Source organism: Xenopus laevis, chromosome 2S (genome assembly GCF_017654675.1).
Source record: "Xenopus laevis strain J_2021 chromosome 2S, Xenopus_laevis_v10.1, whole genome shotgun sequence".
Taxonomy (NCBI): domain Eukaryota; kingdom Metazoa; phylum Chordata; class Amphibia; order Anura; family Pipidae; genus Xenopus; species Xenopus laevis.
Genome location: NC_054374.1, coordinates 156,322,254 through 156,381,030, shown reverse-complemented (window position 1 = coordinate 156,381,030; position 58,777 = coordinate 156,322,254). Strand labels below are relative to the sequence as shown.

Genomic DNA, 58,777 nt, shown 5'->3' with positions numbered 1-58,777 from the left:
ATAATTTAACCAGTTAAATACCAATTGATTTTAAACTTAATTTAATTAAATAGATTGCAGGTATGATACAGTTCATTCCATTATATATACTTGGGTTTAGAAATGTAGTAATATAAACTTTACTACAATCAATTCTACTTCACACTAATTAACGTCCTTTACAATAAGATGTGTTATCATAGAAATTACTAATAAACCCCCTCCAGTCGGATTTAGTTACATTGCATTTAAAGTGCTTGAGTGCTTAGATAATTAATTGTGACTGGCAATTTAACATTAATTCATTCAAACTTAAAAATAGTTCATTAAGTTTAAAGTGCTTGATAGTGCTTAACAATAAATCATAAATAAGGTAATTGATTAAAGAGAGACCGCAATTAATAGAATAAATACTAAAAAACACACAATGCTCAGGTTCAAAGGTGAAGTCAGAAATGGAAAAGGAGAGGAGGTGGAGTTGTCCCAAATCTACGACCTAAATTTTTCTATCCCTAGGACACCACAAAGACGTAGAAGGCAGAGGACCCGGGACTGTGGTCTCGATTATTAATCTAAATTCTAGACTTAAAAGAGCTATATAAGCCTAAAAAACCACAAATCCACGGGCTTTGTGAGCTTTAGTATCAGAGAAGGAGGTAGAGAACCGAGCACTGGTTGAGAATTTGATCCTCCCCACCCCTTCTATTCCGTCGCAACCCCAATTGACTTAAAGATAATTTTAAAATATGTTAAAAGAAATCTAAACGCCGAAGCGCGTTTCGCAGTAATAGCTTTGTCAAGTTATAAATACAAAGAGTCAAGCTTCTCAACCCTTCAAACTGTGATGAGCTGTATTCTAGCAAGCATGACCCTTACCTATGAAACAATGTCAGCAGCAGGCTTGCACTTTAACCCCTTGCTTCCCACAGTCCAGTACACAGTCCAGTACACAGTCCAGTTAGTTGCGCTTCACCAATCATAAGGCCCTATGTTTCCAAACGACAATTATTTAAGCGGACATACTCCAATAGACATGGCTGGTAGAGGATGGTGGGGGTCTGGGGTTGCAGATTACTAATCTTATTACTGGAATCAATTTAAGACACGTTGCCTCTGGGGCAGTTTGCTTATTAAATGAGCATTGTGGCCTTTACAGCTGTTGTTGCACTACAGCACCTATCACACTCCACAAGAATTCCAGGGAATGCTGGGAGTTGTAGTCCAACAGCAGCAGGCTGAGCCCAAGTTGCCCTTGAAGTCGGACCTGGTTTTCTTTAACGACATGCTTCATTTGGAAGGTATGTTCACTGGTGCTTTTCTTTCAAATCTTTTTATTAGATGGAAAAACAGCATATACTTTTCTCATAACAAAGTTTTTTATAGATTCGTACATGTAGAAAATGTGTATCCTCCTACGCAGAGGGGATTATAGGCATAACATACAAATGTCTTGAGAGTGAAGGAGGAGCAGCGGCTCCGGACACTCTACATAGTGACACATCGGGAAACATCATGTAGTATAAGTAAAGAATACATATTGAAGAAAACAAAATAAAAAGAAAACTGAACAATAAACCGAATCAACCGTGTCCGTGGTCATTATATTGTCAACAGTTAGCTCTTAATACAGGTTGTGAAACTACCTTAAGTTCCATCATATAGGTTTCAATTCAGTAGAAACCACTGGAAAAGCCAGGTACAGAGTGGTGCAGGGAAATTGGAAGATTGTAAAACCTGCACTAGACAATTTTTAGTGTAGTCTGGCGTAATGCATCCAGGGAGTCCAGACCTTAGTAAAGGTAGAATAGGTATCAGTAGATATACTCAATAATCTTTCATTTACCATTATCCAATTCATTTTTAAACGAAACATAACCATAGGAATAGAAGTTTTCTTCCATGAGGCGGCAATAGTCTGTTTCGCTGCTACAAAAACAAACTGTATCAATTTGCGATGATACTTGTCCGAAATTGGAATAGTGGTATTGAGTAAAGCTATCTTAGGGTCTTTTCGGAGTCTAACCCCCATTATTGAATCTATTAATGTGAATATCCTGGACCAAAATCTGAACGCCTGTCTGCACTGCCACCAAACATGTATCATAGTACCTTCCGTTCCACAATTTAGGAAACAGAGGGGACTGACAGCGGGATAATATTTATGCAACTTGGCAGGAACCAAGTACCATCTAGAGATCACCTTGTATAGAGTTTCCTGTGCCAACGTATTTATGGAGGATTTGGCTGTATTCACCCACGTTTGTTGCCAGGAAGCGTCATCTAATATATTACCCAAATCCCGTTCCCAATGAGTAGTATATGTCGGAGGGGAAGTAATCGCTGAATTTAAAATGTCCTTGTATAACATAGATATTATACCCCCACTACAAGGGAACTTAACACACATTTGTTCCCAAGCGGAAGAGGATAGGATATCAGCACACCCTTTAGTCACTTCAGTCAGAAAGTGTTGGATCTGAATATATTGAAAGCATTCCGCTCTTGGAGGATTACACTGTTCAACTATAGTGGACCATTTCTTGAGGCCTTGCAAGCCAAAAAACTGAGTTACATATAACATGTTGTGGGAGTACCACCAACGAAAATCAGTATCCTGTAGACCGGGTCGAAAAACAGGGTTGCCAATAACAGGCATAGCCGGACAATGAGGCGATTTCAAAGGGGTTTTTAATACAACCTGGTCCCATACAGCTAGTGCCATTTTTAATATTGGGGTGGAAGCAATGGGCCTCTTACTTTTAGAAATCCACGGTAACACTGCAGGATTAATCGGCTTGAGTTGCGCGACTTCTATTTGTGCCCATAATGGAAGGATAGGTCTATAGAAATGAATTAATGGCGCAATTTGCGCTGCTTGATAATAGAAAAAAATGTTAGGGACACTCAGGCCACCCCTGTTCCTGGGTAAAAAAGACGAATTTCGGGCCAAACGTGATTTTTTTCCCGCCCAAATAAAATTCGCAAATTTTTGTTGTATTTTATGTAGTTGCGACTTTGCAATTTCAATAGGCAGAACGCGGAAAAAATATAGTAATTTAGGTAAAAGAACCATCTTAATTGCATTTATTCTCCCAAACCATGATATATGTAAGTTAGACCAGGCCACAAGAGACTTGGTAATATCTATCCAGAGTGGAGGATAGTTAGCTTGATATAAGCCTTCGAGGGTTGGAGTAATTTTCACCCCTAAGTAACTTAACTGTTTGACTTTCCACTGCAGATCAAAATTAATCTTAAGCAATTTTTCTTGCGGTGAAGTAATATTCAAAGGAAGGGCTTCAGATTTAGTCGAATTAATCACCAGTCCAGATACCCGCCCAAAGTGATGGAGGGTATTAAACAAATGTGGGAGAGATGTCAGCGGTTTCGTTAGCGTCAACAATAAGTCATCAGCAAAGAGCATTTGTTTGTGAGTTTGGTGGGCTATTGTCGTACCAGTAATCCTTGAGTCTTGCCTAATCAATATTGCTAGGGGTTCAATCGCCAGAATAAATAAGAGTGGGGAGAGGGGGCATCCCTGTCTCGTCCCTCTGTAGAGGGTAATCTTATCAGAAGCAAAAGGACCCCATTTAAGAAAGGCTTGTGGAGTGTTATATAGGGCCTGAATCGATGAAAGAAACTTATCCCCAAAGTTCCATTTGCGCAAAATATAATATAAATATTCCCAGGAGACTGAATCAAAGGCCTTTTGAATATCCAGGGCTAATAATACAGCTGAGGTTCGGGAGGTGTTAAGGGTGTATAGCAATTGCAACAAGCGTCTAATGTTATCCCCGCCATCTCTATTAGGGACAAATCCCACTTGATCTGGATTAGGGTAGCTAAGAATGAGTTCAAGCGCGTAGCTAGTATTTTCCCTAAAATTTTGACATCATTGTTTAATATGGAAATGGGACGATAATTGCCACAATCTAACGAGTCCTTATTAGGTTTGGGGATCAAAGCAATCTGTGCCAATATAGAGTCTGAGTGTAGCTTACCTCCCTGCATCAATTTATTAAATAAATTTGTAAGATGCGGAGCCAATATTGGGGCAAATTTTTTATAGTACAAAATTGAAAAGCCATCTGGTCCTGGAGTCTTAGAATTAGGGAGTAATTTAATTGCCAATAAAGTTTCTTCCACAGTAATATTATTATCCATTAAGAGGCGCTGTTCAGAAGTCAAGGTAGGTAAGTGTACTGTAGAAAATAAACTATCTGCATGTGGCACAGTAAAAGTAGACGGGTCCTGATAGATTTTGGAGTAGAAAGCAACAAACTTCTGTAAGATTGTTTTCGGGTTGCCAGTGATCAAACCAGATTTGGTTCGAATTTTATATAATGGAGAATGTGGAGTCATTACTGAGTGTAGGGTGCGAGCTAGGGGAGTATCTGATTTATTCCCTTTGCGATAGCGTCTATTAAGCTGCCATTGACGTACATTTTCAATATCCTGCGTATAAAGCAGGTCCAATTCCCTTTTAACATCCAAAATAGTCGTTTGCAACCTAGGAGAGACTTTAATTTTATTTTGCTTCTCCAAGATCAATAACTTATTTTCCAATTCCTTGATTCTAGCTTGTTTTGTTTTTTTTGCGAGCTGCAGCCATACTTATAATGTCACCCCGCAATACAGATTTATGGGCTTCCCATAATGTAATTGGAGAAGACACCGTACCCTGATTCAATGCAAAATATTGCTGTATGCTACCTTCAATTTGGGATCGCAACTGAGGCGTAGCTAATAAAGCATTGTTCAATCGCCATCGAAATTCTGTAGGTTTGCTTATCAGTGATGTTAAATCCACTAGTACTACAGAATGATCCGACCAAGCAATTGGCACAATTTTAGCAGAAGTTATATTTGGCAACAACGTTTGCGCCACAAAGATATGGTCTATACGGGAGTAAATTTTGTGTGGATTAGAAAAATAAGTATAATCTTTAGTTGTAGGCCAACGCTCTCTCCAAGCGTCTATTACCAATAACAGGCGGAGTATAGTTTGTATCTTTGCAGCACAAACTGTGTCTGCCATTGAATGTGAAGGATCCTTAAATGTTTTATCCAATTTAGCCTGCAAGCAAATATTAGAGTCTCCACCCATTATCAATTGACCTTTACGAAATGATGTAATTATTCCTTGTAACTCCTCAAAAAAACAATCTTGCCCAGTATTTGGGGCATAATAGTTAAGCAAAGTCACCTTAGTGTCTTGCATTTCACCAACAAGCAATACATACCTACCATGCGGGTCTTTCTTCAATGTCTGAAGCTTAAAGTGGAGGCCCTTACTAAAACAGATGGCCACACCATTTTTTTTTGCAGAATTTGCTGCCAAATAGTAGTGAGGAAAGTACGAAGATAAGTAAGCCGGGGTTGAATCTAGGGAAAAGTGCGTCTCTTGTAGAAACAAAACATCCGCATGAAGGGAACGATAGTACCTAAAAGCCTTTGAACGTTTGTGCGGAGAATTGAAACCTTGTACATTGTGGGAAATAACTCTCAAGTTAGCCATAACAGCAGGGCAGTATAGCATATCAATGAGCATGACTGTAGTTGGGTGGCAGTTTCACTGAAAAGAGCATAGATAAAGCGGACACGGTGTTGGATCAAATAAACGAAAAAAGATGCTAAACAATTAACCAAGAATATAAGTAAAAAAGTAAACTGAAGTCGTAAAACAGATTGTAATACACACGTCACAGCAGCGTGACGTTACATATATTAATCCTGTTGTGGGTGGACCAACAGGTTGGTCTTCGGAGCCCTTCAAATCATTACCGTAACAATATTGTACTCACAATTGACAATGTCAACAGCATATAAAACAAACAATATAGCCAGCGAAAAACCTAGAAAGCAAATATAATGAGCATAGGCATTTTAGTTATTATCAGCAATGTTACCAACGTCCAGGATATATGGATCAATCTCCCTCACGGGATGACGTTGAGGCGGCAGAGCGGTGCTTAAGATGCAACTGTTGCAACAGTGCAGTAGCCTCATCCAAATCAGCTGTGGAGTACTGCTTGCCTTGGTGTAGAAAATGTAGGCGAAAGGGGAAGGCCCATCTATACTTTATATTGTTCTGTTGTAGAACCGCCGTAATAGGTTTGAAAGAACGCCGTTTGGCAATTGTACCCGGAGCTATATCAGCAAAGAGTTGCAATGGGTGACCTTCATATTCCAAGTGATCGGACTGTCGTGCCGCTTGCATAATCGTTTCCTTGGCAGTGTAGTAGTGAAGCTTCAAAATCACATCTCTGGGGTTGCCCTCCTGAGGTGGTCGTCCTAATGCTCTATGAACTCTATCCATTTCAAGTTTGGACGTTGGGAGGTGTGGAGCAAGCAAGGAAAAAAATTCAGTAATATCAGATTCCAAATTTTTACAAGATTCCGGAAGGCCTCTGATCCGAATGTTACCACGACGTGATCTATTTTCCATGTCCTCCATCTTGTCTTGAAGCTCCTGTAGCTGATAGCGAAGAGAATCAATATCCGTTTCATGACCCTCTAGCACTGTGGTAGTATCATCCAATCTGTGTTCCAGGGTATCTGTTCTTTTACTGATTTCTTTGATTTCTTTTGACAAAGAAGCAGTAATCTTTTTTGTAGATATATCAAGTTCAGTACGCAGCATTATTTTAAATTGTTCCATCAGTGCGGCATCCCTTGAATGGATTTTGGTAGAATGAGAATGCAATGCGGCTTGGTCATTAGAATCTTCTGGCTCAGACAAGGCGACTGCACAGCCAGTTTCCTTGGCTAGATATGCATCTAAATTTTTGGCCTTGTCTTTTGGCGTGGCCTTTTGTGGGGGGGGAGCTTTCCCAATTTTCCCCATAATGTTGGAATAGCAAGTCACCAACGCTCCTGTACAATGTCAAACATGCAATAGCAAACTATGGTAGTATCTCGGCTCCGAAGATTGCACCTCGGTCTTTAGCCCAAAGCCATGGAGGCAGTTAACCTCTTAGAACTGCTCAGGGAAACAATGGCAGAATAGTATATGAGAAAGTTCCCATGAGACGGAACAGCCAAAGCAATCACAGGATTAATGGAGGAGGGAGCGGAGTCAGCAATAACGTGAAGTCAGAAATAATTAGAGCCCAAATAGCATAGTAGTAAGGTAAAAGTCCCCTTCTACAATAGTGACACAGTTTATAGGTGGATGCTCTGGGCCGAGAGAGGGCTAGACACAATAGTCCAAAGCAGTCAGGGGAATACAAAGTGCGTAGGCCACAATGGCGCACGATCCCCAAACACGCAGCTCCACAGCGCCGGAATAGCAGTCCCCCTGTGGCAACACCCGTAGTGTTCAATATGCAAGCCTCTCACCTGCCGACCATCCGATGCAGTGTTGTTGGAGACCCGCACCGCAGATCATCCAGGAAAGGACACTATAGGCCGCGACAGCGTCGCCGAGTAAAGCAGGTCAGATAAAAGGCACTTGTCACTGTTATCCGGGCGCAGCAGACATAGATGGCACTCCGGAGGGTAAGTGTTACAATTTCCAGCCGACTCCGTCAAACTCGCACTCACTTTAGGAAGAGCTGTGTGCGGAGCCCAAGTAAATGCGACTGCTCCCGCTCACAGCTGACTCCGCCCCCCCCGTTCACTGGTGCTTTTCAAACCAATAGAAGAGACCTTTCCTATGTATGAGTTGGGAGAAAAATTCCTTCCTGACTCCAAGATGCAATGGGACCAGTCCCTGGATACAGGTTTGGGATCCATTATACTCACAACTCACTTCCTGCAAAGTCAGGTTCCACTAAGAGTTCCCTGTATAACTCAGCCTGCAGCCTTGTGCCTTTATATGGTCACAGAACAACCCCTCAGTGACTTCTAATATCCTTATCATTTACAGTAGGGGGTACATTATCCCTTATAATACACGAGTGATACTCAGAGTTCCCTGTATAACTCAGCCTGCAGCCTTGTGCCTTTATATGGTCACAGAACAACCCCTCAGTGACTTCTAATATCCTTATCATTTACAGTCAAAATATTTCCCTCAATCTGTACCTGTGTCAGCCAGCAACCAAAATATTACCCCCAAATCTGTACCTGTGCCAGATAACAGCCAAAATATTGCCCCCAAATCTATACAGGTGCTAGCAATACACAAAATATTGCCCCCCAAGTCTGTACCTCTTGTGCCAACAATGCATTGCCCCTAAGTCTAAGCAGCAGCACCAAAAATATTGCCCCAGATCTGACTGTACCTCTCTGCTCAGTGCTCACTATTCTCCCACAACACCAGACAGCCAGTTTCAGAACAAAGAATTGCACCGTCACTGCCTGGCTGAGCTGGCTCTCTTCAATGTGCACAGCCGCACACCAATGCGCCATGCCAGTACAGCTCTCTATGCAGAGTGATGTCACCATGCGCCACTTCATATAGCACATGCGCATCCGGACCGCTTTGTTGAAGAACTGTCTTTATGAACTGGAGGGAGAGAGCCAGAGACGCGCAATCAGACCCAGGGCAAAGGGGAAGTGGGGAGCAGAGTGGAACTCTGCTGGAGCATGGGAGAACCTTCCAACATAAAGAAATAAAAAAAAATTCTTTCCTTTTTAAAAGTGCGCCCCCCTATGACTGCGCCCTAGGTGGGCGCCTACTCTGGCGACCCCTGTGAAAGTGTCGTCTGACCGCCACAGGGGTCGTGACCCACAGGTTGAGAACTGCTGCTCTAGAGTTTTGTTCCTTCTGTGTTTTTCTTGTGCTTCTGAATCTACCAATAAACCTTCCCGTATCCACATAGTATATGTGTTTGCTTTCCCATAATGCTCCGCACAATAATAATCATAACGTTTCTTTTCTACTTTTGTTGCAGGGATGGCACCGTAAGCAGCAAAAAGAAGTGGCCATCACCATCGTTAGGGATCCAGAGGTAACATGTCTTGATACGATTACTAGAATCAGATACTAATAAGCCTTTAGTTACATCTACATTATGATATTTAGTAGAAGGCAAACTTACTAACAAAATATTGGCATGTTCTCATTTCTGTACCAGTCAGTGTAATATCCTGACCTCTAATAATTATGTAACTGTAAAATAAGTGAATGAATCTCATCTGAGAAATGTATGGGATTTAAGAAGTAAAAGAGCTGAGAGTCAATCATATTATGCAGTTCTCACATAGGGATATTAAAGAGCTGTCATTTTTCAGAACTACAAGTTAGGTTGGGGTATTTGAAATTGTCATTCTATCTATTGTGTTAACTTTGCTTCTTTTGTTTAAATCTAGAAGCAAAAAGAAATCCTCGAGAAGATAAACATCCTCGAGACAACATCTGGCGACGGAAAAATTGACGGCTTTTATGGGGCATTTTATCATCCTGCCTGTAAAAAAATGCCCCATAATGAAGGATTGTGGGTAAGGAGTTGTTTATTCAGGTTACACATTCATGCACCAATATGTCAATCAACAACAAATCAATCAACAGTTATAATACAAATGAGAATTTTGGATACAAATATGATTCAGTTTGGTAAGAAAGAGTCCGGTGCATGTGGACCACTTTGTTCTCAGTTGTACCAGATATTGTATTTACATCCAGAATGCTTGTGTAGCCTATTTCTGACTTACACCCTTTCCCCACACATCCCAATAACATTGTAGGCCACACAAATCTTATGTATCAACCATTCTTTGTTTGTGTTTTAGGTTTCAACTGAGCTTTACACCGGTGCTTCTCTGAAAGAGCTCATTAACAGCAACAAGCAGAAATCCTTGCCAGAGAGCAGTGAAAGTTCCATCTGCGAGGAGGTGTTGCAGGTATGTCTCATGGAAACCTTATCAGTACTATTCTACATAAATCTAATTAATTAACAGCATGAAAAATATTTAGATTTTCACTTTTGCTTTATTGGTTTTGCAGGACCTGAGTCACCTTGATGAAAACAAGATCATTGATCATCACATGAGGCCTGACAACATCATGGTGGCACCATCTAGAGACATAAAAATCAGTAAGTGACGCTTAGAATAAACAGAAATTATTCATGGTGTTTATTGGTGGGTCCCATTTTAAAAATGAACATTACAATTTCTACTTTTGTTCTTTAATTTCAGGAGATTTCAGCTCTGCCACCATGGGACTGGCCACTTCTAGAAAAGCTGTTCCATACATGGCTCCAGAAGTAAAGGCCAATATTGGCAGTGACACCGTTAAAAATACAACCAAGGTACTGTGATGTCTTCTCACTTTTTGTCCTTCAAATTATCATTTTAACAGTTCATCAAAAATACTTGATCTAAAAAAAAATATCTTTTTTTCTCTTCCCCAGGAGAAACAACATCCACCTGAAAAGATAATCCCGGTAAGCAAATCTCGAAAATTGATAGCTTTCCTATATTTTTTAAACGTTCTAAAAATATGAATATAAAAACCATGAAAACTTCTAATGGAGCTATAGAACTCAGTCGAAGCTGCACTTATTTTCTAAGATGGCTTTTAATCACTTAGGACATTTTTATGGTTTTTGACTTTTTTCTTTTTTTGTCTAAAAAACTCAAACTTTTAGATGTTTTTGAGGTATTCATATTTTTTAACTCATTTTTCGGTGCTTTTTTCATTCTCATTTTTTTATATTTGGATCTTTTAATAAATTCAATGACAATCGTGGTTTTAGAGAAAGTGCGTTTAGTTGCGGTTTAAAAAACCTTTAAAATCTGACCTTTAATAAGTAAGCCTCCGCATGATGCAAAAGCTCAACTTTAATAATTTAACTTAAAGGGCATGTAAAGGCAAAAAAATTAAATCCCATTTTTACTTTCTTTAATGAAAAAGAAACCTATCTCCAATATACTTTCATTAAAAAATGTGTACAGTTTTTATAAGAAACCTGACTGTATGCAGTGAAATTCTCCCTTCATTTACTGCTGTGGATAAGAATTGTCAGGCGGTCCCTAAATGCTGAGCAGGGAAACACTCATACTTATGAACATCAGGGGGAGCCCCCGCCTTATTTCCCAGCCATGCAGAACTCAAGCAGCTTTGTTTATGATGATCCCTAAGCAGCCCAGACCACACTGAGCATGTGCACAGTCTTGGTCTTGCAAAGATGTATAACAAAGTTACAAGATGGTGACTCCCTGTAGCCAACTTTGAAAGCATAAATTATTTGTTTGATTAGGCTTGTGGTGCAGTAAGTTCATGTTTATGTTTAGTATACAAAATACAGCATTTCTAGCCTGATTCTATTTTAGACTTTACATGCCCTTTAAATATTCCAGCCCAAGGTCTTCCCCCAATACACCAGTTCCCCCTACACCTCCTGTACTTCTTGATTATTGGAAAGTTTATTTGTCCAATTGCCTTATATTCATTTCATTTCAATTTTATTTTTAGAAGCCCAAGACATTTGTAGAAGCCCTGGAGCCTATCGGAGAGGATGACTATGGTGTCATTTATAAAGTAAGATCAATGTCTAAATGGCGTAATTTGTGTTATGTGATTCTGTTTATTCTGCTGCTTGTACCCTCTGGAGTTTTCTCCCTTCTGTGTTTTTCTTGTGCATCTAAACCTGCCAATAAACTTTCCCATATCCACATAGTATATGTGTTTGCTTTCCTATAATGTTCCGCACAGTAATAATCATAGAGTTTCTTTCTTTGTTGCAGGGATGGCACCATAAAGAACAGAAAGATGTGGCCATCACCATCATTAAGGATATGAAGGTAACATGTCTTCATAGATTACTAGAATCAGATACTAATAAGCCTTTAGTTACACATATATTATGATTGTTAAATAGAAGGAGAACTTGCTGACCAAATATTGGCATGTTCTCATTTCTGCACCAGTCAGTGTAATATCCCGACCCCTATTAATTATGTCATTATAAAAATAAGTGAATGAATCTCATCTGAGAAATGTATAGAATTTAAGACATAAAACAGCTGAGAGTCAATCATATTATGCAGTTCTCACATAGGGGTATTAAAAACCTGTCATTTTTCAGAACTACAAGTTAGGTTGGGGTATTTGAAATGGTCATTTTATCCATTGTATTAACTTTACTTCTTTTGTTTGAAACTAGAAGCAAAAAGAAATCCTCAAGAAGACACGCATCTTCGAAAGCATACCCGGCCACAAAAACATTGTCGGCTTTTATGGGGCATTTTATCATCATGCGTCTAAAAAAATGCCCCATTATGAAGGATTATGGGTAAGAAGTTGTTTATTCAGGTTACACATTCATGCACCAACATGTCAATCAACAGCTCTAATACAAGCGAGAATTTTGGATGCAAATATGATTCAGTTTTGAAAGAAAGAGTCCGGTGCATGTGGATCACTTTGTTCTCAGTTGTACCAGATATTTTCATCCAATATGCTTGTGTATCACTGACTTATATCCACACAGTTTTTCCCCAGACTTTCCAATAAAATTGTAGGCCACATAAATCTATGTCTTAAACATTCTTTGTTTGTGTTTTAGGTTTCAACTGAGCTTTACACTGGAATATCACTAAAAGAGCTCATTAACAGTCAGAAGCAGAAATCCTTGGCAGAGAACATCATAGCTTACATCTGCAAGGAGGTGTTACAGGTATGTCTCATGTAGACCTCCTCAGTACTATTCTACATAAATCTGATTGATTAAACAGCATGAAAAATATTTAGATTTTCACTTTATTTGTTTTGCAGGGCCTGAGACATCTAGATAAAAACAAGGTCATTCATCATGACCTGAGGCCTGGCAACATCATGGTGGCATCATCTGGAGACATTAAGATCAGTAAGTGACACTTAGACTAAATGGAGATTTTTTTTCTATCTTCATGGTGTTTTTTGGTGGGTTCCATTTATAAATGAACATTACAATATCTGCTTTTGTCTTATAATTTCAGTTGATTTCACTTCTGCCACCAAGGGACTGAGGAGCCACGCTACTTCTGGTGCTATTCCATACATGGCTCCAGAAGTAATGGCCAATATCGGCAGCAACACCATTGACTATACCACCAAGGTACTGTGATGTCTTCTCTTTTGCTTTTTATTACCTTTATATATAATGTTTATAGCTTACACAAGGGGGAAATTTGAAAAGAGGGTGCACACCCTTAAAAATATATAGTGTGAGGTTCTAATCCATAGGGAGGCTCCCCATGTGGGTCTCCAAATATCACATGTAACCAATCAGGAAAGGATTGCACACTCAATTTACTGAAATTAAATAATATATTTATTAAATGAGGAAAAATGGAAAAAAGAAAAATATACAAAAATTACAGAAATAAAAAGTAAGCCCAACACATTTGGACCATATTGGTCTTCCTCAGGGTCACAAATAACAAAAAAACAAAAAGAAAAAGGCCAGCGAATAACAGCGGATCTAAAGCTGTAAAGGGGTTTCTGTGATATGAGAGGGGCAAACTGAAGAGAAAGAGAGTGCAGGGCGCAGGAATATTAGAAACTAACTACATTCGGGCATTTATGGAGTTTTCTAACTCTGTGGGACACACTCAGTCTGGGGGTGCTTGGGGTCATTCTTTAGAGACGACAGTCACATCACTTCACTTCTTGAAATGTTTAGTACAAAGTGTCAGGCTTTATATTTTACAGTGAAGTCTCAATTTTACATCCTCTAATTCTGCATTTGCCCACTTTTTTGTGGTCCCAACAATATACAATGGGTAATAGATTTTACACATTTTTTTCTGGTCCCCCTATAACACATAAAATGAGGGTTCTACTATATTTTCTTACTGTACAAAATAGATAGCTAAATATGTCAATGATCTACAATTGGATTTTTTGTGTGTTCTGTGTATATTCTTTTCTAATAGTTGCTTTTCCCACCTATATGTTTATGTGTAGGCTGATGTATGGTCACTGGGAATATCAGCGCTGGAAATGGCGGAAGGATATTATCGTAAGTAAAACCTAATGTGTGTGTACTATAGTGAATAAATAACTGTTTGTAGAAAGGTTAGAGGTATTTATGTGTCATGCTGTAACACAGAATATTATTAAATATTAAAAGCAATGGCTGGTTTTTCAAAAAATTTAATTTGCCAGTTTCCGTTCCTGGTATTTTGTCAGTAAATCGGCAATCAAGAAACAAAAATTCAATTCAGTTCATTTGAGTTTTTTTTAATATTTGTTGCTTTTCATGAGTCATCTTTTTCTCATCTTGTATTTTCTTACATCCTAGCATTCAGCAGATTTCCTGAGAATAAACTGATGAAGAGGGTTATGCACGGTCCCGCACCAACATTACTATGGGACACATGGTAAGTAATTTCCACTGAAACAGTGTGAGAAGGAGAGGATGGGGGAACAAATAGGAAATGAGGGGAGAGAGTAGGGAAATGAAAAGGAAATAAGGGGAGAGGGTGGGGAAATAAAAAGGAAATGAGGGGAGAGGGTGGGAAAATGAAAAGGAAATGAGGGGAGAGGGTGGGAAAATGAAAAGGAAATAAGGGGAGAGGGTGGGGAAATAAAAAGGAAATGAGGGGAGAGGGTGGGAAAATGAAAAGGAAATAAGGGGAGAGGGTGGGAAAATGAAAAGGAAATAAGGGGAGAGGGTGGGGAAATAAAAAGGAAATGAGGGGAGAGAGTGAGGAAATAAATAGGAAATGAGGGAAGAGGGTTGGAAATGAAAAGGAAATGAGGGGAGAGGATAGGGAAATGAAAAAGAAATTAAGGAGAGAGTGGGTATTGAGAGGGGGTAAAGGGGTATGTAAATGAGAAAGAGAGTCATGAAAACTTAGGAATTGGGATAAAGTAAGGATGGGGAATGGATAAATGGGAAAGAAGTGAGGGTAAAGGTGAAGTATGCTATCTGTAGCTATTAAATGCTCAGATGCAGAATCTCATAATTAGCTTGAGATCTTGGGGTTATTATCTAGCAGCCAATACAAGCCAGGCCAAGATTTTGGCAAAACATTCTGGTCAAAGGTAAATGTACTCTAATAATTCAGGGTTAGTAAGTAAGCACAATAGACCTCCTTTTTTAAGGCAGATTAGTTGAAGCATTATAAGGGAAGGGGCTCATCCTGTATTGGCTTCTTGAACAGATTCTGTCTGTGTTGTGATTGGGTGCAAAATTGGCAAGATCAAGGTGACATCACCACAATGTTTAACAAAAGGATGTCAGTAAAATAGAGGCTTATGGTAGATACAGGGCACATGGCTGTGCTGGTTCTATGCACAGTCTTTTACATGTGTGAGCTCTGCAAATGTAGTTATTATATAACTTGAACAATTATCATTTTAATGTGTTGTTTCTGTTTTTTCCAGGAGTAACAACTTCCATTTCTTTATTTCTGAATGCCTCCAGAAGATCCCAGCTAGGAGGCCATCTGCAGAACAGTTATTATTACACCCCTTCATTGATAACATCTCCAATGAAAGGGGTGTGAAAAAGTTCATCAAAAGACAACTGCAGAAATGTAAGGGAACTGCTCATTCTCATTATAATTCACTTGATGTACAGACTATATCCATCTACTGCTCTTATTCATACAATATTCTCGGCCTTTCCTACATATACTATAATTCTCTAACTAAAGCCGCCCATAATAAAGGCCGAGATTGTATAAGGGCAGAGGTCAGTGAACTAGGCCAAATCTATGAGAGAAACAAACATGATGAGATGGGAGAAAATGTTATTATTAAATAGTTGTAGTTGACCTTTAAATTAGCAAAGGGGATCAGATATAAAACATGCAGCACATATAAAACAGAGACAAAATGGCAGTATTATTATACAAACAGCTTCTCCATGACTAACACTGATCAATCTTTCTTTAGGAATAAAGAACTGAAGAAATAGCAGCCATCGGGGGAGGGACGGGGGCACAAGAATAATATCATCTTTGGGCCCTGCAGAAAAACATGGTCCCGATGGCGGCTTTAGAAGATTAACTACATCAGCTTTAGAAGATTACCATCAATTTTATATTTTAAACTATACAATAAACATCTTCAAATTACATTAATCTCTAGTGTATTTTTTAATAGGGAGACATCCCTAATAACCTCCAAGCCCACTGTTGGCTCATATTCATCTTCCTTTTAATATTAGTTCTAATGACCTGGACACAATCCCAGAAACACTTACAGTGTTGGTTTTATCCATCCTGGTCCTGCTGGTAATTCCCGGGGTCTCTTAGTGGGTTCCATCAATATCTTTTCTAGTAGCAAGTGAAATAGTCACTAATACCCTTATTAATGCTGCACGTACTGGCTCAGTGAGCCAGGTTAAATGTCTGCAATATTGTATTCATTCTAGAGCTATAAAATAGCTTTCATTCCAACATAGATCTTAATGTATTGTCTAACTGCTAGTTTATCCAGAAAAGTGTTAAAGAAAAAAAAAACAACTGAAGCCGCTTCAATTTGCTTACGAGAGGGAAAAAAGTCCTTCCTGACTGGAAATTGGATCAGTCCGTGGATCAACTTTGTACTAAGAGTTCATTTTAGTAACTTATTTTCTCACTTTATAAAAAGTCACTCAACCCCTTCTTGAAGCTTTCCAATGTATCCGCCAGTACAACTGATTCAGGGAGAGAAATCCACAGCTCTCCTTGTAATATGTTTTGCAGTTTTAGATGAAACCTCCTAATTAACATAGATGCCCTCATGTTCACTGTGTCTTATAGGGACTTGCCTCTTTTTGTACCCTGGGAGGTTATAATCTTTGAAAAGGGTGAGTTCTTTAAAAGTGATGTAGGGACCCATTGGTTTAATGGTCCCTATGACTTCATTCACTACCAGTGTCTCATTTTCTTGTTGCTGGGTTAAAACCCATGTAACCATTTCTACTTATTTTGCATTTATACTACGGATATTGGATGTTTTGGGGATCAGGTAGGTTTAAAAATTTCTTCTGCTGTCAGATGAGGACACTTTCATCTTGGATGTTTGTGAGCTTTGCATCAATGATTAAAACAATATAAAGGCGGCCATACACTGTGTGTCACCCCTTGTATATGGTTTGGCCACCTTTGCAGATGCCAGAACCTAGGCAAAGGGGGCAGACCAATGATATGGGAGGGGCAGTGTGTTGATATAGGGAATGGATCCACAACATTGGAGGCAAGGCTGTGATGTCTTACGGCTGTCATTGGCTGCAAAAAAACAAACATGGGAGAAATAGACAGTCCCTTGAAAAACCAGGTTGTCTAGTTCAAAACCGGACAGGTGGCACCCCTTCTTCTACTACTGGGTCCAGTAGGCCAGAGAGGTTTCCAGGTTATGTATGGCCTCCTTTAGTCAAAAGAAAGGCAGAGAGGCATATTTTAATAAAAATGCAGCTTGTACATGATCCCAACTAAGATATAATTAATACTTATTTAATGCAAAACTAGGCTATTGGGTTTATTTCATGTTTAGTTTATTTTCTAGTAGACTTAGGGCATGAAGATCCAAATTATGGAAAGATCCTTTATTCAGAAAATGCCAGGTCCCGAGCATTCTGGTTAACAGGTCCCATACCTGTATTGCTGAGCAGCCAGCAGAGTGCACATACTGACACCTGGTGGCAGACTTGTAGTAATGCAGACTCATCATGCAAACGATACTTGCAGAATTCCAAAACAAAATTTTTCCACTTTATTTCAATTTTGATAATAAAAAAAAAATATATATATATAATATATCTGTACTGCTGTGGATCCCCTAGTTTTTAGGTAAGAGTGATACACCCACCATTATCCTACTGACTGAGATTATAAGTTCTTCACTAAGGGGCCCCTGTGATGCTAAGTGCCCAATGCAGATTCTTTCTATTCTATCCTGACAGTAGCAGGCCAGAGCAGTGCAGGGGGCTGATGGGAATGGCAGAGATTGCTGCTAAATGCATTGGATGAAAGAACTCTGGCTCAGCATTCCTACAAGTGAGGGCAGGAAGGGTTCAGGCAACTGTCAGTGACAAAGTCACGGGAAATGTCCCCAAAATCACAGGGGATGGATAATGTTTCCCAGCTCTGGTTTCCCTGCTGTTTGTACTCACGTTTGTAAATACAGGGCACTCAGCTGGACAATGTGCCGGACTTGGAGTTATCTTGCAAATAGATTATTTCTCTTGGTGAGTCCAAATCACAGCAAGAAGGGTAAAAGTATTTGTAACAGACATGTCCAACCAACAGCTATCGTTAAACTACAACACCCAGAATGCACCACTAGCCTTCAGCCGCTAAGGAGTGTAATTCAGCATCTGCTGAGGACAGACGAGGGCCACTACTTGGTGTTTAGATGCATTAAAGGAGAAGGAAAGCTACTGAAGCAGCTGATTGCCAATAGATTAGCCACAATAGTTAGGCCCATTAATCTTTGGACTGAGATGACTTTTTCTAATTTTGGTTCTGTACATGACCACAATGAATTTTAAATGAAACAACTCAGATGCAGTTGAACTGCAGACTTTCAGCTTTACTTCAGTGGGTTGAACAAAAAGATTGCATAACAATATGAGGAAATAAAGCCTTTTTATAACACAATCACTTCATTTCACTTGCCCAAAAGAAATTGGACCATTGACCCAAAGGCTATTTCGTGGGCAGGTGTGGGCAATACCTTCGTTATGTCATTATCAATGAAGCAGATAAAAGCCCTGGAGCTGATTTAAGGGGGGGGGTGCTTGTATGTGGAAGATTTTGCTGTGAACAAACAACATGTGGTCAAAGGAGCTCTCCGTGCAGGTGAAACAAGCCATCCTTAAGATGCAAAAACAGAAAAAACCCATCCGAGAAATTGCTACAATATTAGGAGTGGCAAAATCCACAGTTTGGTACATCTGAAGAAAGAAAGAAAGCACTGGTGAACTCAGCAACACAAAAAGACCTGGACGTCCACAGAAGACAACAGAGGTGGATGATCACAGAATCATTTCCATGGTGAAGAGAAACCCCTTCACAAGAGCCAAACAAGTGAACAACACTCTCCAGGAGCTAGAGTATCCATATCCAAGTCTACCATAAAGAGAAGACCGTATGAAAGTTAATACAGAGAGTGCACTGCAAGGTACAAGTCACTCATAAGTAGTGATGCACCGAATCCAGGATTCGGTTCGGGATTCGGCCAGGATTAAGACTTTTTCAGCAGGATTTGGATTCGGCCGAATCCTTCTGCCTGGCTGAACCGAATCCAAATCGGAATTTGCATATGCAAATTAGGGGCGGGGAGGGAAATTGCGTGACTTTTTGTCACAAAACAAGGAAGTAAACAATGTTTTCCCCTTCCCAGCCCTAATTTGCATATGCAAATTAGGATTCGGTTCGGTATTCGGCCAAATCCAAAATAGTGGATTCGGTGCATCCCTACACATAAGCATCACGAATAGAACGACTAGAATGGACTTTGCTAAAAAAAACATCTAAAAAAGCCAGCACAGTTCTGGAAAACTTCGCACCCCTGTCCACCATGTGTGCTTTTTTTTGACGTGTGTGTGTGTTTTTTGACGCGCATGCACAGTTTTATGAGTGTGTGGTTTTTATTTTTTTTGCCGCGGCCCAGAAGGGAGGACTAGAAGATGGCCGGAAGATTTTCCACGGAGCGGGTCTGGGCCAGTGGGACCCATGAAAGCCGGGGCCCACCGTGTTTTTTCTTGGTGTCCCACTGACCCAGTCCGACCCTGCAATGATGTGACACAGGACAGAAGCAGCCGAATGAATTCTGAGCTGTTCGTTGACACTGTCTGGTCAAATCCAGCTAAATGCAGTCACATTGATTGGGAGTCGTTTCATAATGACCCAAAACATTCAGCCAAAGCAACCCAGGAGTTAATTAAAGCAAAGAAGTGCAATATTCTTGAATGGCCAAGTAAGTCACCTGATCTGAACCCAATTGAGTTACATTTCACTTGTTGAAGACTAAACTTTGGACAGAAAGGTCCACAAACAAACAGCAAGTTCAACCCACTGAATTAAAGCTGAAAGTCTGCAGCTCAACTGCATCTGAGTTGTTTCATTTAAAATTCATTGTGGTAATGTACAGAACCAAAATTAGAAAAAAAATTGTCTCTGTCCAATGATTTATGGGCCTAACTGTATTTATTCAGCAGAATGCTTTACCATACTTGAGTAAACAGCTCTAGAAGCTCTGTTTGTTTAGGATAGAAGCTGCCATATTAGCTTGGTGTGACATCACTTCCTGCCTGAGTCTATCCCTGCTCACTCTTAGCTCTGGGCTCAGATTACAGCAGGGAGGGGGAGAGGAGCAAACTGAGCATGCTCAAGCCCTAGCCCTGGAGGTTTAAGCTGAAAACAGTAAGTCTGATACAGAAGCCCATGAGTACACAATAGAAGGAAAGAAATGCTGTGTTTCTTTTGATAGAGGACTCAGAGCAGCATTACTTTGAGGGTTTACTGGTGTATTTATATAGACCTTTCTGATAAAACTTACTTAATTTTACCCTTTCCTTCTCCTTTAATACTTAGAAAATATAATATGATTTGCATCTGAAAACTTTGCACAACTGTACTTGTATCCATTAATGACCCATAATATCAGAAGCCTTTTTTGGGGCAAACCACAACCTTTAAAATTTCAAGAGGTTTTTTCTAGTTTGACCCCTTTCTATAGGTTCAATTTAGCAGTGTAACCTTCCTATTTCGTTTGTGGGATTTGTTTTAGATTTCCTTTGTGCTTGTGGGTCAGTAGGTCAGTCCAGACTGCTTCACCCCTATGTGGTAGCATTTTGTACAATCCGTCTCACACTTACTTACACTTGGATAATTAGGTCCCCCCGAACCCAGATACTGGCAAGTGTGCTGGCTCATCAATCCTAGACTGAGAATCTGTAAGATCTCCAACTCTAGTCTCCAAAAACAATCAGCCCTTGTGCCTAATTACCTTCCCCCTTGTCCCGAATCCAACAGCAAAATTCGCTACACAGGCAGCAAGCGTACAAATTAGCGACCGCTTTTGGGCCTACAGGGCGGTTTTAGGGGAGGATGGTATGAATGTAGTGGTACCAATAGCTGACACAAATTAGCTTCTTCACATATTGTTAAACTACATCTCCCACCCCTGTGTCTGGCATGCTGGGAAATGTAGTACAGAGATATTAGAAGCCCACCCCTAACGTTTACCCCATGCCAAATAGCCAGAGACTATACAGTATATCAGCGATCCCCAACCAGTAGCTCGTGAGTAACATGTTGCTCACCAACCCCTTGGATGTTGCTCCCAGTGGCCTCAAAGCAGGTGCTTATTTTTGAATTCCAGGCTTGGAAGCAAGTTTTGGCTGCATAAAACCCAGGTGCACTGCTAAACAGAGCCTCAATGTAGGTTGACAATGCACATAGGGGCTACTAAATGGCCAATCACAGCACTTATTTGGCACCTTAGGAACATTTTCATGCTAGTGTTGCTCCCCAACTCCTTTTACTTCTGAATGTTGCTCACGGGTTCACAAGGTTGGGGATCCCTGCAGTATATAAATATACAGGTAGATATAATAATATCCTAAATTACATGTCTATGTACAGTATATGGGAAAATCCTAGTTTATTAAGAAGAACAAACCCAAAAATTCATTTGAGCTGCCACACAACTCGCTAAAAGGTACAGGCTTCTCTTTATTAGTAAATCTAGGGCATATGTCCGGAAATTGGATTGTCCATATATTATTGGGGAACAGGTTAAGTCCCAGGAATTGCAATGCTAGGAATATACCATTTGGCTGGGGGGGTGCACGGGGGTTGCCCTAAAGACACATTGTAATTGCGGATGGACTAATTTACCTCTTCTCTAGGGGTAAATCTCCCTTTTCCATCTCGCAGCCTCTGGAATCCCACAGTTGAGAAGAACAAGCTGGAGAGTTGTGGGGCAGTAAGATGGGGAGCTGTCAGTCACTGGCAGCAGCCAATAGGGAGTGGGGCGATAGGCTGGCCCTTCCCAGAGTGGATCCTGGCAGTCCTGCTGTGCCCGGGCAGCCCATGTTGCTATTAGAGGGAAATGCAGGAGCTAGCATGTTGGCTAGTTCTGGCTGTTTATTATGACCATACCACACCAATTAAAGGGCTCTCACCATTAAAGGGAACCAGTGCCACAATAATGTATATATGACAGGAGAATAGACTTTATATAACAAGGATAAGTATTGCCCCTATCGGCGGACGCCCATGAACCTGCCTAACTGGCAGTTGATTCAGAGGAAGGCAAAAAACACATTTAAATCCAATTTGTCACAGAGAGGAGAAAAAATTCCTTCTTGACTCCAAGATGACAATGGGACCAGTCCCTGGATCAATGGTGAGTAGATGAGAGAATTCCTAGTTCAGGATTAACTGAACACAATGGTGATGGAGTGGGAGCAGCACATTCCAACCAGGCAGCACCTGTTCACCAACAAAACACACGCTGGGGGCATTAATTACGAAAACGAGTTTATTAGTGGTAGTTTCATGGGCAGACTGTGCCAAACCGGTATTGACGGAGCAGCATTTTCATACCAGATTCAGAAACAAAACCGAAATAAACAGGGCGGCAGAATGATTGAAACATAAAAGTAGAAAACAAATGGAATTTATTTATTGATGAGCACACACAGACAAGCAATTAAGAAACATGATGGCACTGGCCAGAATGAAGGAGAAACACAAAGACACGTCTTCCTAAAGTCCACCAGCCAGAAAAGAAACCATCTCCCAAACCGAGCACATAAAACTGCACTACTTGATGTACTTTTCCATAAATTTCTTGTGGAATTCGGAACGTAAAGTATCATTCACAAATCTCTTTTGCTTTTTCATTTCATCGACTCCCTTGGCGCAGTTCTTAAATACAACGTCGTCGTCCCACCTGAGACAGAAGGGAAACTCGTGTTAGTTACTTACGTACATCTCATCTCTCATACCCAAGTGTTTGTTAGCGGATATATATATATATATATATATAGATATATATATATATATATATAGATATATATATATATATAGATAGATATATAGATAGATATATAGATAGATATATATATATATATATATAGATAGATATATAGATAGATATATATAGATATATATATAGATAGATATATATATAGATAGATATAGATAGATATATATAGATAGATATAGATAGAGATAGATAGATAGATAGATATAGATATATATAGATAGAGATAGATATATATATATATATATATATATATATATATATATATATATATATATATATATAAATATATATAATATGCTAAATCTTAGGCACCCCAAGTGATTGTATTGTTACCTGAAACCCCAGGCCCCGGACTTTAACTAAAAAGTCGCCTATTTCGCTCAACTGCGCATGTCTGCCCCTGGAAATTTGAAGCATGAAGAGGACAGAAAAGGATCGCTTCGTGGTGCTCACTGGTATAACCGCAGGCCGGTGCAGTTTTCTGCTGATAGGAGCTCCGGCCCGGGGTTTCAGATAAATCAATACAATCACTTGGGGTGCCTTACACAAGCGCAGGATGCCTTTTATTCTCCTTTAAAGGTGAACTAAAGCTCCACAAATAATGAAGCTTGATATGCTACACCAGTGTTTACTAACCAGTGCCTTGTTAAAGGGCACCAATCATGACCAAAATCATTTCCTAAGTAAATACACTATGTGAAAGTTCAAGAAATCCTATTTTTAAAACAGTTAGAATTGTTTGTATAATGTAAATGATCAGCTCACTATTCCTTCTGCAAGATCTCCCCTATCTCCCCTGCAGTTCTAGCTGAGGCAGCCATCTTGGATTTCACTGGCTCCTCCTACCTATATCTTCCCAGCCAACTGCAGCTCTGAAATCTCGCACATGCTCAGTTGAAATTCCTTGTTGCTTATCAACCCTTCTAAGCTATTTTCAAATCAGCCAAACCTGTGTGTTAGCTGCTGTTCAGTAGTGCTGCCACCTGCTGGAAGTTACTGTGTGTCCTTCATTTGCATAATGACTTTACCAGCAGGGGACAAGATAGGGAAATCTCCTGATACTTCTAGTGGAGAAGTTTACTTAAACAAGGCATTCTGGGTAGAATACTCAAAGCAGTGTTACAATCTGAGCATGCTCCTGAAATTTGCATATTATAGTCTCTGTTATAGTCACAGTATGGCCTCCCTCAGTGAAAGAACCCATTTGACAAAGTAAGGGATTTTTTTTAAAACCTGCAGTTTTTTCAAAGAACTATATATGTAGTTTGATTAAACGTGTTTAGCTTGTACTGGTCAGATTGTTAATATGTGTTTGATTTTGGCTGTGATAGGTGCCCTTTAAAGTGATACTGACACTAAAAAGTGACTTTTCAAAATATTAATCTACATTAAAAGTTACCTAGAAGTCATGTTGATCATTATTTGCAGATAGATCTGCTTTTGTAAGCAATTGTTACTTGAAGTTTCTAAACCGGACTGTTTTGTCAACCTGACTGTTACAAGGCTGATTAGGTACTTCAATTCAAATTACCCTGAGTAAACCAGGAACCAGTGTGTTTTGCATCAGAATCAATTGCAAGAAACTTAATTTAAAGGGCACCTACAACCCAAAAATAGTTTAACTCCACAAGTGCTAAGCCACCCGCACTGGGAGGGAGCTCCTGGCCAGTCATGTTGTGGCACTGAGAATGTGCAGTGTAATAGCCAATTGAAAGACAGCTTTACAATATAGCATTGGGGTGCTGCTATGGACAATATTTAAGACCAAGATCATAACTGTTATAGGGCTTATGAACCTCTGGGCTGCGAGTTCAGAATACAGAATTCGTAGTCATATTAGCCAGTGGCCCTGTGAAAGGCCTTCATCTCTCAGTAGAATGTCAGGGGTTGTAGATCAGCAATATTTAAGGGGTTGTCCAGTACAAATGTAAGAGCTTTATTATAAAAGGTATACTGTGCTGAAACCAAGAAAACAGCAGGGATCATTAAAGGCCACACTGCAAACTGGGTGCAACAGAAGCAGCAGGTGACTGTGTAAACTGCTAGTAAATTCCTCCTGCCGTGTATGCAAAGCCTCAGCATGGGAAGCATTGATATAAACTCGCTGGAAAAAGAACATGTGGGAAAACTATTAACAAACAACCAAAGCAGTTAGAGTTGACTTGTTTATTAATGGTGATACAAAGCAAACACCTGATTGGTTGTTCTGGGTGACTTAAAGGAACAGTAACACCAAAAAATTTAAGTGTTTTAAAGTAATGAAAATATCATGTAGTGTTGCCCTGCACTGGTAAAACTGATGTGTTTGCTTCAGAAACACTACTATAGTTCATATAAACAAGCTGCTGTGGAGCAATGGCGGAAATTGAAAAACGGCTATATGGTACAGGTTAACTAATGGATAACAGATAACACCATTAGACAGACAGAGCTTATCTGCTATCTGCTGTGTAACTTGAGCCTTTTCTCCTTTGAATGGCTGTCCCCATTGCTACACAGCAGCTTATTTATACAAACAATAGTAGTGTTTCTTAAGCAAACACAGCAGTTTTACCAGTGCAGGGCAACACTGTATTATATTTTCATTACTTTAAAACACTTATTTTTTGAAGTTACTGTTCCTTTAACCTGAGCAAACTTATGTTACTACATAAATCAGCGCTACATCCATTACCTTCGTTTAACCTTAAAGCTGGCTTGTGATTGGGCAGCAGGGCCTGTGAGATTCAGCAGTGGGTTTCCACTCAAGATGTTCTCCATGCGGATCCGCTCCTCTTCAGCTTTCTGTTCCAACTCCTGTCAGCAAAAGAAGAAAACACAGAACGACTTGTAAGGGCACAGCTTATAATACAGGGCTTATTAAAAGGGACATTGAGCTCATTGTGGGAATAAACTAAAGATTCTCAATTCTGAATAATACATATAAAGTCGTCTTCCCCTTTAGATTTTGCTCTCTCTCGTTTTGCCGATATCCTTGGTAAGTGAATGAAGTGCACAAGTATAAGTTTCAAGGCAGAATCAAAGTACCCAAATGATTTGGACTTCCTCTGCATGTTTATTCAGCACGACGCCTATTCCTATTCCCTCAGCAATTGGCAGCTGCAAGGAGACAAATTAACATGGCGCCATTTTTAGACCACCCTTAAGTCAAGTGCATCGCTTTAGATCCAGGCGGGGTTCAAGGAATTGAATAAAATAAATCCACTCAGACACAGCAAAGTAATATTAAAGGAGTTGTTCACCTTCCAAACACTGGTTGAGTTGTCTTCAGATTGTTCTCCATAAATAAAGACTTTTTTTTTTCAGTTACTTTCCATTTTTTACCGCTTTTACAAAATATAAATTTAATGTTCGCGTCTCTGGTGTTTGCGTCTGGCAGCTCAGTAATTTAGGTTAGAGTCCTGCAGCGGGTCAGTTACCGCAAAAAACGCAGACACCCTGCGGAACGAGGGGAGGATTTTCAGGTGTGGGTATAGTCGCGGGTCTGCGGGTCACGTTGTGGGTCTCATCTAAATTTCTTATCTTACGTAATATTGTCTATATTTTACTCCTTTTAAAGTTTTATGAAACTTGTTTCTGTCCCCGCCCACTTTTGATGACACCACTTCCGGTTTGCAGCACCATCACTTCCTGTTTGATGGTGGTCGGCGATTGTGGATAAGGCATTTGCTGGTCCGGGTTGGGTAGCGGATCAAAGTGGCTAAATATGCGGGTTCGAGACGGGTACGGGTCTTAGACATTTGTCCCGCGCAGGACTCTAAGGGCAAGGCCAGACGTGGTGTTATTGCGCGTTTTTAAAAAAGAACAGCCAGGCGTAAATACGATAAACTGCACTACCACTGAAACTTATGGAAAACGCACTATGGCAATTCACACAGGGCGCTTGCAAGCTGAAATCCGCCACAGGACGCCAGTATTGGCGTTTTTTTAGCAGAAACGTCAATACGTCAAGAAACTACCAAATCAATAGACTCTATGGGATCTGAACGTTTGAAACCTCACTTTGCGTAAATACACAGCATATTTTGAATATGGCGTTCAAATTCTCAATGAGAACAATGAGAAGTGCATGTTGGGAAAAGAATCCTGCGTGCTGAAAAACGCATGAAAAATGCATGTTGACGGTCGCATGTGGTTTAAGTGGCGTATTTATGCCTGGCTGTTCTTTTTTAAAAAAAAAACAACGTAAAAACGCCACGTCTGGCCTTGCCCTAATTCAGGTGCAGACTCTGAACTGTTACAATTTTGCAACATTTAGTTGATCCATTTCTCAGCAGCATCTCTGGAGTATGAGCAACTATTGTATCAAGTCTAACAGCTGCCTGTAATGAAACCCAGAGATTCTGCTCAGCAGGGACAAAGATAAGAAATGGATCAACTAAATGTATCCATTTAGAACAGTTTGCAGGGTCGGCGACCCCGCTTCCCAGAGCTGCTTTAGAAGGTGAAAAATGACACTTTACACTTCAATATGAGTAAAACTGTGACACATAGAAAATAGAAAGTAATTGGAAAAAGTCGTTATTTCTGGTGATCTATCTGAAACCAACTGAACTGAAAAGAAGTGCTGGAAGGAGCACAACCCCTTTAAAGGAAGTTTTCTTTAATGAAAGCAAGATTCAGCTTTATGTATCTCCTTTTCCATTTGGGGACATCGTCCTCTTTATTATTGAGTCTCTCAGTTCTTCAATTATATTATGTATTTAACAGGTTGTCCTGTATCTCAAGAAGGGTTTTTTTCTGCCATAAAGGACCAGTAAAGTGTTTCGTATGCGCCGTTACGCTACACTAGTGAAAATTGAGTGTAAAAATAAATAAGCTTCTGTATAGCCAAGGGGCAACCATTCCAGTTGAAATAGGTCAGACATTCACATAGTAGATAAGAAATATGCTGTATAGAATATAGAATAAAAATATCAGATACCAATTGTGGCTCTCTGTTGACTGAAATACCTCTCGATTTCCCTGGCAATTCAGTACCAAGAACTATTTTAACTGGAGAAGCTAGTTGCGCTAAAAAGAACAAAAATAAACGATTTTCACTGTATGGCATTTACTGGTCCTTTACAATTGGTATTATTAAAGGGATACTGTCGTGGGAAAAAAATTTTTTTTCAAAACGCAGTTAATAGTGCTCCTCCAGCAGAATTCTGCACTGAAATCCGTTTCTCAAAAGAGCAAAAAAATTTTTTAAATTTAGTTTTGAAATCTGACATGGGGCTAGACATATTGTCAGTTTCCCAGCTGCCCCCAGTCATGTGACTTGTGCTCTGATTAACTTCAGTCACTCTTAAAGGAGACCTCCTCCCCCAAGGCTAACAACTACCCCCCTCCCGGGAAAATGCCCCATACTCCATACTTATCCCTCAGTGCAGATTCTTTCAGCGAAGTTCCAGGCATCCATCTTCCGAGAATGGGGCATTTCTCCGGGGGGCAGTTAGCCTGGGGGGAGGAGGGAGGTCTACCTCGGGTGGGGGGTAAGGATTTCTCCTTTAACTGTTGTACTGCAAGTTGGAGAGATTTCACCCCTCCCTTCCCCCCCCAGCAGCCTTACAACAGAACAATGTTCTTAGCTCCCTGGTAGATCTAAGAACAGCACTCAATAATAAAAATCCAGGTCCACTGGGACACATTCAGCTAGACTGAGTAGGAGAAACAACAGCCTGCCAGAAAGCAGTTCCATCCTAAAGTGCTGGCTCTTTCTGAAAGCACATGACCGGGCAAAATGACCTGAGATGCACCTACACACCAATATTACAACTAAAAAAAATACATTTGCTGGTTCAGGAATGAAATTTTATATTGTAGAGTGAATTATTTGCAGTGTAAACAGTGTAATTTAGAAATAAAAACATCATAAAAATCATGACAGAATCCATTTAAGCAGAACCGAGTTCCTGCTCCCAAAGGTGTGTGTATTTCACAACTGTTTTGTAGTTTCGAAAAACGGTCCACACTCTACAAACGGTGGACCAGCACCACTACGCAGAATAAGTGGAAGGAGGTGTGCGGTAATACAAAGTTTTATTTCACAACTGTCTCATTTCTTCAGCTCAGGCATTTGAGGTTTTTAGTAGGGATACTGCAAAGCCACTATTTTGGATTCGGCCAAACCCCTGAATCCTTCGCTAAAGATTCAGCCGAATACCGACCGAATCTGAATTTACATATGCAAATTAGGGGTGGGAAAAATATTTTTTACTTCCTTGGCAATTGCCCTTTATTCGGTTCGACCTGGCAAAAAGATTCAACCGAATCCTGGTGAAATAGGCCAATTCCCGAACTGAATACTGGATTCGGTGCATCACTAGTTTTTAGAAGTGCAATAGCAACCAATGTAAACATTGCAGAAAAGAAAAACAAAGTTTTGTGGTAACTGACTCCTTGTAATGAATCTGCCAGTTGGGCCTGTTGGCCACAAGAAAAAATCAATTCCAAATTATTAGACACAAGGTAAGGTGGAACTTGCACCATACGGGTGAAGACACTCGCCGCAAATCAACACTGCCACTTTTAAAGCGATTGCAGCAACTTATCGCCATACGACAGTCATCCCCCAATTCATCTTTCAGTGCAGGCGACAAAATTTCAAACTGTCAACTGGCATAAATGTAAATTTCCGGTGGAAAAATATAATTCACATAGTGGCCCATGGTTGCCTCAAGGGAAGCAGAGGAGATGTCTATGTATTTCCCACCAGTGATTTACAGTATTGTATACAGCATCACTGCAAATGACATATTTTAGGGATTATCTGCCTTATTTATCTCCTGTCAAACTAAATATGTCCACTCAAGTGTCATTCTAGTAATTTCATACACGACAATAGTCTTATGATAATGCAGCACCTATAGTAGAATGTAAAGCAGGTAGAAGAAGTAGAAGGTAAAATCATTGGAGGTGCCAAGTAATTAGGTGATGCTCTGTGATTCTAGTCCCTTACTTGCTCCTTTTTTACAGCATTCAATAGACGGAGGTGTTGTCTGCAAAGTGCTGCCATCTTCTGTTCAATGCTAAGGGGCAGATTTATCAAGGGTTGAATTGAAAATTCGGATTCGAAATTCAAATGTTCATATTTTTTTTTATGGTCAAATCTGGCAATTCGACTAGGGAGTTATTCAAATTCTGTTCGAGTTATTTAAAAGAATCTAATTCTATTTTCCAGATACTCTTATCATACTCTGGCCCTTGAACACAAATTAGACTGGTCACCACCTAAAACCTGCCGAATTGCTGTTTAAAGGGCACCTATCACAGCCAAAATCAAACACATATTAACAATCTGACCAGTACAAACTAAACACATTTAATCAAACGACATATATAGTTTTTTGAAAAAACTGCAGGTTTTAAAAAAATCCTTTACTTTGTCAAATGTGTTCTTTCACTGAGGGAGGCCATACTGTGACTATAACAGAGACTCTAATATGCAAATTTCAGGAGCATGCTCAGATTGTAACACTGCTTTGAGTATTCTACCCAGAATGCCTTGTTTTAGTAAACTCCTCCACTAGAAGTATCAGGAGATTTCCCTATCTTGTCCCCTGCTGGTAAAGTCATTATGCAAATGAAGGACACACAGTAACTTCCAGCAGGTTTGGCTGATTTGAAAATAGCTTAGAAGGGTTGATAAGCAACAAGGAATTTCAACTGAGCATGTGCGAGATTTCAGAGCTACAGTTGGCTGGGAAGATATAGGTAGGAGGAGCCAGTGAAATCCAAGATGGCTGCCTCAACTAGAACTGCAGTGGAGATAGGGGAGATCTTGCAGAAGGAATAGTGAGCTGATCATTTACATTATACAAACAATTCTGTTTTAAAAATCGGATTTCTTGAACTTTCATATAGTGTATTTACTTAGTAAATGATTTTGGTCATGATTGGTGCCCTTTAAGTCAATAGGAGAGGTCCAGGGATCAATTTAGAGTTGTTTGCAGCCATCCTGACATTCAAGAATCGAGTCAAGTTTTTTTAAATTCTAATCAAATTTCGAATTCGTGGAAGTATAGGGGAGTTTTTAAAAACTCACAAATTCGAAATTCAATCTTTGATAATTGTGCCTCCCAATGTGCCCTTGTGTTTTTAGGTTATATTGTTTCCTAAGAATTGTTATATGGTGTCTATGCCAGTACTTTGCCCCTACAGGGAACAACAGCAAAGAGCCAATGAGATTTCCCCATAGGGTACAGCATGTGCCTATTTACAAGACAATAGTGTCTCTTATTGGCTGGAGAAATATGTTGCAGTTGCAGGGGCAGCTGTTACAGAGAATATAGATTTCCATACCTTCCGGTCTTTCTCCTCTGCCCTCTCCTTCTTAATTTTCTCTAGTTCAGCAAGGAGTGCAGCGGTGTCATCGTCACTGTCTTCATCTGAATCTTCATCTCCATCTTCCTGCAGCCCAGAGAAACAATTTATTTGCCATTCTATAAACTAAACGTTCAGCCATTATAGTCCCTAGTAGCTAAAAGCATGAGCCAAATTAAGGGAGAGTACACACACTGCTTTTACATCGGTGTTAAAAATATAACGGACACAAACTATATCTCTCACAACACACCTTAAAATATGTTGTGTTTTAGTGCTTAAAGGGCAAGTAAAGTCTAAAATAGAATAAGGTTAGAAATGCTGTATTTTGTATACTAAACATAAACATGAACTTACTGCACCACAAGCCTAATCAAACAAATGATTTATGCTTTCAAAGTTGGCCACAGGGGGTCACCATCTTGTAATTTTGTTATACATCTTTGCAAGACCAAGACTGTGCACATGCTCAGTGTGGTCTGGGCTGCTTAGGGATCGTCATAAATTATCAAAACAACACAAGTCAAATAATATCTGCCAGAAGCCGATACAGCAAGATTGATTAATAATCAGAATATACAGACTGCACTGGGTCCTGTGTTGTCATGTAATCTAATGTGGATTTTATAGTTTTTGTATTGTTTAATACAAACTTTCTCCAACTCTGCAGAACCAGTGGCTGCAGCAAAATAATCCTCCAAATAGAATCCCAGTTTATCTGTTTAAATCTGGCTCCATGATCTTTGTCCCTGCAGCTGGAGTTGGAAACAGTAAAGGGGATGTAAAGGCAAAAATTAAATACAAATCTCTGCACAGTCGCCGACTGCCTCGACAGAGAAATAAACAAAGCTGCTTGAGTTCTGCACGGCTGGGAAGTAAGGCGGGGGCTCCCCCTGCTGTTCATAAGTATGATTGTTTCCCTGCAGAGCAGTTAGGGACCGTCTGACAATTCCTATCCACAGCAGTAAATGAAGGGAGAATTTCACTGCATACAGTCAGGTTTCTAATAAAAACTGTACACATTTTTTAATTAAAGTATATCAGAGATAGGTTTATTTTACATTAAAGAAAGTAAAAATGGGATTGTTTTTTTGCCTTTACATGCCCGTTGAAGTTGGCTAAATATATTATCCCCAACCAAAGTTGCTAGCCTGCACTCCGGTTGGGGGTAACAGCAGGTTTTTTTTATTTTAAATTGCCCCGCTAGCGCTAAGGCACTTGCACCGGGAAGGAGCTCCCTCCCTATCCAGGTGGCCTATCGTTAGTGGGGGGGTGGGGGCATTTAAAAAAATAAACTACTGTTACCCCCAACCGGGGTGCGAGCCAGCACCTTTGGTTGGGGATAATATATTTAGCCAACAGGTGCCCTTTAATATGTGTTGTGTAGTGCTATAAAACATACCACAACAGAAGAACACAACACACAGCATATAAGTATGAGCCAATACTCGCTCATGTATAGGAACCCGAGGCTTGATCCGTCATTGAATTAGTGACCCAACTTAAAACTCGCTAGGCTGAGTAAGGCATTTTCCAAGAGACTATTACATCTTTTTATTGCTTAAACAAGTGTTTAGGTAATTAGTGCTGTGTACACCATCTGCTTACATCAGTGAGTGGATCATCTGCATCAAGGTTTGCTGCTGGGATCTGATCTAAGCGAGGTTTCTTTGATACAGATGATGTATGCTCTAAAATAAAATGAGAAAAAAAAAAGATGTTGTGTTTCATATATGCAATATATCTATAGCCCACATTTTTCCCCAATAACAATTGAAGGTCAAAGACTACACACTGAAGGCCCTATGGGCTCATATACAAGGGTAACTGCATGATTGGGTACAATAAAAGGGGAAGTAAAGTCTAAAATAGAATAAGGCTAGAAATGCTGTATTTTGTATACTAAACATAAACATGAACTTACTGCACCACAAGCCTAATCAAACAAATGATTTATGCTTTCAAAGTTGGCCACAGGGGGTCACCATCTTGTAACTTTGTTGAACATTTTTGCAAGACAAGACTGTGCCCATGCTCAGTGTGGTCTGGGCTGCTTAGGGATCTTCATAAATTATCAAAACAGCACAGAATATACAGACTGCACTGAGTCCTGTGTTGTCATGTAATCTAATGTGGATTTTATAGTTTTTGTATTGTTTAATACAAACTTTCTCCAACTCTGCAGAACCAGTGGCTGCAGCAAAATAATCCTCCAAATAGAATTCCAGTTTATGTGTTTAAATCTGGCTCCATGATCTTTGTCCCTGCAGCTGGAGTTGGAAACAGTAAAGGGGATGTAAAGCCAAAATAAAATCTAATATTAATCTCTACACAGTCGCCGACTGCTCTACAGGGAAACAAACAAAGCTGCTTGAGTTCTGCATGGCTGGGAAGTAAGGTTCCCCTGCTGTTCATAAGTATGATTGTTTCCCTGCAGAGCAGTTAGGGACCGTCTGACAATTCCTATCCACAGCAGTAAATGAAGGGAGAATTTCACTGCATACAGTCAGGTTTCTCATAAAAACGGTACACATCTTTTAATAAAAGTATATTGGAGATAGGTATCTTTTTCAATAAAGAAAGTAAAGATTGGATTTTATTTTTTTGCCTCTACATGCCCTTTAAATGCTATTTACAAAGATAATTACATCTGATCACACTCTGCTGGTTGCTTATGATTTTCTGAATAGGGTGCAAAGTACAAGGAAGCCATCCAATTAACACTTATTATTTACAGGGGGCTACCGCTGCATGTTGCGCCAATGCATCAATGGCTGTGTAAATGCATTAGACACAAGTCAGTTGCATGTGTAGGTCCAACACTAAAGGAAGTTCTGGAAGTAACACTAACTTGCAGCTCAGCATCATTTCCAACATTAACGAAGGAGAGAACATTTACATATGCCCCAGATACACATGCTAGAGCACCAAGGGATACAATATAGCACCCGTTCGTGCTCATTTAGTAAGTACTTGTGTCCAGGGCATACATGGGGTCTGCACCCTTATGCTAGATTGGTGGGAGGTGCAGAATGCAGAACCAGAAGGTGCAAAGCAGCCCTGTCCTTAAAGGACAAGTCAACCCAAGAAACAATTTGTTGCCTAATAAAAGAAAACACAATTATAAGCAACTTTCCATTATGAATTTATTAAGAATTGTTAGTGCTTTAAAATTTGTTTGTAAAAGAAATTGCTAGTGAAAGCAGCATTTTCTTAAAGGGGAACTATCGCGAAAATGATAATTTAATATAAGCTTCATTATACTGAAAAATAACTTTCTAAATACAATTGATTCAAAATTCTGCACCGTTTCTGAAATAATCAAGTTTATCTTCACTATTCCTCTTATAGAGGATGTATTAGAGCTCATTCTATTAAAATCCCAAGACTTCTCTCTACATGCAGGATTTGTGCAAAAGGCAGTTATTTTGTTAGATTTTGTTTGTACTGGAATCAGTTATTTGAGTGAGCTCTAATACATCTGCTAGGAAAGAAGCCCCCCTATAAGATATATTGGATCTAACTGTCAATGACTATCTGACAACCAACTGCTGCATGAAGACAGAATGAAAAGAAACAGATGCTGAGAGAGGGATAGTGAAGATAAACATGATTATTCAGAAACGATACAGAATTCTTAATTGATTGTATTTACAAAGTTTCTTATTTCAGTATGATGAAGCTTATATTAAATTTTCATTTTCGCGATAGTTCCCCTTTAACTCCTGGTTGTTACTTTAAAAAAAAATGTAGCAAAAGCCAGTCTCTTACATTAAGACAGGTCTGTCAATCCACTGTTTGACAGATTACAAATTACTTCAAAATCATAGAAAATTCGTAATGAATAGATATTGCAAAGTTGCTTATAATTATGTTTTCTTTAATTAGGCAAAACATTTTTCTTTGGGTTGACATGTTCTTTAATCCCTTACTGCTGGGCAGGACTCCAGTGCACCCACCTGTGTTCCTTAAAGGAGAACTAAACCCTAAAATGAATGAGGCTAAAAATACCATATTTTATACACTGCACTTATTGCACGAGGCTTAAGTTTCAGCTTGTCAATAGCAGCAATGATCAAGGACTTCAAACTTGTCACAGGGGGTCACCATCTTGGAAAGTGTCTGTGACACTCACATGCTCAGTGGGCTCTGATTGGCTGTTGAGAAGCTAAGCCAAGGGCTCGTCACTAATTATCCAGCAGAAAATGAGCTTCCCCAGTAATATAAGCTGATGCTACAGGTTTGCTGATTATTAAATTCTGATGCTAATTGCACTGGTTTCTGTGCTGCCATGTAGTAATTATCTGTATTAATTACTAATCAGCCTTATATTGTGACATTTCTATTCTATGTGTACTGTATATTGTGAGTGGGTCCCTAAGCTCAGTAAGTGACAGCAGCACAGAGCATGTGCAGTGAATCAGCAGAAAAGAAGATGGGGAGCTACTGGGGCATCTTTGGAGACACAGATCTTTACCGCTAAAGTGCTGTGGTTGCCTTGGGCTGGTACAGAAGCACAAAACATAATGTACAACATTTCTAGCTACTTCTTTAGTTAAGCTTTAGTTCTCCTTTAATTAGAGAGCATGATGCGCAAGATAGGAGAAAGATGGGGAGGCAGGATAGGGACATCTGCGTCCCTCTAGTTTGCGCCCAATGAATACTGTGATGCCAAATACAGGTCCTTGAACTACATTTTGGGTAGGTGCTCATCTATGGAGAAGGCATGATAAAACCCCACCTCTTGTTGGCCGGTCTCTGTTCTTGTCCCTGGCAACAACACGTTCTCTCTCCTCAAGCTCCCTCCTGAAGTCACGGCTTCTCACTTCCTCTGGGGCATCCTGGGTAGCCTGTCTAGAGACACAACAAGAACACATTGTGTAAGAAAACATTATTTTTCTATATTTGGACTAAATATGTTTGCTGGAAATAATCACAGGACATTTTAAACCTAGGTATCTATTAATATTAAAGGAGAAAGAAAGCTGTCAAAGCAGTTTATTGCCAAAAGATAAGACACAATAGTGCAAGATATAACTCTAAATTTATTCTGCAGTATGCTTAACCATACCTGAGTAAACAGCTCTAGCAGCTCTCTCTGTTTGTTTAGGATAGCAGCTGCAATATTAGCTTGGTATGACATCACTTCCTGCCTGAGTCTCCCCCTGCTCACTCATAGCTCTGGGCTCAGACTACAGCAGAGAAGGGGGGAGGAAGAAGACAGAGGACTCAGAGCAACATTACGTTGAGGGTTTACTGGTGTATTTATACAGATCTTTCTGATAAGCTTACTTTAATTTTAGCTTTTCCTTCTCTTTTAAGGAAGCAGAAGGCAAAATAATAAACAGCATATTCCCAATTAGCGACAGTTACACAAACATGACTAATCAAACACAATATAGTTGGGAGGCCATTTATTAAGGGTTGTTTTTTTCATGATTTGAACCTTTTAGCGCTAAAAGAATTGCATGTGAAGAATGGTTTTTAAAAAACAAAATTTTCACTATTAAAGGGATACTTTTTCAAAATGAATCAGTTAATAGTGCTGCTCCAGCAGAATTCTGCACTGAAATCCATTTCTCAAAAGAGCAAACAGATTTTTTTATATTCAATTTTGAAATCTGACATGGGGCTAGACATATTGTCAGTTTCCCAGCTGCCCCCAAGTCATGTGACTTGTGCTCGGATAAACTTCAATCACTCTTTACTGCTGTACTGCAAGTTGGAGTGATATCACCCCTCCCTTTTCCCCCCCAGAAGCCCAACAAAAGAAAAATGGGAAGGTAACCAGATAGCAGCTCCCTAACACAAGATAACAGCTGCCGGGTAGATCTAAGAACAACACTCAATAGTAAAAAAACATTACATTGAGAAGGAAAAACAGCAGCCTGCCAGAAAGCATTTCTCTCCTAAAGTGCAGGCACAAGTCACATGACCGGGGGCAGCTGGGAAACTGACAATATGTCTAGCCCCATGTCAGATTTCAAAATTGAATATAAAAAAATCTGTTTGCTCTTTTGAGAAATGGATTTCAGTGCAGAATTCTGATGGAGCAGCACTATTAACTGATTCATTTTGAAAAAGTATCCCTTTAATAGCAAAAAAAAATTTTCCGATGATAGGATCCCGTTAAGGTGTCCATACACAGGGAGATCTGCTCGTTTGGTGATGTCGCCAAATGAGTGGAACTCTCCCCGACATGCCCACATTGAGGTGGGTGATATTGGGCAGATCCAGGCCCTAGGGTCCAACGATTGGATCAGAATTGAGACAATACGGGTGGTTGGATTGCGGGACCTCATTAACGTACAGATGCGCCCACGATCCGACTAGATTTTTTACCCTGCCTGATCAGCACCTGCCCGACTTTCGGTCAGATATTGATCGGGGACACCTGTCTGATGGCCCCACAAACAGGCCAATAAGCGGCCGACGGCAGCTTTTATCGGCCCGCGTATGGGGGCTTAACAGAGCATTTGTTTTTTACATGGGGTCAGTGACCCCCATTTGAAAGCTGGAAAGAGTCAGAAGAAGAAAGCAGATAATTCAAAAACTTTTAAAAATAAACAATGAAGACCAATTGAAAAACTGCTTAGAATTAGCCATTCTATAACCTACTACAAGTTAGCGAATTTAACGAGTGTGGTGTTAAGAACACCAGAACAAATGTCTAATACCACAGCTACTGAACATTGTATTGCCTTTGCCATTCACGTACCTGTATTTGATCTTGGTGTGGGAAGGGAGGTCTCTGCTGGAATACTGCTTTGAGAGCTGACTCAGATCGCCTTCCCCTTTACCTCTGCCGCCCCTCGCTGGCTCAAACGTTGGCCTGGCCGCGGTTGTCATCTTTTACACAACTGTGTCACAGATAAATACAAGCATTGGTTCAGAATTGCTGCTGGCCTCTGCTACACTGATTCATGAGTCAGAAGCAGCAGTGCAGAGAATAGAAAGGGCAGACACACTGCTTCCAATATTTATATTAATGCTAGTCCCAATAGCAGTCACACATACACATAAACTATGAAACTATTTCAAATGGCAACACTTTCATTAGAAAAACATGTAGTGTGAGGTTTACATTCCCTTTAATTGACTCTGCTCTCAAATATAAGATAATAGGGCCAGTCACACGAGTAAATAATCCAATGAGGGTTTTCCTTAGACTTGTTTGGGCCTCACACACTGGTTTAGAGTCTATAGCAGCAGTTCAGCAGATAAAGCGGCTGCAAGTCTGCATTTACACACTTCCGGGATGCAGTTAAATCGGTCCCATGCCATGTTCCGAAAGCCTGATTTCCCTCACCCGTAACACCGCCTCAGCATCCAAATTAGCACCAGAACCAGCACCGGATCCCTCAGCGATCCGCGTCACAAGAATCCGCCGCGCAAGTCTCTTTGCGCTAGGGAACTTCCGGCGCTTGATGTTTACGTCACACAAGCAAGCGGACGTTACAGCTGATTGGAAGCTGTCAGCGGCCATGTTTGTTGTGGCTGTGTTATGAATCATGCGGTAGGTAGATGTTCTATGTTTTATTGAGCAAAAGGAAATGTGCGGGATAACACTAAATCATCATTAAAATCCCTATGAGGGTTTCTTTGTGCTTCATTTGCACAATTTGTATCTAAAGGAATGGTAACATGAAAGTGTATCAAAGTAATGAACAAATAATCTACTGTTGCCCTGCACTGATAAAAAGTGTTTACTTCAGTAATACTACAATACTACAAGCATAGGATACACAGTAGATAACAGATATTTACTACTATAGTTTATATAGACAAGCTGCTGTGTAGCCATGGGGAAGCCATTCAAGCACAGGATACACAGTCGATAACAGATAAGTACTACTATAGTTTATATAAACAAGCTGCTGTGTAGTCATGGAGGAAGCCATTCAAGCACAGGATACACAGTAGATAACAGATAAGTACTACTATAGTTTAAATAGACAAGCTAATGTGTAGCCATGGGGGCAGCCATTCAAGCACAGGATACACAGTAGATAACAGATAAGTACTACTATAGTTTATATAAACAAGCTGCTGTGTAGCCATGGGGGCAGTCATTCAAGCACAGGATACACAGTAGATAACAGATAAGTACTACTATAGTTTATATAAATAAGCTGCTGTGTAGTCATGGGGACAGCCATTCAAGCACAGGATACACAGTAGATAACAGATAAGTACTACTATAGTTTATATAAACAAGCTGCTGTGTAGCCATGGGGGCAGCGATTTGAGCACAGGATACACAGTAGATAACAGATAAGTACTACTATAGTTTATATAAACAAGCTGCTGTGTAGCCATGGGAGCAGCCATTCAAGCACAGGATACACAGTAGATAACAGATAAGTACTACTATAGTTTATATAAACAAGCTGCTGTGTAGTCATGGGGGCAGCCATTCAAGCACAGGATACACAGTAGATAACAGATAAATTCTGAAGAATCCCATTGTATGCTACAAAGTTTATCTATTATCTGATGTGTATCTTGTGCCTTTTCTCCTTTTTCAGCTTTGAATGACTGCCCCCATGGCTACACAGTATTAACATTGCCCCTCCTCTATGCCTAAGGCATAGAGGCGGGGCAAGCAATATTTGATTGACAGCTGGGATTTTTAAATGAGTTTACAGCTATGAACGCTTCAATAATAAAAACAATTTGGATTACATGTTTAATTTGAAAAGGACTTTTATTATATTATTATTTATTATTAACATGTATTTATATAGCGCCAACATATTGCGTAGCACTGTAAAGTAAATGTGATTATACAACTAAATCACATGAATTATATACATAGAACATATGGAGTTACATGCTTCACAATCAATACTGGTACAAAAGGTGAGGAAGGCCCTATTCAAAAGAGCTTACACTCTAAAGGGAAGGGAGTAATACACAAGATGTGGGAGTGGGCAAGATTGAATTAAGTGGCTGAGAAATGTGGTACTGTATGTGGTGTTGCGTTTGGTAGTTAAGCAGAGTGAGGGTAGGCTTCTCGAAAGAAGTGCGTTTTAAGAGATTTCTTGAAAGCAGAAAGGTTGGGAGAAAGTCGAACAGACCATGGGAGAGAGTTCCAGAGGAGGGGCGAAGCCCTTGCAAAGTCTTGAATGCGAGCATGTGAGGAGGTAATGAGAGAAGAGTTGAGTAGCAGGTCAGTAGAGGAGCGTAGTAAGCGGTTGGGTGAGTATATAGAGATGAGTTCAGAGATGTAGGGTGAGGCAGAGTTATGAAGTACTTTGAATGTCAGGGTCATTAATTTGAATTTGATTCTGAAAGGTAACGGAAGCCAGTGCAGGGATTGACAGAATGGCGAGGCAGAGGAGGAGCGGTTGCTGAGGTGTATGAGCCTCGCAGCAGTGTTCATTATGGACTGGAGAGGTGACAGTCTCTGGAGGGGAAGGCCAATTAAAAGAGAGTTACAGTAGTCTAGACGCGATATGACGAGAGAGTGAATAAGAATTTTGGCAGCATCTTGGGTGATAAATGATCGTATTTTGGATATGTTCCTTAGGTGGAAGTGATGACATGATTTAATAAGTGACTGGAAATGAGGAGTGAATGACAGGGCAGAGTCTAGGATGGATACTTCCGGGATGTTACTGGTTTTAGTTGGAGGAAAGAGAACCATTTCCGTTTTAGAGAGGTTTAATTTAAGGTAGCGTTGCAACATCCAGGTAGAGATAGCGGAAAGGCAGAAGGAGACGCGAGTTAGGAGTTCTGGGTTGAGATCACGAGATGAGAGATAGATCTGAGTATCGTCAGCATAGAGGTGGTAGTGGAAACCATACGAGTTGATTAATTTGCAGAGGGAGGAAGTATAGAGGGAGAATAGTAAGGGGCCCAGGACACAGCCGTGAGGAATCCCAACAGAAAGAGGTAGGGGAGAAGATGCTACTCTGTTGTAGGAGACACTGAAGGAACGATTGGTGATGTAAGAAGAGAACCAGGACAGGACTGTGTCACGAAGGCCAAGCGAATGGAGGGACTGGAGGAGGAGAAGGTGATCTACAGTGTCAAATGCAGCTGAGAGATCAAGCAGTGTTAGTAGTGAGAAATGATTGTTGGCTTTAGCGGTTAAAAGGTCATTAGTTAGTCGGGTCAGGGCAGTTTCAGGGGAGTGTTGTGGCTTAAAACCAGATTGTAGGGGGTCCAGCAGGTTATTGTCAGAGAGGAATGAGGTAAGTCGGTTGTAGACTAGGCGCTCAAGTAGTTTAGAGATGAAAGGTAGCAGAGAGATAGGTCAGAGGTTGTCAAGATTGGAGGGATCAAGAGAGGGTTTTTTCAGAATGGGGGTGACAAGAGCATGTTTTAGTTGAGAAGGAAACAGTCCAGTTGAGAGCGAAAGATTAAATAGGTGAGTTAAGGCTTTGATTAGACAAGGATTGGTATTGCGGAGAAGTTTTGAGGGAATTGGATCAAGAGGGCAGGTGGTAAGGTGAGAAGAGGCCAAAATTATATTATACAGCTTTTTATGTGTGGGTGGCAGGTCCACTTAAGAGTAACAAGGCCTCACTTTAATTAGCTCAGTATGCCCGTTACCATCCAATAACATTATACATTTTAAAGACATTCTAATTAGGGATGAACCGAATCCACTATTTGGGATTAAGCCGAATCCCCGAATCCTTGGTGAAAGATTCGGCCGAATACCGAACCGAATCCAAATCATAATTTGCATCCCGAATTCTACACAGCCAAATGACTAATTCCGATTAGAAGACGGACGGTTCCATCTTAATATTCGGGAAGGGGTTGTGAGCTGTGAAGTTGTGGAATTCTCCCCTCTGGGCATCCCATTCCCATTTAAGTGAAAAGGGGGGGTTTGGGTGATTTCCCTCCTTTCTGGCAGACATTGACCTAAAATGTAATGTAATTCTTTGTATATAATTCTCCTCTCATTCCCATGCAAATGTGCTGCGGAAGCCAAGCTAAACCTGTTTCTCACCTTGTGATGTCATCACTTCACTCAGGTACAAGGCTGTTTCCTAACAAGACTTAGCAAGCGGAGCTTCATTAGTATAGTGGTTAGTACTGCTGCCCCTCTGGGACAGTGACCAGGGTTCGAATCCCTGATGGAGCAGCTGGTGTGTCTTTTTTATTATTATTTATCTCTTCGTTATTTTCAGGGTTCTCGTTTAATCCTGGCCACTCTGTGTCAATTACTAATGGGTTAGCCCCTCATCTTGCTCCATACACAATGACCTACACCTAATAAGTTTTAAATAATTCCCTCACCTGGATGCAAATGTCTTTTTTGCTTTTGTCAATCCAGCACAATAGGTTTTGTTGCTCTGGAGGAAGCAAGGGACGCACTGACTGTGTAATAGCTAGGTCTGGTGATAGATGTAGGCTTCACTTACTTCATGCATGAAAGGCTTTTCCTGAATTAGAGGAACCAAGAGTAGAAATATGTTTTATCTTTTAGGAATTTTCCATAATCTGCACGTACCATTTACAGTCTGCATCACTACAAGCCTACCACTAGGGGTCAGTGAGTATGAGCAGCTGGCATTCTGCAGCTCAGTAATATGAGTTCACCAAAGGTGACTTGGTGATTTATGCCATTAGGGACTTTGGTGAGTGGCAGGATAAAAGCCTTTAATTATTGAGGATCATAGCAGCCTACTGTGTCAATACAAACAATGGAATCAATCTCTAGCCAGTCAAGGCTGGCAGCTACTTATCTCCCTATTAGGGTTGCCACCCGGCCGGTATTTTACCGGCCTAGCCAGTAAAACACCTGCCGGAGCCGGTATTACAAATTTACCGGCAATGTAGCTGCCGGTAATTTGTAATACCCTTTACAAAAACCCTTGTCCGCCAGTAAAAACGTTCTGCGATGTGGCCCCGGCCCTTTTGCGGCGCTACCCTATGGCTCCGCCCCTTTTTACATCGCTGGCCACCGGCTCCGCCCCCTTTTGCATCACAGTCCCCCCCTTTATTACCCGCCCCCACCACTGTCCGGTATTTTTTTTTTTTTTTAAAAGTTGGCAACACTACTCCCTATGTGACACAGGCATATATCTGACCTAATATTCCAAATCATTTTATTGAATTTTTCAGTAAACAATGACACAGTTAATGCCAAAGGAGCACAAGGAAAGACTGATACATATTCAAAAATAAAACATAATGAAAAGTACATAATCTTTCATTCTCTAGATTATACAAACAATTAAGAAACAAAACTTGAATTCGATAAATAACAGAAATTGACTCAGTGGAAATAACATTGACATGTACGATTTGCTCCTTGTAGGAGCCTAAATAAAGACATTTTTAAACTTAGACTTTCTCTTATGATTAACTTTCCTCCAAAATATGGTTGATAATTTTATTGATTTTCTCCCTTTCTCTTCAGTCCATATTATTTGTATGTTATATGTTCCAAGTGTTTTAAGTTCCAAAGCTGTCCTCAAATTGAATTGCTTCTTGGAGACGTAAATTATGCAAATTGTCTAGAACAACCAAAAAACAAAATTGCTTTTGATGTTGCTGCTGATAAAATGAATAGAACTTTTCTAAAAGTTACTTGTTGAATTCACAAATGGACTTAAGCTGGCCATAGATGTAAAGATTTTTAAAAGATCTTTTCGTTATCGTAAGACCGCGATTATCTTGAAAGGATCGTTTAAATGTACGTTTTGTCCATCAACTAAAAAAGACAATTTCAAGCGATATTGCAAGGAAAACTGCCTGCTCGGCCTGCAAACATAGATAGAAAACACTGAAACCGATGAAATATTGTTAAACTGGCCAATCAAGTTTCTGACAGATGTCGGACCAAAAATCGTAAGATGCACGATCGTTCGATTCCTACTAACTTCACAATAATTTGACAGATTGGTCGGATTGCACTGAAATCAATCGTTCACCAACGAAAGATCTTTGCGTCTATGGGAACCTTTAGAATCCTCCAAAACACTCAACAAGGCAATGGATGGAGACAAATGAAATTTTTTTGAAAAACATTAGAGAGAGAGACCTCCATTATTTTTCAGGTAATGAAATAGTTTAACATCGAAAGCTTTACAATTTGGGCACCAAGAAGTAGATTTGGTATCTGATTTTTTAGAAAGATTTTTGTAGCATAAGTTAATTAATCTAAAATGTTGATCCCTCCAGTTTTACAACAAAATTAATGTTTAATAATTAATATCAAAGGTTTTAATATATATATATAGATGGGACAATATTATATGATATTATATACATGCTAGAATTCTTTACCCTTGTGAAACCACAAAATCTGAGATATAGAACCATTTCTCTTCAAATTTGAGTTAGAAATTATATTTTAATGAATTTGGTATAGAGTGTGACTACATATCCCTGTAGGACTCCTGGACTGGAGTTTTATATCTAGATAGAAATAATGATTGGCTTCTGGACCCCTTCCATTTAAAATGTTCTAGACAACTTATTGTATGAAAGTAGTTTATCCATATCCAGATAAATAAATATCTCTTATTTGGAAAACACTTTTCCTAAAATTTTTCCAACATTTAAATATTTTAGTAGTTTAGTAAATACAATGGGTTAGAGACAGGGAGAAAACTTACTTATGCTGTTGGATAAGTGTTTCCATGTAAAGAGCGTATTTGTGTAGAAGGTTACCTTTAACTTCAGTCTGTATATCCTTCCAACATGTGAACTTGAAATAATATTGTCGCCAGAATCTAGATGTAACGCACTGGTCAGTCTGGAACCTTAAAGGCAGCTGGTACTCTCAGTTGCACAAGGGATCCCCTGCGGATTCCGGAGTTTACAAACGCCCTTTAGGGGCTTTCTGCTAATTTCACTTACCCCATTGAACTAAGCCCTAATGGGTCCAGAGGCAGGGCAAATTGGGGTTGTGTACACTGGAGAAGAGGCGCTTAAGGGGTGATATGCAGGACCGGAACTAGGGGTAGGCAGAGTAGGCAAGTGCCTAGGGCGCAAAGCTGGGAGGGCGCCAGGCACGTACCTCCTCTGTCGCCTACCCCAAGTCCGGTTCCCTTCTCTTGCCGACTTTTCTCGCAAATTCGCACGCGAGCGCAAATGCGTGCATGCGCACGCACACACTATACAGGCGCCGCGAGTGCCGGGCCTGCCTAGGGCGCCTGCCCATCATGGCCCGGCACTGGTGATATGATAATTATGTATAATTATAAAGAGAATCATATAATAATCTCTCTAATGCTTTATTTACCAGTAGGTCCTTCCAGTAGATACAAGGGCACCCATTCTGAAAGAAAGTTCCATCTTAATATTCGGGTTTGTTACAGTGAAAGCTGTGAAGTTGTGGAATTCTCCCCCTGGGCAAATTAAAGGGGTGGGTTTGGGCATGTAATTCTTTGTATTTACTTCTCATGCAAATGTGCTGTGGAAGCCAAGCTAAACCTGTTTCTCACCTTGTGATGTCATCACTTCACTCAGGTACAAGGACATTTCCTGACAAGATTTAGCAAGCGGAGCTTCATTAGTATAGTGGTTAGTACTGCTGCCCCTCTGGGACAGTGACCAGGGTTTGAATCCCTGATGGAGCAGCTGGTGTGTTTTTTTTTTATGTTGTTGTTATTTATCTCCTGCGGATACGGTACTTTATTATAATACACAAGTTAGTAATGTGACAGAAATGACATCACTAAGCTCTGATTATAACTAATGACATCACTGAGCACTGTTTAGAAGGATAATTTACTGTAATATTCATGGATCTTGTGTGTTATATGGTGGTATTGTATTCATGTTGCAAGTGATAACTGAAAAGTTATCATATAATATAAAAATATATTAAAATAAGTATGATAACTGAAATATGAAATAAGGACATGATTATCACTTTCAATACAATTAAAACTGTCTTTTAAAAAAATAGATATATATATTTTACTGAATTTTTCAATAACCGCCGCAATCATTGCAAAATGTGTACAAGCAAAGACTGATACATATCCAATAATGAAAAGATGAAAATAAAGAAATACATATTCTTACTTTCTTTAGATTATATATAAAATAAAGAAACAAAAGCTTAATATAAAGCAAGAAATAAACATAAAACAACCAATATAAGGAACAACGGAAATCAATTCAGAAGAAATAGCATTAGAATCTAGGAACTGTCCCTTATTGGAGCCTAAATTAAAATAATATTAAACCAAGACTTTCTCTTCTAATTGCCTCTACTTCAAAACATATTTTGTTTATTGCTGTCATGAAACCTAATTACTTCTTGTGATCTGGAATAACTTCTAAACTTGGCCCTTCTGTTTTCATCCTAAAATGGAAAATTGCTTTCCTTGATGCAGCTAACAAAATTAAAAGAGAATTTTTTTATTCTATTAAAAGTGAATCCTTCAAAAAACCCAACAAGGCAACAAAGGGCAATAAGTTTAAATTTGTTTGACATAATTCTCAAGTTAACTCCAAACCTCCATTATTTGCAGGCAAGACCAAATAAAATGAAATAGGTTAACATCTAAAGCTTTTCATTTTGGGCACCACAAAGAAGATACAGGGGGGATATTTATCAAGCTCTGACTTTATCTCAGTATTTATAACATAAAAATACGAGCAACTCCAAATTCCCGAATGGACCTTAAAAAAAATAGGTTCAGGCAAACTTCGGACCTTTGTCTGAAAAGTCAGAAGTTTTCGGACTTTTCCGCACAAACCACAAATTTTTGTGGTACTTGGACTTTTTAGCTAAAAATCAACTGACAGCAGCACAGACACTGGGACCTTCCCCATTGACTAATACAGGACTCCGTGAGCTTTCAGATGCTGGGTTTTCGGTTTCAGAATTTTCATACTATCAGACTTAATACATCCTGAAAAATTCGGATTATATTTTTAAGGTCCGAAAAATCTGAATTGTTTGGATTTCGGGTAATGGGAGCTAAATAAAATAACCCCTTAGTAATTAATCTAAAATGCTGATCCCTCCAGTTCTCCAACAAAATTAAACTATTGAAAGTTTTTATAGATTCAAATAAAGTAGATGGGACAATATTTTTTCCGCATAATGATGACCATTTGTTGTAAGTCTTAACATCACTCTCCCCTTGTGAAGCCCTCCACAAAATCTGAGATATAAAACCAATTCTCTTATATTTGAGAGAACGTGGTATAAAGCATGATTATTTGCAAAAAAAGAGTCTCCCTGTTAGAAGTGAATTGAAGCTTTCTATCTGCATAATCATAAATTGGTTTATGAAAGCCTTCAAGTTTAAATTTTCCAGAAAACATATCTCATGAAAATAGTTTTATCCATAGCTAAAAATGGCAAAGGTTAAATCTTTTAGGCACACTATGCTATTTGGGGAGATTAGTTGCCCAGCGACAAATCGCCTCTTCTTCGGACGACTAATCTCCCCGCAATGCCTTCCCCCCAGCTAGAATCTAAATCGCCGACGGGGTGGCACTTGGAGCGATTTGTTTTCCAAAGTCGCCCTAAATTTCCTCGTGAGGCCACTTCGGGGCGATTTCAGGAAAACTAAGCTCTCCGAGTGCCATCCCGCCGGCGACTTACATTCTAGCCAGTGGAAAGGCTTTGCGTGGAGAATAGTCGCCGAAGAAATGGCGATTTGTCGATGGGCGACTAATCTCACCCAAATAGCATTGTGTGTCTCTACCATAAATCCAATACGCTAGAGACTGAGAAAAAAGGAGACAACTTGAAGTGACATTTATGTTGTTATAATAAGTGTTTCCAACTTAAGAGCATTTCTCTGTATAAATGATTACCTTTAACTTCAATTGGTATATCTTTCCAGGTTTTGTATAAACACAAGATAATATTGTCCCCAGATTCTAGTCTAATCTCAGTATTGGGATTAGAACATTTGCATTGACCATCCAACCAGGTCCGGACTGAGAATTAAAATAGGCCCTGCCATTTCAGGTACAAAGAGGCCCAAACATCTCCCACCAGCCCACTAAATACTGACTTTCTATGGCACTTTATAGCAGCCCCTCTGGCATTAGCCAGTCCAGGCCTCTATCCAACCATTCCATTAAATGTCTACTCTAGATAGAGCAGAAAAAGTCAATCAAGACAACAATATCTTTGCATTTTTTTCCGTTCCACAAGTAATATGTCAAATTTTTATAGGCGTGGTGGCACTCGGGGAGTTTAGTCGCAAAGTGATAAATCTTTGCTACTGCGGGTGACTAATCTCAATCAAATGCCTTACCACCAAAAAGAATGTGAATCGCCAGTGGGATGGCATGCGCTTTGCTTCGTTTTCTAAAATCGCCCTAAGTTGCTTGTGAGGCAACTTTGGAAAACCGAAGCAATGCTCATGCTATCCCACCTGCAATTCACATTCTTGCTGGTGCGAAGGCATTTCGGGGAGATTAGTCTTCTGCAGTAGCAAATATTTATCTCTTGGCGACTGATTTCTGCATGTGCCACCACCCTAAGGGTAAGGTCACACTGGGCGTTTAATCGCATCGTCTTTGTGGCGACCAATCTCCCTGAACGCCTTCCCTCACTCTTGCGCTGTCTAAAATGAAAAATCGCTGGTGCTAAGCACACACGGCGTTTCGTTTTCCAAAGTCGCCCGAAGTTTCCTCGTGAGGCAACTAACTCAATCAGTGCATTCCACAACCTCACTGTCCTGACTGTGAAGAACCTCCTTCGTTGCTTCAAATTAAATTTCTTTTCCTCTAGTCTGAAGGGGAGGCCTCTGGTACGGTGATCCACTTTATGGGTAAAAAGGTCCCCTGCTATTTGTCTATAATGTCCTCTAATGTACTTGTAATGTGTAATAATGTCCCCTCGCAGGCGCCTTTTTTCCAGAGAAAACAACCCCAACCTTGACAGTCTCCCCTCATAATTTAAGTCTTCCCTCCCTCTAACCAATTTAGTTGCACTTAGTCTCTGCACTCTCTCCAGCTCATTTATATCCCTCTTAAGGACTGGAGTCCAAAACTGCCCCCCATACTCCAGATGAGGCCTCACCAGGGACCTATAAAGAGGCATAATTATGTTTTCACGCCTTGAGTTAATGTCTTTTTTTATGCAAAAACTTTATTTGCTTTAGTAGCCACAGAATGACACTGCCCAGAATTAGACAACTTGTTATCTACAAAAACCCCAAGATCCTTCTCATTTAAGTAAACTCCCAACACATTGCCATTTAGTGTATAACTTGCATTTATATTATTTTTGCCAAAGTGCATAACCTGCATTTATCAACATTGAACCTCATTTTCCAGTTTACTGCCCAGTTTCCCAACTTAGACAAATCACTCTGCAAAGTGGCAGCACCCTGCATGGAACCTATAGTTCTGCACAATTTAGTATCATCAGCAAAAATAGAAACAGAACTTTCAATGCCCATCTCCAGGTCATTAATAAACAAGTGGAAAAGCAAGGGACCTAGTACAGAGCCCTGCGTTACTCCACTAACAACACTGGTCCAATTAGAAAATGTTCCATTTACCACCACTCTTTGTAGTCTATCTTTTAGCCAGTTCTCTATCCAGGTACAAATACTATGTTCCAGGCCAACATTCCCTAATTTAACCAATAACCTTCTGTGTGGCACTGTATCAAATGCTTTAGCAAAGTCTAAGTAAATCACATCCACTGCCATCCCAGAATCAAGGTCCCTGCTTACCTTCTCATAAAAAGAAATTAAGTTAGTCTGGCAAGATCTATTACACATAAAACCATGTTGGCACACACTCATAGTATTATGATTTGCTATGAAGTCCAGTATCTTATCCTTTATTAACCCTTCAAAAAGCTTTCCTACCACTGACGTCAGACTAACTGGCCTATAGTTTTGAGGCTGAGAACAGGATCCTTTTTTGAATAGAGGCACCACATTAGCAATTCTCCCCCCAGGCATCAAGTGAAAGGGGTGGGTTTTGGTGATTTCCCTCCTTTCTGGCAGCCATTGACCTAAAATGCATGTAATTCTTTGTATATGATTCTCCTCTCATTCCCATGTAAATGTGCTGCGGAAGCCAAACTAAACCTGTTTCTCAACTTGTGATGTCATCACTTCACTCAGGTACAAGGCTGTTTCCTAACAAGACTTGGCAAGCGGAGCTTCATTAGTATAGTGGTTAGTACTGCTGCCCCTCTGGGACAGTTACCAGGGTTCGAATCCCTGATGGAGCAGCTGGTGTGTCTTTTTTTTTAACTTCGAGTGAATAGGCTGTATTCGATTAAATTCGATTAGAAGTATTTAGAAAAAAAAACTTTGATTCCACCAAATGACTCCAAATAGGTTCTAGGAGGCTAAAACAGCAATTCGGCAGGTTATAGATGACGAATAGTCGACGTTGAATTTTTAAAGAGACAGTACATGATATACGAACTCCGAATTCCCGAATAGACCTTAAAAAAAAATAGGTTCAGGCAAACTTCGGACCTTTGTCCGAAAAGTCAGAAGTTTTCGGACTGTTCCGCAAAAACCAAAAATTTTTCGTGGTATTTGGACTTTTAAGCCAAAAATCAACTGACAGCAGCACAGACACTGGGACCTTCCCCGTTGACTAATACAGGACTCCGTGAGCATTCAGATGCCGGGTTTTCGGTTTCAGAGTTTTCATACCATCGGACTTTAAAAAATCCTGAAAAATTCGGATTATTTTTTTAAGGTCCGAAAAATCCGAATTTTCCGAATTTTCTGCAGAATGATGACCATTTGTTATAAGTCTTAACATCACTCTCCCCTTGTGAAGCCCTCCACAAAATCTGAGATATAAAACCAATTCTCTTAGATGTTATATTTGAGAGAACTTGGTATAAAGCATGATTATTTGCAAAAAAAGAGTCTCCCTTTTAGAAGTGAATTGAAGCTTTCTATCTGCATAATCATAAATTGGTTTATGAAAGCCTTCAAGTTTGAATTTTCCAGAAAACATATCTCATGAAAATAGTTTTATCCATAGCTAAAAATTGCAAAGGTTAAATCTTTTAGGCACACTATGCTATTTGGGGAGATTAGTTGCCCAGCGACAAATCGCCTCTTCTTCGGACAACTAATCTCCCCGCAATGCCTTCCCCCCAGCTAGAATCTAAATCGCCGACGGGATGGCACTTGGAGCGATTTGTTTTCCAAAGTCGCCCTAAATTTCCTCGTGAGGCCACCTCGGGGCGATTTCAGGAAAACTAAGCTCTCCAAGTGCCATCCCGCCGGCGACTTACATTCTAGCCAGTGGGAAGGCTTTGCGTGGAGATTAGTCGCCGAAGAAATGGCGATTTGTCGATGGGCGACTAATCTCACCCAAATAGCATTGTGTGTCTCTACCATAAATCCAATACGCTAGAGACTGAGAAAAAGGAGACAACTTGAAGTGACATTTATGTTGTTATAATAAAGCTGGCCATAGACGCAACGATCTTGGGTGACGTACGACGATCGTTCAGATTACGATCGTTCGTACAAATGCTACGACCTACTACTAACCTAAAGATTTTCATCGTTGGATTTAAGTTGAAGAACTGACAAATCGTATGATGTTCTGGTCATTATTTGTCAAACATAAATCGTCCGACATCAGTAGTGACATGTGTTGCTGACGCTCACGGAAATGACGTTCGCGGAAATGACGTCTTTTCTAAATGGAAACTAGGTATTCAAACGAACGATCGCGCTAGGCATACAAACGACCGTGCCCCAACCGTTCGTCTGCACGAAGCCTCACTACCTTCTATATTTCAAGCCAAAATGAGTCCAGGATTTATGAATGGCAGGAAAAGAGCAGCATTAGCAATCGCTTTGGCAACAGCACTCTCAGAAAAGAAGAAAAAGAGAAACCGTTCATGCTGGAGTAAGCAGTGGCTTTTAAAGCGTGAGACTTTGTCTCATATGGGACTTCTACGGGAGTTGCAAGCTCACAACCCTGATGATTTTAAAAATTATCTGAGGATGTCTGAAACATGCTTCAGATCCCTGCTTCAGCTGGTCAGCCCACTAATTCAGAAGCAAGATACTGTTATGAGAAAATCTATCTCGCCAGAACAAAGGCTTATTGCGACTCTGAGGTTTTTGGCTACCGGAAGATAACTTGAAGATCTCAAATTTTCTACAGGAATTTCGGCTCAATATTTAGGGAATATTATTCCAGAGACATGTGATGCCATTGTCACAGCCCTCAAAACAGAGTATTTAAAGGTAATATTGAATCCCAGAGTAAAACACAGTCCAATAAATGTATAATGGCTAGTTTAAAAGGTACTGTTTTAACAATATATATTTTTTTGTTTTTCCACAGTTTCCTGAGACTTCTGAAGAGTGGCAAGCAATTGCTCAACAGTTCTGCGATTATTGGAACTTCCCGAACTGTGGTGGTGCAATAGATGGGAAATACGTCCGCATTAACCCACCACCAAATTCGGGGTCATATTTTTACAATTACAAAGGATATTTTAGTATTGTATTACTTGCAATTGTCAATGCAAACTATGAATTTATAATGGTTGACATTGGAAAGAACGGGAGACTATCCGATGGTGGAGTTATTGAGCAGACTGTATTTAATCGCAAACTTAAGACTTAAGAGCAAAGAATTACATTTGCCAACAAACCAGGAGACCAAGGAAGGACTAAATTTTGCATTTGTTGCTGATGAGGCCTTTGCACTGCATGAAAATCTTCTGAAACCTTTCCCTCAAAAGATGTTAACACCCGAGAGAAAATTTTTTAATTATAGGCTGTCACGTGCAAGGCAAGTAGTTGAAAACGCTTTTGGAATACTGGCAAATCGTTTTCGCATCTTTCACACCTCCATAAATTTATGCCCTGACAAAATAGACATTATAGTTCTTTCCTGTTGTGTTCTGCATAATTTTCTGAGAAAGAACAACCACAGTTCCTATGCCCCTGTCAGCATGGTGGATCATGAGGATGTTCAGACTGGGACCATTGTACCTGCTGAATGGCGAAATGAGAGCAACATGCTCAGGCCCGGATTTAGGGAAAGGCCCCCTAGGCCCGGGCCTAGGGCGGCAAGATGTTAGGGGCGGCAAGAACAGGGTCGGAATGGCCCCGCCATTGGCAGGCCCCAGACCATATAATTACAATAAGCAGCCTTTATTTATTTTTTTCTCTTGCAGCGTTTTTTTGTTTTTACAATTTTTTTTAAAAAAATACCGGCTCCCTCCCCCTGTCCGATCCACTCACAGTGACACGCGCACACTCATCCCCCTCCACACACCCACCGAAATGACAGGTGATCCGTGATCGCACATTGGTGGTTCAGTGAGGTGGGCGCCTTTAAACTCTTTGTTCTGCGATCGGTTTCTTCCCCTGGCTCAGGCTTGTGCTGCGTGCGTGACGTCTGTCTCTGTTATCTTGTGAGAGAGATAGACACATGAAGGGGCGCAAGCAAGCAGGCTCCTACCACAAATCTGAGCACAAAGAAGGAAAGAAAAGCAAAGTATAAATTATGGCTGTCCGCCCACTAAACCACCAATGCTTCACTGAAGATAGCAGGACCAAAACTTGGAGGGGGGGGTGAAAGTTTGGAGACTCTAGGAGAATAAGGAGAGCAAAGGACAAACTGGAGAGAATGCCATGTAAGTAGCAGGACAGAAAAAATTGTGAAATAGAAAGAGAGAGATGTGCACATAGAAAAGTAATGATGTATAAAATAAAAAAGAAAATGCTAAGAAAGGAAAATATAATAGGCTTGCCTCACTCATGTATTATAAGGGATAATGTCTGCTGAGAAATAGGAACTACAAAGATTATGCTGCTGCCAAGATTTGACTTTTTTATTTTATAATAAATATTTAACTGATGCTGCGGCTGCCCACTGGAGCACAATTGACAAACTTATCAAAACAAGGGACACATCTCTCTCTGCATCTATGTATAAAAAGGTGTCTATATATAGAGAATATATATAGATATATCTCAAACAAGCCTAACTGCTAGTTGATCCATCTGATCCACTTTTGCATAAATGTCCTGATTCGAAAAAGATTCACATCCAGAAAATGTGCGCGGGGGGGGGGGCGGCACAGTAGCTGGGCCTAGGGGGGCAAGGAGGGTAAATCCGGCCCTGAACATGCTTCTACAGCGGCAAGGGTCACAATCCAGAAACACATCAGCTGATGCTAAAACCAACCGAGAAAATTATGTACAGTATTTTAATGGGGTTGGCAAAGTAGACTGGCAATACCGGATGGTTTAAATTTTCATCTTTTACCTTTTGCAATTATTGTATACTGCGTAATACAGTCATTGCATAACTTTGTACAAAATAAATAAATACATTTTTTGTAAGAACATTTATTGTATTTTGTTTTGTATAAAAGAGCAATAAGTACAATACACCAATTTAAATTACTATAATATACTATATATTATATAAATATAATAAAAAAACAAGCAAACAAGTGCAAACTGTCCAAAACAAAAAGTGCAGCACAATATTTCACACTATATATAGATAAAATGGAAGGATGTGTGTGTGTAAACAAATTTAGATTTTTTTTTAGCAATAAATAAGTACTATAAAAACAAGCAAACAGGTTCAATCGGGAAAAAAAATGTCCAAAACTAAAGTGCGCAGTTAACTCCAAAAGCTTTCAAAGATATCCAAAAGCTTACAAAGGTGCATACCTATTATTCTCTTCAGATTCTAGGTAATGAAGGTCATTGGGTATCGGGGAAGGGCTGGAAAAAGAAAGATGTCTAGCAGCTGGTGAAGGGGTAGAGGAACATGGCTGAGGGAATGATTGGTTTGTCGGAGGAGGGTATTGTGGATAGTGGTTCCAGTATGTATGTGGTAACATTGGTGGCGTATTGCTGGATATTACGGTACTTTCCGAAAGTTTATTTTGTAGGCCTTTATGAAGCAAATCAGTAATTAATAATTCGCAGTGCAGCCTTTGTTCTTCATGCATCCTCCGTAATTTTGCAGCTACAGTAAACCCAAATGCATCAAGTTCATCATCAGCCTTTGCAAGTATGGCTGATGCTTCATTAAAAATTTTACTTTTTGCATCATCCTGCTGTGGTTTTCTTTTCTTTGCTTTTGGTACTGTGCGCTGTGCTGGCTGTGATGCTTGTGTTTGCTGAACATTCTCAGAGTTCACGGTCTGTAGGAATGAAATGTAGTATGGTTATAAAGGATATAAGAAAATGGGAAACGAACAAACGTAACCTTCCAATGTGTTTTTGCATATTTACCTGTGATACTTGGTCTTCTGAAGGAATTTCTTCACATGTCTGTGCATTTTCCTGTGTTGGTTCAAGTGCTGTACCCATGACAGTGATAGAGCTTTGTGGTATCTCCTGGTCCACCGTAAAGTAGAGGAGGTCGTAATACCATAGTCTTAGGGTATATATATCATCGGCAGAGGCACCAGACTTTTTGGATGACTGCACTTTGTTAAATTCTTTTCTAAAAACAGTCCTTTTGTTCGATATTTTATTTTTTACAAAGTCGACATTTGCTGCAGGATTGATTCTCTTGCATAGTTGCACCAGTGTCTCATATGCTTCTGTTCTTTTGTGCCGGTTTGAATATTCCGCCACCTTTATTTTCCACAAGCATGGCAAAGACTGATAAAGATCAATGAATTCTCTCAAAAATTCAGGATGCATAAACTTTTCAGCAGCCATCTAAAAAAAAATGTATATATATATATATATAAGTAATCAAACAAATTATTAGAAATTAAATAGACAGTGGTATTGGAAAAAAAGCAAAACACAGCCACGGCATTATTTATAGTCGCACGAACGTTCGGCGGGAAGCCGAACGTTCGGTCCCAGTTACTGTGAACGTATATATGTGCAAACCATCCTGCAAAGAAACTAGTATAGAGCTTTACAAACTATTTTACAGTTTTACGAACTATTTTACAGGTTTACGAATGCATTCTGATGTACTTACAATGTATTTTGAAAGTGCGTTTACGAGAGGGAACGTTCGTGTGCCGATCGTTCGTGTTTGTGCGTGTTTGTACCACCACTTCCGGAATATCTCGTGGTGCTACGTCATTTCCGCTGACGTCACAACGGTCACGTGACATCGTTTGCTGGCGCCAATTTGCAGTCTTCTTTTGGACATGGAGCAAGACAGAAGGAGGGCTACAGCTATGACCCGTGCTGAGATGGTCTACATGGTGCAGATCCTGGAGAAACATGATTACGATGGCAGAAAAGCGGTATATCAGCATGCTAATACCAGGAAAGATGGCATACTCTCCAAAATTGTTGAAGGCTTGAACAGTAGATTTCGAGTGCTGCGAACTAAAGACCAACTCAGAAAGCGATGGTCAGACCTGAAACTGAGGGAGAGAGAACAACTCAATATTATTCACAGAATAATAAAGAAAAGTAAGTAAAAGTTTAACAAAAAGTGTGGTAGTTAGTTTTTGTTATGGTGTGAACGAAGAGTCGTGCGGGCAGCAGACGTTCGTTCGTTATGACGCATCTACGTTTTCATATCTGATTATCATTCTGTTTTTATATTTAGAACAAATCAAGAAAGCAAGAGCTCTTGCCAAAAGAAACCGAAGACAACCAAGTGAGGATTCTGCTATAGACCTCACAGACAGCACAGCAGACGCCCCAGCAGAAGTGGCTGAAGTGGCACAGGTGACAGAGGGCTTTTTGGGTGGAAATCAGGAGGATATTACAGAAGAGCCTCACAGCTCCTCGCAAGACACCCTGCCAATTTCAGGTTTGTACATAGTGCAGTGTAGGTGCAATTTTTTTTTTTTTAATACCTAATTTTATTAATTAATTATTGTATCTTTTATTGTAGATGTTGAAGTTGCAGTTAGTACACCACATAAAAAAATGTTGAAAAAAACCCATTACCAGACCAAACTGAGGAGCTGCATTGAGAGCTTACAGTGTGCGAAGGAAGCCATACTATTACTTCAAGAGCAAATCACTGGTTTGATTGAAGAAATGGAGAATGACACAGAATAATTTTTTTATGTATTCTTTAAATGTGTTCAGAAACGTGTTCAAAATGTCTTGTTTTATCCTAAATAATTGGTTGTTTGTAATGTAGAGCAAAATATCTGCATACAGTGTGTGTTGCCTCCCAGTTGCTCATGCAGAGCCTGCAGCATTTGGTTCCATGGGCCACATTTGCTGGACACAGTGCCCAGCATTTTTCTAATATTCCAATATCCTCATTTTTCTAATATCTAATAATATTTCTAATATCCCAATATCCTCATATGTCTTGTGAAATCTCTCAAGTGTGTGTTGCCTCCCATTTAATCATGCAGAGCCTGCAGCATTTGGTTCCATGGGCCATTTTTGATATATATGTGTGATATATTCATGAAACAAAACACATGTAATGTGAGAGTATGAGAAATAAAAGGGGTTTTTTTGTTTAAATTTGTTTTGAGTTTCAGGTATGTTTCAGCATTTTATAACCAGCTATAGTAAAAGTTATGTAGTAAAATATTTGGGGGGGAGGGAGAGAGAAAGGTGGTTCACACGAACGTTCGTTGCGAACGTTCCTATATGTTCAACCTACGACTGTCTCTACGTACTTCCGTCAGTGGCCATGGATATTGTCGTGCACTTCCGTCAGAGGTTTCGTGGATATCATCAGATTATCAATACACTGCGAGATACGATCGGCAGCCGACAGAAATTTTTTAACCTGTACGATCGACCAAACGACCGATTGGCATAGTACGACAAATGTCGGAGCACCCCACATACGATCCGAAATTCGTACGATAGTCGTACGAATCCTCGATTCGTACGACCGGGTCGTTGCGTCTATGGCCAGCTTAAGTGTTTCCAACTTAAGAACATTTCTCTGTATAAATGATTACTTTTAACTTTAATTGGTATATCTTTCCAGCTTTTGTGTTAACACAAGATAATATTGTCCCCAGATTCTAGTCTAATCTCAGTATTGGGATTATAACATTTGCATTTACCATCCAACCAGGTCCGGACTGAGAATTAAAATAGGCCCTGCCAATTCAGGTACAAAGAGGCCCAAACATCTCCCACCAGCCCACTAAATACTGACTTTCTATGACACCTTATAGCAGCCCCTCTGGCATTTGCCAGTCCAGGCCTCTATCCAACCATTCCATTAAATGTCTACTTTAGATAGAGCAGAAAAAGTCAATCAAGAAACAATATCTTTGCATTTTTTTCCGTTAAACAACAAAAAGTGAATCTGTGAAGTTGTGAAATTCTCCCCCCAGGCATCAAGTGAAAGGGGTGGGTTTGGGTGATTTCCCTCCTTTCTGGCAGCCATTGACCTAAAATGTAATGTAATGTAATTCTTTGTATATAATTCTCCTCTCATTCCCATGTAAATGTGCTGCGGAAGCCAAGCTAAACCTGTTTCTCACCTTGTGATGTCATCACTTGACTCAGGTACAAGGCTGTTTCCTAACAGGACTTAGCAAGCGGAGCTTCATTAGTATAGTGGTTAGTACTGCTGCCCCTCTGGGACAGTGACCAGGGTTCGAATCCCTGATGGAGCAGCTGGTGTGTCTTTTATATTATTATTCTTCATCTCCTTACTATTACAAATTTTGTAACTTCGAGTGAATAGGCTGTATTCGATCAAATTCGATTAGAAGTATTTTTAAAAAAAAACTTTGATTCCAACAAATCACTCCAAATAGGTTATAGGAGGCTA

At 39.9% G+C, this 58,777-nt stretch overlaps 2 protein-coding genes across 2 annotated transcripts; one reads left to right on the top strand and one right to left on the bottom strand.

Moving 5' to 3' along the window:
* Positions 1 to 22,461: 22,461 nt before the first annotated feature.
* cwc15.S (CWC15 spliceosome-associated protein S homeolog) lies at positions 22,462 to 38,500 on the bottom strand. The gene is given in 7 exon segments (NM_001091285.1): positions 22,462 to 22,753; positions 25,524 to 25,645; positions 31,136 to 31,243; positions 32,765 to 32,847; positions 35,898 to 36,010; positions 37,875 to 38,016; positions 38,466 to 38,500. Coding segments are annotated over 6 exon segments (687 nt in total). The 5' UTR covers positions 38,006 to 38,016; positions 38,466 to 38,500; the 3' UTR covers positions 22,462 to 22,623.
* A 17,613-nt stretch (positions 38,501 to 56,113) lies between these two features.
* LOC121400368 lies at positions 56,114 to 57,232 on the top strand. The gene is made up of 3 exons (XM_041583281.1): positions 56,114 to 56,478; positions 56,618 to 56,824; positions 56,909 to 57,232. Exons 1-3 carry the CDS (start codon positions 56,208 to 56,210, stop codon positions 57,076 to 57,078), a joined length of 648 nt encoding a protein of 215 aa, XP_041439215.1. The 5' UTR covers positions 56,114 to 56,207; the 3' UTR covers positions 57,079 to 57,232.
* The last annotated feature ends 1,545 nt before the right edge of the window (positions 57,233 to 58,777 follow it).

What these genes read in the sequence shown, in the direction of transcription:
- LOC121400368 (XM_041583281.1), top strand. Translation starts at nt 56,208, where the DNA reads ATGGAGCAAGACAGAAGGAGGGCTACAGCTATGACCCGTGCTGAGATG. An exon ending in TCACAGAATAATAAAGAAAA is followed by an intron (nt 56,479 to 56,617) that starts GTAAGTAAAAGT and finishes TTTTATATTTAG; the next exon opens with AACAAATCAAGAAAGCAAGA. An exon ending in AGACACCCTGCCAATTTCAG is followed by an intron (nt 56,825 to 56,908) that starts GTTTGTACATAG and finishes CTTTTATTGTAG; the next exon opens with ATGTTGAAGTTGCAGTTAGT.